Raw genomic sequence first — 72,089 nt, 5'->3', positions numbered from 1 at the left:
CTTCCTGCACCCCAGCACAGTACTGGATAGGACTCTGGATACTCAGGGGAGCGTACATCACATATACCAGCACCGCACTTCCTGCACCCCAGCACAGTACTGGATAGGACTCTGGATACTCAGGGGAGCGTACATCACATATACCAGCACCGCACTTCCTGCACCCCAGTACATTACTGGATAGGACTCTGGATACTCAGGGGAGCTCACATCACATACACCAGCATTGCACTTCCTGCACCCCAGCACAGTACTGGATAGGACTCTGGATACTCAGGGGAGCGTACATCACATATACCAGCACCGCACTTCCTGCACCCCAGCACATTACTGGATAGGACTCTGGATACTCAGGGAAGCGCACATCACATATACCAGCACCGCACTGTCTGCACCCCAGCAAAGTACTGGATAGGACTCTGGATACTCAGGGGAGCGTACATCACATATACCAGCACCGCACTTCCTGCACCCCAGCACAGTACTGGATAGGACTCTGGATACTCAGGGGAGCGTACATCACATATACCAGCACCGCACTTCCTGCACCCCAGCACAGTACTGGATAGGACTCTGGATACTCAGGGGAGCGTACATCACATATACCAGCACCGCACTTCCTGCACCCCAGCACATTACTGGATAGGACTCTGGATACTCAGGGGAGCTCACATCACATACACCAGCATTGCACTTCCTGCACCCCAGCACAGTACTGGATAGGACTCTGGATACTCAGGGGAGCGCACATCACATATACCAGCACCGCACTTCCTGCACCCCAGCACATTACTGGATAGGACTCTGGATACTCAGGGAAGCGCACATCACATATACCAGCACCGCACTGTCTGCACCCCAGCAAAGTACTGGATAGGACTCTGGATACTCAGGGGAGCGTACATCACATATACCAGCACCGCACTTCCTGCACCCCAGCACAGTACTGGATAGGACTCTGGATACTCAGGGGAGCGTACATCACATATACCAGCACCGCACTTCCTGCACCCCAGTACAGTACTGGACAGGACCCCGGATACTCAGGGGAGCTCACATCACATACACCAGCATTGCACTTCCTGCACCCCAGCACAGTACTGGATAGGACTCTGGATACTCAGGGGAGCACACATCACATATACCAGCACCGCACTTCCTGCACACCAGCACAGTACTGGACAGGACTCCGGATACTCAGGGGAGCGCACATCACATATAGCAGCACTGCACTGCCTGCACCCCAGCACAGTACTGGACAGGACTCCGGATACTCAGGGGAGCGCACATCACATATAGCAGCACCGCACTGCCTGCACCCCAGCACAGTACTGAACAGGACTCCGGATACTCAGGGGAGCACACATCACATATACCAGCACCGCACTTCCTGCACACCAGCACAGTACTGGACAGGACTCCGGATACTCAGGGGAGCGCACATCACATATAGCAGCACCGCACTGCCTGCACCTCAGCACAGTACTGGACAGGACTCCGGATACTCAGGGGAGCGCACATCACATATAGCAGCACCGCACTGCCTGCACCCCAGCACAGTACTGAACAGGACTCCGGATACTCAGGGGAGCGCACATCACCAGGGCCGGTTTTAGGCAAAGTGGGGCCCTAGGCAAAGTTTAAAATGGGGCCCCAAATGCTAACATATTGCACGTCACACAGAAGCATTTCGGTTGTATTTACCTGCGCTGATCTCAGGCCGCTAAACGAGTGTGATCGACAATACTGAAGTCGTTGGACGCTTGTTTCCCGGCCTCTTTCCACCATCTGAGAAAGAATGATGGGACAGAACCATCACTAATAGATCACTAACAGATCACCATACAGTATCATGTTATCAGCAGCACATCTACAGTTTACATAGGGTGATGTGCTGCTGAGAACAATGATTTTTATTCCGGCATAAACAATCCAATCACCCAATGAATATGCAGCATTTTACTTGTTTAGTAAAATACACCCCATAGTCCTCCATATAATATAATGTGCTCCACAGTCCTCCATATAGTATAATACACTCTTCATAGTCCTCCATATATTAAAATGCACACGCCATAGTCCTCCATATAGTATACAGCAGAGCCCACAGTAGTATACAGCAGAGCCCACAGGGATATACAGCAGAGCCCACAGGGGTATACAGCAGAGCCCCCAGGGGTATACAGCAGAGCCCCCAGGGGTATACAGCAGAGCCCCCAGGGGTATACAGCACAGCCCCCAGTGGTATACAGCACAGCCCCCAGTAATATACAGCAGAGCCCCCAGTAATATACAGCAGAGCCCCCAGGGGTATACAGCAGAGCCCCCAGGGGTATACAGCAGAGCCCCCAGGGGTATACAGCAGAGCCCCCAGTAGTATACAGCACAGCCCCCAGTAATATACAGCAGAGCCCCCAGTAATATACAGCAGAGCCCCCAGGGGTATACAGCAGAGCCCCCAGGGGTATACAGCAGAGCCCCAGGGGTATACAGCAGAGCCCCCAGGGGTATACAGCAGAGCCCCCAGTAGTATACAGCACAGCCCCCAGTAATATACAGCAGAGCCCCCAGTAATATACAGCAGAGCCCCCAGGGGTATACAGCAGAGCCCACAGGGGTATACAGCAGAGCCCCAGGGGTATACAGCAGAGCCCCCAGGGGTATACAGCAGAGCCCCCAGGAGTATACAGCACAGCCCCCAGTGGTATACAGCAGAGCCCCCAGGGGTATACAGCAGAGCCCCCAGGGGTATACAGCAGAGCCCCCAGTAGTATACAGCACAGCCCCCAGTGGTGTACAGCAGTGCCCCCAGGGGTATACAGCAGAGCCCCCAGTAGTATACAGCACAGCCCCCAGTGGTGTACACCACAGCTCACATCCCCCCCTCTCCTCTCCTCTCCCCTCCTCCCCTCTCCTCTCCCCGTCCAGTAAAAAGAAAAAAAAAAAACACAAGCTCCTCACCTCTCCACACGTGCCCGCGCTGCTCCTGTGTCGGCGGCTGCAGCTGCTCTGCCTGGGACACAGTGAGTGCGCGCGCACCCGCTGTGTCAGAGGCAGAGCGGGGAATGATGGGAGAGGGGGCGTCAGGTGACGCTCTCTCCTCCATCATTGCTTTGAACTGTACCGGCAGATGCCGGTACAGTTCAATGCGGCGGGGGAGTCAGCGCTGGCGGCAGGCGGGCCCCCTGCCTCACAGGGGCCCGGGGCCCCATAGCGGCTGCGTGATTTGCCGCTAGCTGGGGGCCCCTGGGGGAGTGGGGGCCCCAGGCAGCTGCCTGGTCTGCCTGCCCCTAACGCCGGCCCTGCACATCACATATAGCAGCACCGCACTGCCTGCACCCCAGCACAGTACTGGACAGGACACCGGATACTCAGGGGAGCGCACATCACATATAGCAGCACCGCACTGCCTGCACCCCAGCACAGTACTGGACAGGACTCCGGATACTCAGGGGAGTGCACAGGTTACACTGTGCTGGATATATGCAAGGGATTGTTATGGGAGGGGGGGGGATTTTTTATGTGGCATCCTGCAATGCAGAGACAATTGTGGGTTCAGGCCTGATCAAGAGAAATTTTCGGCTGGACTTTTCTCTGAAAATTCAAATCTGAATGAATATGCCATAATGTCTGCAAAACTCATGCATTACCACATTTGGTCATATGTTCCCAATTATTTGCGTTAGATTAACTTCAAGGGATCTTACTATTATTCTAATTACTGGCAAACAATACACAATGAGAGCAGTCTGAGCAGGTGTTAGCGATATGGAACACGTCTGCAGTGTTATATGAACCTTTATTCTGAAAACTAACAGGGTTAGAAATGAAGTCAACGGTCAATGCAAAAATAAACAAATGCGTCATATGAGTATTTGACTATGTAACTTACCTGTAGGAGGGAACGGAACTGTACAGACTTTACCCAGTGATATGGAAAGTGTCATTTACTAGAAGAGTCAGAATACCTGAAAAAAATGTCATTGTATATATAATGCTCATTGATCAAGCATATATAAGCAATCACCTGAAATGTAATGATATTATTATTATTATTATAGCGCCATTTATTCCATGGCGCTTTACATGTGAGGAGGGGTATACATAGTAAAAAAACAAGTATAATAATCTTAGTACAAGTCACGACTGGTACATTAGGAGAGAGGACCCTGCCCGTGAGGGCTCACAATCTACAAGGGATGGGTGAGAATACAGTAGGTGAGGGTAGAGCTGGTCGTGCAGTGGTTTGGTCGATCGGTGGTTATTGCAGGTTGTAGGCTTGTCGGAAGAGGTAGGTCTTCAGGTTCTCTTTGAAGGTTTCCACAGTAGGCGAGATTCGATGATCTGCATTTATTTCTTTGGCACCACTACCGGTAGTTAAAAATGGGGGGGGGGGGGGGGGTTCATGTGTAAATAGCCACATCAGCTTGTATGCTAGGCCTAATTTAGAAAACTCCATCCTTTATTGCTACTTCATAGGAAAAGATAAAACTAGAGCAGCAATTATGGTTTCCTATGTTTGGCACTAGCCAAAGAAAGAGAGACACATATATGCAATGTCCACACATTCAATTTTTACTGTGAATTAAAAAATAGCTAGGAGATTATGATCTTTTTTTTATCAGACATTTCTTCGCAATGCAGCTGGAACATAGCACAAGCAGAAGACCAGCCTAGCATCATCATCATCATCATCATCTCTTCTACTTTAAGGGTGTGTATTAACAGGGAGTGCAGTTTGAAATTTATATACAAAATCATTCATTGTGTGTGGACCATTTACAAAACACATGGGACAAATAGCGATATTCAGCCCTAATGTCCTATATTTTAAATGTCAGACACAAGAATAGTCAGGGAAACTAATATAGCTTAACTATAATGGGGGCTGTTTGGTTTCAAATAAGTTGTCCCGCATATGGCATAAACCTAATGGAAACTAAACATATCCCCATTAGAGATAAAGGGATATGTATGATGGTTTTTGCATTTGTCATGCGAAAAATACAACTTGCACAAAACTGATGATAGTTCTGGTGATGCATTCATGTACTGATGGTGGTTCTGGTGATGTATTCATGTACTTGTGTTGGTTCTGGTGATGTACTCATGTACTGATGTTAGTTCTGGTGACGTATTCCAGTTCTGGTAACAGTCATGTAGTGATGATTATTCTGGTGCAGTATTCATGCACTTTTAATGGCTCTGGTGATATATTCATGTAGTGATGATAATTCTGGTGATGTATTCATCACCAGAAACATCATAGTTTATGAATAAGAAGCTAAAATCATTATCAGTACATAATAGAACACCAGAGCCATCAATAGTACATAAATATGGCAGCAGAATTATCCATCAGTAAATAAATATGGCACCAGAAACACTGTCAGTACATGTATACTGTACCTCACCAAAAACACCATCAGTACAAGAATGTCACTAAAACCACCATGAGTACATTAATGCATCACTAAAACCACCATCAGTACATGTATACATCACCAGAACAACCATAAATACACTAAAACATCACCATAAGTATTTAAATACAAGAACCAAGCTTAGTACAGTGATCAGTTATAATGTCGTCAGCCCTATATACAAATATATCACATGAACCTACAACTCCCAGTATGCCCTTAAAGGGAACCTATGCCGTAAGAGAAAGGCGTGTGCACGAACTGCTAGGATGGTGCTAAGGTAGGCTCCCACACCTTAATGTAATAGTGAAAAAAGACCTAGCACTCAACTTGCTGCTTTAGTGAAGTATTTATTGTAGTACCCAACAAACGTTTCGGTCCGTCATATGGACCTTCATCAGTAACGTACTATGGTGAGACTTGCATATAGAGACAATATGGTCCCGGGGTACATGTGGCGCCTTAGGTAAACGCTGAACCTGTATGGAGACTGTGGAGGATGTCCTGTGAAGCGCCGTCATTAGACGCGGTGTCCACCGCTAGTCTCGCTAGTCTGAGCTAAGCCCACCGGCATCAGGGCTTATCTACAGCATTCTGGAATGCTGTAGATAAGCCCCCGATGTATCCTAAAAGATTAGAAAGACGTTAGATTATACTCACCCAGGGGCGTTCCCGCTGCTGGTCCGGGTCCGGCGCCTCCCATCTTCATCAGATGACGTCCTCTTCTGGTCTTCACGCTGCGGCTCCTGTGCAGGCGTACTTTGTCTGCCCTGTTGAGGTACTGCAGTGCGCAGGTGCTGGGCCTCTCTGACCTTTCCCGGCGCCTGCGCACTGCAGTACTTTGCTCTGCCCTCAACAGGACAGACAAAGTACGCCTGCACAGGAGCCGCAGCGTGAAGACCAGAAGAGGATGTAATCTGATGAAGATGGGAGGCGCCGGACCCGGACTGCAGTGGGACCGCCCCTGGGTGAGTATAATCTAACGTCTTTTTCTAATCTTTTAGGATACATCGGGGGCTTATCTACAGCATTCCAGAATGCTGTAGATAAGCCCCTGATGCCGGTGGGCTTACCTCACCCGCGATTTTGGGGGTGACAGATTCCCTTTAACAATAGCAAGGAGATGCTGTGAGTAGTGTTGAGCATTCCGATACCGCAAGTATCGGGTATCGGCCGATATTTGCTGTATCGGAATTCCGATACCGAGTTCTGATATTTTTGTGATATCGGAAATCGGAATCGGAAGTTCCCAGTGTATGGTTCCCAGGGTCTGGAGGAGAGGAGACTCTCCTTCAGGCCCTGGGATCCATATTCATGTAAAAAATAAAGAATAATAAAAAAAAAATATGGATATACTCACCCCTCCGGCGGACCCTGGACCTTAGCGATGTAACTGGCAGCCTCCGTTTCTAAGAATGCAGTGAGTGTAGGACCTGCGATGACGTCGCGGCTTGTGATTGGTCGCGTGACCGATCACAAGCCGCGACGTCATGGAAGGTCCTTCACTCTGCATTCTTAGGAACGGAGGCAGACGCTTGGACCGGTGAGAGCCAGGGGCCGTCTAAGGGGTGAGTATATCAATATTTTTTTTTTTTATTCTTTATTTTATACATGAATATGGATCCCAGGGCCTGAAGGAGAGTTTCCTCTCCTTCAGACCCTGGGAACCATTCCGATATTTTGTGTCCCATTGATATGCATTGGTATCGGGTATCGGTATCGGCGATATCCGATATTTTTTGGGTATCGGCCGATCCAATCCGATACCGATACCTTTGCATATCGGAAGGTATCGCTCAACACTAGCTGTGAGTTGTTATCAATTTTTATCAGACTAAAGACCACAAAAGAAGCACAGTTCTGATGAGATGTACTCAATATCACAAAAAACCATTTACATCCAGATACCTTATAGTTGACGTCTTTTTTGATTAGTAGTCTCCTCTTTCTTTTCATCTCCATCTTTTCTAGATGTCATGAGGACTTTTCATAGCCACACCTCATCTCTACAGACTGCCCTTTTCTCTGGTCTTCTGCAGCACATCCAAACACAGAGACCTTAAACATAACAGTGTCATTAAAATGCTCTCTGTATAAAAATATGTGTCAATATTTTGCACTAGGTAAGCCTCCTATGGTAGTTGGCCATCACAGTGTCCGCTTTAATGAGCTATAACCGCCACATCATCCATCCTTATGAACCACGGCCTATACTATAGCTGTCCCCTCTAGTATTCACTTATACTCTAGGGATCTCTATACTGTCCCCCCATCATGCTAACCTTTCTCCATATTGTGCCTCATTTCTCTCTTTTCATTCTCTGCCTCCTCTTCACACTATGCTCTCATATTGACCACCACACTACCTCCTCCAAGCTGTACAATCTTCTCACACTGTCTCTCTAAGACTACACGATATGATGGTGACCACAGCAACCCATAAAGTATGATACCTATTACAGCCTCCCATTATATAGTATGGTCCCCACCCCATATATAGTATGATATCCACAATCCCCCCCCCCCCCCATATATACAGGGTGGGCCATTTATATGGGTACACCTAAATAAAATCGGAATGGTTGGTGATATCAACTTCCTGATTGTGGCACATTAGTATATGGGAGGGGGAAACTTTTCAAGATGGGTGGTGACCATGGTGGCCATTTTGAAGTCTGACATTTTGGATCCAACTTTATTTTTTTCAATGGGAAGAGGGTCATGTGACACATCAAACTTATTGAGAATTTCACAAGAAAAACAATGGTGTGCTTGATTTTAATGTCATTTTATTCTTTCGTGAGTTATTTACAAGTTTCTCTTTGTTTACAGCCATTGACATGTCGCAGAGGTTAACACATGAGGAGCGGATAGAACTTGTGTTGATGTCTGGTGAACGCAGTACACGGGTCATTGCAGCAGATTTCAATGCAAGACACCCTACGCAAGAAAACTGTCATCATTCCCATGTTATCTAGGTGTATCCATATAAATGGCCCACCCAAAAAAGTTTGCCTCATCACTGAATATAATGTTTTGTGTAAACGTGTAAACTGAGGGTCCTGTTCCAATTTTTGTTTTGCCCATTCTGAAAATTCATCTCGCTGATCTGGGTCACCAACCATTCCCATTTCATTTAGGTGTATCCATATAAATGGCCCACCCTGTAGTGTGATGGCCCCACAGTCCCCCTTAAAGTATAATGGCTCCCCAGTTCCTAATACAGTATAATGGTCCCTACAGCCCCATATACAGTATAGTCACCACAGCCCCCCATATCCTATGTTGTCCTAGAGTCCGTATTGTTATGTTCCACCACAGCCCCTCATTGGTGTCCCCCATAGCTCCCCATTTGGCTTATACTAACCTTATCCAGGCTCCCTATACACCATGGCCGCTTTCTCCTCTTCTATCTTGAATAAAATGCAGCAAAGTTATTAAAAATGTGGCAAAATTTGATGTGTGAATCCAGCCTTTGTCCACTTTTGCACAGCAGTATTTCAGTCAGTATTTGGTATCAGTATTTGTAGCCCACAAAAAACTGTTACATTTGCACCTCTTTCATGTTCTGGACACTGCTGATTTTGGGTTACAGATATTTATGGAAAATGCTGAACAAGAATATACTCGGGTGAAAATAGTCTAACTAGGTTTCTGCTAATTTAAGCAACATGGGACAAATGAGTGGACCGATTACTGTATTACAAAATTAGGATCTATCTCACATAGATGGGGAAAATAAGAGGTGGGTCCCAAATACAGAACCTAAATAAAAAATGGGCCTTTACTGTACTTCACTATGATATCCAGAGGCAAAAAAGTTTTTTTTTTCTCATGGATTCCATGAGAATCAAAAATCATCCCAGACTCAGCACCAGAAACAGGTTGTAATCCAATAGAATATTGCATGATGTGTAGACTGAATTATTGGTTCACGGAAAGATCCACAGGTCCTCCTGTCATTAGGAACACTTAGATCTCATTAACACATCCGTATTTGGTCAGTATTTTGCATCAGTATGTGTATGCCAAAGCCAGGAGTGGAATTTACAGAGAAAAACTGACATTGAAAGATTGACACCTGTCCTGTGTTTTTTTTAGACACTCCTAGTTTTGGCATACAAATACTGGTGAAATGCTGATCAAATATACTGATGTGTGAATGAGGCCTTAGAAAATCCTCTCTGATTGCAACTACGATCATTTGGCTGCTATGAATTTTCCCATGGATGAACCACACCTACCAGCAAATTGCTACCTTAATAAGTGAAACACGTCTGGGAATATAATGATGAGTAGATGACTTGACATTTTATATATAATAATATCCAGCTATAATTATCAGGCACACAAGGATATCATTCATTGCACTGTGTGAGCCACAGGATAATCTTGTTGATGCAATTGTAACACTAATGACACCTTTCATGACTAAGAACACAAATTCAATAAAAATGCAGAAGGTGAAGGCAGAGGATAAGTAGGTTTATCTTTTCTTCTCACTGTATTATGTCTGTAAGCACATAGGGAATATTTTTTTATGACAAACCCAAAACACTATGGAGCTGGATCCTGCAAAAATTTAAAGGGAATGTGTCATGAAAAAATTGTGTTTTTTTTCAACAATTGAAAACATGTAAAGTATTAATTTTTATTTTTTGATATACTTAATTTTTTTATAGTGTGAAAATTTTAAAAAGTTTTGATATTTTAAACTTTTAAACACTAGGGGGAGCACCTAGGGCACTGCAGGCTCGCATTATGACTGCAGTAAATGTGGGCAGGATCTGCTCATACGTCTGTGACATCACGCCTCCCCTCCCCTTCTCGGTGTTCGCGACAGGATAAGAGAGGATGAAGTTTAGGCTCACAGTGCGGAGCCATTTTTTTGGTGACTGCAATGTGATTTCATAGTCCTGAAGTCAGTATCTACATGATCACATTAGATGCACAGCTCAGCGGACAGTATCTCATATGATAGTATTGGATACTTGGCTTAGCGGATTGAATCACGCACAATAGGATTAAATTCATGACTCAGCGGACTGTTTGTCACAGGATAAATTTTGATACATGGCTCAGCATGAATACATATGAGACTTAGATACACAAATTAACAGACTATCACACATAATAGTATTAGATATATGGTTTTACAACTGCATCACACATGACAGGATTAGATTGACAGACAGTATCATACATATTATGATTCCATACACAGCTCAGCTGACTAGCACTCACGATTAGTGATGAACGACCCCATGGCAGTTCGGATTCAGCAGGTTCGGTCGAACTTGAGTTAGAAGTTTTGCTCGGGTCCAAACATGACCCTGAACCCAAAAGAAATCAATGGGGACCCGTACTTTGGTCCTGTAACATGGTGGTAGTAAAGGCTAGGTGACTGCGATATGGGGGTAAGAATAGGACAATTGCCCTGAAAACAAATGTGGATCGAAAAATGACTTAAATCCATTAAATTAGTCAGTAAAGATTGAGTTAATTAGTTTACCCAACAGGCTGGATAGAATAAATAGAATGATGTGAGCTAGACAACACAAAGTCCATAATCAATGTAAGGGCCCCTTCACACTGTGCAATCAAAGTCTGAACGAGCGTTCGATTTGTGACGTTTATCCGTCCTCGTTCCGAGGTTGCAAAGTGTGACATGGCGTTACGATCTGCGACGCAGCCCAGCATCGTACGATGTGAAAGAAAGAGCAGAACTTTCTTTCGTCGTAAATGTCTCGCTGTGGCGGTCGAAATCGTAGTATGTGACGGCGGTCATACGAGCTCGTAATGCGACTACGTGGGTTGGGCTTCCGCATACCTGTCTCCTGATTGGGCGTGACGTTTTAGCACGCCCATGCTGGTAATACGTCACGCTCGGAGTCGTAGGACTATGGCGGTGTGAAGGGTAGCGTACGATTGCGACGCGTGACGTTCACATCGCAAGTCAGTGTAGACTATTCTTATCAATGTGATGTGTAAATATCCATCCATTCACTGAAACGCACCCTGAGTTAAATTACATTACAAAGAAAAGCAGACAGCTGGTGTCACGACTCAACTACTGTCGGGTGACCTGGGACCAGGGGCTCCTTCCCTGTCCCTAACACTAGGGGACGTACTAGCTCGCCCTATTCCCAGGGATACTTCTGAAGGTGAAGATGAGGGCCCCCACCCTTGCCATATCTCCTGAATCAGCCCTCCATCTGTTCCCTTCCCCCACCTAGGGAAGAGGGGAGCTGCCATACACCGCAGTACACCAACTGATATTGATATTTGCAGATGATACAAAACTATGTAAAGCAGTTAATACAAGAGAAGATAGTATTCTGCTACAGATGGATCTGGATAAGTTGGAAACTTGGGCTGAAAGGTGGCAGATGAGGTTTAACAATGATAAATGTAAGGTTATACACATGGGAAGAAGGAATCAATATCACCATTACACACTGAACGGGAAACCACTGGGTAAATCTCACATGGAGAAGGACTTGGGGATCCTAGTTAATGATAAACTTACCTGGAGCAGCCAGTGCCAGGCAGCAGCTGCCAAGGCAAACAGGATCATGGGGTGCATTAAAAGAGGTCTGGATACACATGATGAGAGCATTATACTGCCTCTGTACCAATCCCTAGTTAGACCGCACATGGAGTACTGTGTCCAGTTTTGGGCACCGGTGCTCAGGAAGGATATAATGGAACTAGAGAGAGTACAAAGGAGGGCAACAAAATTAATAAAGGGGATGGGAGAACTACAATACCCAGATAGATTAGCGAAATTAGGATTATTTAGTCTAGAAAAAAGACGACTGAGGGGCGATCTAATAACCATGTATAAGTATATAAGGGGACAATACAAATATCTCGCTGAGGATCTGTTTATACCAAGGAAGGTGACGGGCACAAGGGGGCATTCTTTGCGTCTGGAGGAGAGAAGGTTTTTCCACCAACATAGAAGAGGATTCTTTACTGTTAGGGCAGTGAGAATCTGGAATTGCTTGCCTGAGGAGGTGGTGATGGCGAACTCAGTCGAGGGGTTCAAGAGAGGCCTGGATGTCTTCCTGGAGCAGAACAATATTGTATCATACAATTATTAGGTTCTGTAGAAGGACGTAGATCTGGGGATTTATTATGATGGAATATAGGCTGAACTGGATGGACAAATGTCTTTTTTCGGCCTTACTAACTATGTTACTATGTTACTATGTTAACCCCACGAACAAGGCAACACAAACTAGAGCAACTGAAAATACTAGGCATACAAATATTCACTCTCATATAACAGGGAAATGCACTGGGGAGTGGAGGATGGGGAAAAACAAAATAAGAGGAGGAAAGGGAATTATCACATTTACAAACCCACGCAACAGTCACAGAAAACTCCTCCAAACTCCTTCTCATATGAGCACCAAAAACACCTCTCCTCCAAGCCATGCAGCATAAGCTAGCTCTGACGATGTTTTTCAATCAGGGCTCAGATTGTATAGAGGATAGGAGTGGCTAACCGAGCTCAGCTGAGAACTCAGACTCCCAGAGCTCATAACATGGATAACTAAACCCTGTTCTGCCAAAAGAAATAAACACCATTTAAAAAGAAGGTGAAGCACTTCTTTTCAGCACAGGAGTAGGAGCTATCAGACGCTGCGGTTTTCTGGCTCCTCTCCATTGCAGTAACCCTGTGACAGCTGGTTTTATTATTCTGGTAAGGGGTCAATATCCATAAAGGCTCCCAGCCTATTACTAAAAGCTCACAGCTGTCGACGTAGGCTTTACTGGTTATTAAAAATGGGGGACCCCCCAAAAATTGTGGGACCGCCCTATTTTTAATAACTAGTTGAGGGAAAGTAGACAGCTGGGGGATGGTGTTATTATTTTGGGAAGGGGCAAATATCCAGAAAGGTTCCCAGCCTATTAACATCAGCTCACAGCTGTCTGTTTAGCCTTTACTGGTTATTAAAAAGGAGGGACCCTCAAAAAAATGATGTGGGGCACCTCCTATTTTTAATAACCTGCAAAGGATAAACAGACAGCTGCATGCTGATCATAATAGGATGGGAAGGGGCCATGGACTACCTTGTCCAGCTCTTTGGCTGCAGGGGCACTACTAGCACTTCTACACACCATCTGCAAATTTAGTTAATCAATACCCTGCCGTTACTAGCATTTCCTTTATTCTTGTTTTATTAATCCGGTAAGGTAGGCAGTGTTTATAAAAAATATGTAAAGATGTTACAAAATGGGATTAAAACAATACGGTATATACAATCCCATAAAACAAAAGGGATAACAAAAGAAAAAGTACTAAACCTGTGCCATGGAAATGGCTCAGAGCTTAGGAAACCAGACAGAACCCACAGCAAGCTATACCTTCAAGGACTGATCAAATACAAAAACCCAGATACTGCTTTTTTATTAGATCAAGGTTACACCTATATACATCACTTTGGTGAGCTCATATGGGGGCTGGTTGAGGGATGTCCTAGGTCTTTTAGAATTTTATGTAATCCCTAACTTTCAGGATATCTTTGCCCCTGTAGGTCCCAGGTGGTAGATATCCTTATCCTATTTCCTATTTGCAATTTTACCTTTCTATAGAGATGAAACATGGCATGGATAGTGTGACGCCCCAGGGTCCTGGTTGTCACAGTGACATTGCTTTCCTCACCGGGAGAGTGATGTTACTTTTGGAAGCGATGAAGGAGATCATTTATCAGGTAAACACAATGCATACAACATGTTCACACTCCAGACCAGAAGGGGGAGCCCTAAGCCTAGTTTAGGGAGAACTCCCCTATAAATACATCCTGATCTGGAGGGAAAGGGTTCCGTTTCAGTTCAGAAAGTGAGAGACACAGAAGAGAGCAGACCGACATAGAGTGTCAGAAGGTCTGAAGGGGCCTGTAGTCTGAAGTACTGCAGTGTTGTGGATTCTGTTTTTGGGCTCCCTCTGGTGGTTACAACTGGTACTGGGTGACTTTGGTGGGTTGCGGTCTCTGGTTTCCACCTGTCCATCAGAGGCTGGGTGTTTCCTATTTAACCTGGCTTTCCTGTCATTCCCTTGCCGGCTATCAATGTATCAGTGTGCCTCTGTTACCTTTGCTACCTGCTCCTAGGCCTTCAAGACAAGCTAAGTCTGGATTTCCCTGTTTCATGTTTGCTTTCATGTTTTTAGTCCAGCTTGCAGATATGTAATTCTCTGCTGCTGGTTGCTCTAGTGGGCTGAAATTACCACTCATGTACCATGAGTTGGCACATGAGTTCAAGTAATTTCAGGATGGTATTTTGAAGGGTTTTAAGCTGACCGCGCAGTTCACCTTTTGTATCCTCTGCTATCTAGCTTAAGCGGGCCTCATTTTGCTGAATCTGTTTTCATAACTACGTTTGTGCCTTCCTCTCATTTCACCGTCATTATATGTGGGGGGCTGCTATTTCTGTGGGAATATTTCTCTGGAGGCAAGATAGGTCTGTGATTCTTCTGATAGGGGTAGCTAGATCTCCGGCTGGCGTGAGACGTCTAGAGTCCCCCCAGGAACGTTCCCTGGCTGCTGTTAGTTGAGGGTTGAGGTTCAGGATCGCGGTCAGCTCAGGTTCCATCACCCTAGAGCTCGTCCTGTTTTTGCCCGTGTTATGTGTTTAATTCCCTGCCATTGGGAACATGACAGTATAGCCAGCCCACAAAGTGTTAATTGTTTGGGCTGAAGCAGGAGAAAAAGAAGTGTTGAAGGGAAATTTTTTTTTTTTCCCTCAGAGTTTTGCTGCCTAGCCCTTAATTGCTGTCTAGTTGCTTCTTACCTCCTCTTAACCCTTGAATGGCTCTGACCTTAGCTGTTTAACATGGATGTCCAGAGTTTGGCTTCCAGCCTGAATAATCTTGCTGCAAAAGTTCAAAACATACAGGATTTTGTTGTTCACACTCCTATGTCTGAACCTAGAATTCCTATTCCAGAGTTTTTTTCTGGAGATAGATCTACCTTCCTGAATTTCAGGAACAATTGCAAATTGTTTCTTTCTTTGAAATCTCGCTCCTCTGGAGACCCTGTTCAGCAGGTCAAGATTGTAATATCTTTCCTGCGGGGCGACCCTCAGAATTGGGCATTTGCATTGGCACCAGGGGATCCTGCATTGCTCAGTGTGGATGCGTTTTTTCTGGCACTGGGATTGCTCTATGAGGAACCTAACCTGGAGATTCAGGCTGAAAAGGCTTTATTAGCCCTCTCTCAGGGGCATGATGAAGCGGAAGTATATTGTCAAAAATTTCGGAAATGGTCGGTGCTTACTCAGTGGAATGAGTGCGCCCTGGCTGCAAACTTCAGAGATGGTCTTTCTGAGGCCATTAAGGATATTATGGTGGGGTTCCCTGCGCCTACAGGTCTGAATGAGTCTATGGCTATGGCCATTCAGATTGATCGGCGTTTACGGGAGCGAAAACCTGTGCACCAGTTGGCGGTGTTTTCTGAACAGGCACCTGAGACTATGCAATGTGATAGAATTCAGTCCAGAAGTGAACGGCAAAATTATAGGCGGAAAAATGGATTGTGTTTTTATTGTGGTGATTCAGCTCATGTTATATCAGCATGCTCTAAACGCACAAAAAAGCTTGATAAATCTTTTGCCATTAGTACTCTGCAGTCTAAGTTCATTTTGTCTGTAACCCTGATTTGTTCACTGTCATCCATTTCCGTCGATGCCTATGTGGATTCGGGCGCTGCCCTGAGTCTTATGGATTGGTCATTTGCCAAACGCTGCGGTTTTAGTCTGGAGCCTCTGGAAGTTCCTATTCCTTTGAAGGGAATTGACTCTACACCATTGGCTATGAATAAACCTCAGTACTGGACACAAGTGACCATGCGCATGACTCCCGTTCATCAGGAGGTGATTCGCTTCCTTGTATTGTATAATTTACATGATGTACTAGTGCTTGGTCTGCCATGGTTACAAACTCATAATCCAGTCCTGGATTGGAAAACAATGTCTGTGTTAAGCTGGGGATGTCGGGGGGTTCATGATGATGCACCTCTGATTTCAATCGCTTCATCTACTCCTTCTGAGGTCCCTGCGTTTTTGTCTGACTATCGGGATGTTTTTGAGGAGCCTAAGCTCAATTCGCTCCCTCCTCATAGGGATTGTGACTGTGCTATAGAATTAATTCCTGGCAGTAAGTTCCCTAAGGGTCGTTTATTTAATCTGTCAGTGCCAGAGCATACTGCTATGCGGAATTATATTAAGGAGTCCTTGGAAAAGGGACATACTCGTCCATCTTCGTCCCCTCTGGGAGCAGGTTTTTTTTTCGTGGCAAAAAAAGATGGTTCCCTGAGGCCTTGTATAGATTATCGCCTTCTGAATAAGATTACAGTCAAATATCAGTATCCATTGCCATTATTGACTGATTTGTTTGCTCGCATTAAGGGGGCTAGGTGGTTCACTAAGATAGATCTTAGCGGTGCGTATAATCTTGTGCGGATAAAGCAGGGTGATGAGTGGAAAACCGTATTTAATACGCCTGAGGGCCATTTTGAGTATTTGGTAATGCCTTTTGGACTTTCTAATGCTCCTTCAGTCTTTCAGTCCTTTATGCACAATATTTTCCGTGAATATCTGGATAAGTTTATGATTGTGTATTTGGATGATATTTTGGTGTTTTCTGATGACTGGGAGTCTCATGTTCTACAGGTCAGGAAGGTGTTTCAAGTCCTGCGGGCCAATTCTCTGTTTGTGAAGGGCTCAAAATGTCTCTTCGGAGTCCAGAAGATTTCTTTTTTGGGGTACATTTTTTCTCCTTCTACTATTGAGATGGATCCCGTCAAGGTTCAGGCGATTTGTGACTGGACACAACCTACATCTGTTAAGAGTCTTCAGAAGTTCTTGGGTTTTGCTAATTTTTATCGTCGGTTCATTACTAATTTTTCCAGTGTTGTTAAACCTTTGACTGATTTGACTAAAAAGGGTGCTGATGTTGCTAATTGGTCTCCTACGGCTGTGGAGGCCTTTCAGGAACTTAAGCGCCGGTTTTCTTCTGCTCCTGTGTTATGTCAACCAGATGTTTCACTTCCTTTTCAGGTTGAGGTTGATGCTTCCGAGATTGGAGCGGGGGCGGTTTTGTCACAGAGAAGTTCCGATGGCTCGGTGATGAAGCCATGTGCGTTCTTTTCTAGAAAATTCTCGCCCGCCGAGCGCAATTATGATGTGGGTAATCGGGAGCTTTTGGCCATGAAGTGGGCATTTGAGGAGTGGCGTCATTGGCTTGAGGGTGCTAGACATCGTGTGGTGGTCTTGACTGATCACAAAAATCTGATTTACCTTGAGTCTGCCAGGCGTCTGAATCCTAGACAGGCTCGTTGGTCGTTGTTTTTTTCTCGTTTCAATTTTGTGGTTTCATACCTGCCAGGTTCAAAGAATGTGAAGGCAGATGCTCTTTCCAGGAGTTTTGTGCCTGACTCTCCTGGAGACTCTGGGCCTACTGGTATCCTTAGGGATGGGGTAATATTGTCCGCCGTCTCCCCAGACTTGCGACGTGCATTGCAGGAGTTTCAGGCGGATAAACCTGATCATTGTCCACCAGAAAGACTGTTTGTTTCGATGATTGGACCAGTAGAGTCATCTCCGAGGTCCATTCTTCTGTGTTGGCTGGTCATTCTGGAATATTTGGTACTAGAGACTTGGTGGCCAGGTCTTTTTGGTGGCCTTCCTTGTCAAGGGATGTGCGCACCTTTGTGCAGTCTTGTGAAGTGTGTGCTCGGGCTAAGCCTTGCTGTTCTCGGGCCAGTGGGTTGTTGTTATCCTTGCCTATCCCGAAGAGGCCTTGGACGCACATTTCCATGGATTTTATTTCAGATCTCCCTGTCTCACAGAAAATGTCCGTTATCTGGGTTGTGTGTGACCGCTTTTCTAAGATGGTTCATTTGGTACCCTTGCCTAAGTTGCCTTCCTCCTCTGAGTTGGTCCCTTTATTTTTTCAGAACGTGGTTCGTTTGCATGGGATTCCGGAGAATATCGTTTCTGACAGGGGATCCCAGTTTGTGTCTAGATTTTGGCGGACGTTTTGTGCTAAGATGGGCATTGATTTGTCTTTCTCGTCTGCATTCCATCCTCAGACGAATGGCCAGACGGAGCGAACTAATCAGACCTTGGAAACTTATTTAAGGTGTTTTGTTTCTGCTGATCAAGATGACTGGGTTGCCTTTTTGCCACTGGCCGAATTTGCCCTTAATAATCGGGCTAGTTCTGCTACTTTGGTTTCTCCTTTCTTTTGTAATTCGGGGTTTCATCCTCGTTTTTCCTCTGGTCAGGTGGAGCCTTCGGATTGTCCTGGAGTGGACGTGGTGGTGGACAGGCTACATCAGATTTGGAATCAGGTGGTGGACAATTTGAAGTTGTCTCAGGAGAAGACTCAGCAGTTTGCTAATCGCCGTCGCCGCGTGGGTCCCCGACTTCTTGTTGGGGACTTGGTGTGGTTGTCTTCTCGTTTTGTCCCTATGAAGGTCTCTTCTCCTAAGTTCAAGCCTCGGTTCATTGGTCCTTATAAGATCTTGGAGATTCTTAACCCTGTATCTTTTCATTTGGATCTCCCAGCATCGTTTGCTATTCATAATGTGTTCCATCGGTCGTTATTGCGGAGGTATGAGGTGCCCGTTGTTCCTTCGGTTGAGCCTCCTGCTCCGGTGCTGGTGGAGGGAGAATTGGAGTATGTTGTTGAGAAGATCTTGGATTCTCGTGTTTCCAGATGTAAACTCCAGTATTTGGTTAAGTGGAAGGGTTATGGTCAGGAGGATAATTCCTGGGTGGTCGCCTCTGATGTTCATGCGACTGATTTGGTCCGCGCCTTCCATAGAGCTCATCCTGATCGCCCTGGGGGTTCTCGTGAGGGTTCGGTGACCCCTCCTCAAGGGGGGGTACTGTTGTGGATTCTGTTTTTGGGCTCCCTCTGGTGGTTACAACTGGTACTGGGTGACTTTGGTGGGTTGCGGTCTCTGGTTTCCACCTGTATCAGTGTGCCTCTGTTACCTTTGCTACCTGCTCCTAGGCCTTCAAGACAAGCTAAGTCTGGATTTCCCTGTCTCATGTTTGCTTTCATGTTTTTAGTCAAGCTTGCAGATATGTAATTCTCTGCTGCTGGTTGCTCTAGTGGGCTGAAATTACCACTCATGTACCATGAGTTGGCACATGAGTTCAAGTAATTTCAGGATGGTATTTTGAAGGGTTTTAAGCTGACCGCGCAGTTCACCTTTTGTATCCTCTGCTATCTAGCTTAAGCGGGCCTCATTTTGCTGAATCTGTTTTCATAACTACGTTTGTGCCTTCCTCTCATTTCACCGTCATTATATGTGGGGGGCTGCTATTTCTGTGGGAATATTTCTCTGGAGGCAAGATAGGTCTGTGATTCTTCTGATAGGGGTAGCTAGATCTCCGGCTGGCGCGAGACGTCTAGAGTCCCCCCAGGAACGTTCCCCGGCTGCTGTTAGTTGAGTGTTGAGGTTCAGGATCGCGGTCAGCTCAGGTTCCATCACCCTAGAGCTCGTCCTGTTTTTGCCTGTGTTATGTGTTTAATTCCCTGCCATTGGGAACATGACACTGCAGCCCCTGGAGGAAGAGACATACAGAAAGCTGAACATTGTTCAGTGAGTGAGCAGGAGAGCGAAGCACAGGAGAGTAACATCAGGGGAGACCAGCTAAGATCAGGCTGCCTCCCTCTGAAGCGCAGATAACCGGTAGCCGGACCACCGAGGTTGTAAGGACTCTACGACTTACAGCAGAAACCGGCAGGACAGCTGAATTGCAAGTTATCTGTCCCCACACACACCTGAAGACACGGTGACACCTTTAGAGCCCAGGGGACAGAGAGAGAACATATGTGAGGACCTTATCTGAAGCCGTAGGCAGTAAGGGACTACAACACCACCGCGCTAGAGGAAGGCTTTTAACTCCACTTGGTAAAGGGGATTCTGGATTCGCTTCCAAGCCTTCCGGACCCTGCCTGCCCTGTAATCTGGTGCCCTGGTCTTTAGCTGCCTGAAGTCTTCAGTAAACAAGGTAAAGAGAATGCAAACCTGTGTCCTCGTTCTTTACTGCGCCATTCACCATCTTCCATCTACACACTGGGAGCCCTGGGGATATACTTCACCTGTGGGAAGTTATACCATCTGGCTGCCATAACATCACCCCAGAGGACCCCTTAAAACAGCGTCGGTCCCCACTGACCGAATACCACAAGTGGCGTCACGAACATAAACTTTATTCCCTTTAAAGACCTTTCCCTTTTACATGGGCGTCCAGGGCCACGGATCAGGTCACCACCTTGACATCCCCCTGTGAAACACCGGACCCGGTACCGAGTACCCCACGGTCCTGGCAGGGCAACTCATCTGTATCATCCATCCCCATGGAGGTTGAAGTGTCAGCTCTTTCTCACTTCCCGAGTGATAATGAATCCTTTATGTTCAACGTGACAGTGATATGTCCTCTCTCAGGAGATGTCTTTATTGATTTTAATTTTTCTCTATGACAGTTACACAGTTACATTTCATCCTTATGTGATCCATTTGGCCCCTTTTTACATCTATATGACATCTGTGTGGCATCTTTTTTATGTATCGAAAAATAATAATAGCCAAATACAGTTTTCTATGTTAATAATTGCATTGTGTCTGTAAAATTTGGATGGTGTCCTTACTGCATCAATTCTTTAATGTACCCATTAAGTTTAATGGGACACTCTGATCCAAAAAACAGATCATGGTAGTGCATGCTGTGATTTTCTACATGCAGAACAGCATCAGTCCATGTGTAAAAACGGTCATGTGAACAACCCCATTGACTTGTGTTGGTCCGTGTGCACGATTTGCATCTGATATTTTTGGACATGTAGGTCAATGAGTCCGTGGAAAAAATCGGACCACATGTGAGTGCAATTGGATTTCCATGGACTGACATAATGGAGAAGATGGAGAATTTTTTTTCTAGTTTCTCAACCTCATACTCTGATCAGAATGTGAGTAACATGATGGGCCCGATTCTCTCACATGAGAGGAAATAAGGTGGTGTGTCCCCCTAGCCTTAGCTAGAGCCTCACAGTGTGCGAAACACTGGCAGTACCTAGGCTTTAGGCTACGTTCCCAAGACAAGCTTTTAGTGAGTTTTTTAGCTGCAGACTTTCTACACCTATTAACTAAAACACTCTACTTGCATTTTTTTTTAAAATACGTAGAGTAGAAAACTCACCAAAAACTCATCGTGGGAACATAGCCTTAGACTATTACCATGGGCTTATTCTAGCAGCAAAGAAGTATTGTAGGAATGGGGTCAGCCGTTCATAAATTTGCCACCTTACTGATGGCCGACTTCCCAGCTTCAGCTTGATTTCATCCATCCATCTATCCATCCATCCATCACATTGTCGAAATCTAATAATTCAGCCATGTGCAGAAATGATGAATGGCGCGCTGCTACTATTGTCTTCCCACACTACCGCTTCCAGGCTTGTGGCTGAGCCCTTCTTGCAAAATCCCAAGCTCTCATGTCTCTGGATCGCTGCTGCCTGTGGGCGGGAATTGCTTCAAAAGCCAGAGGAGAGGGGAAGATTTTCCAGGGAAAGGCGAAGGCTGCAGCTGTTGCAGTCACACAGGAGAGAGTTGTGCTCCCTGTTACAAGCCGCTCTATTATTTACTGGAGGATTTATTTTCTAGATCTATATATCCGCCTGGTGGAATATAACACATTACTCAGCTGCTCGCCAAGTAAGTATCGCCGCTATTTCATAGCATAACATCCTTCCCATAAACTCCATGTACAGGGCATAGGCAGCACTTACTTCTAGGTTAGTATGAATCCAGTGCAGTCTGTAATGTTATCAATAGGGGTAAATGGGCTTTTATGGCGTCTACGATTTACCCCTATTTACTCTATCACTGCATTGTGCCAAGTAAGGGGTTCGCAGCAGTCCTATGCAAAGCCATAGATGTGGTATCATTATTCTGCACCATCATTTACTATCTTGGCATGAAATCTTAATGGCTTGGCTATGTGGCAGTGTTGGCACGAAGTGCCTGCAGCTATAAAGTAGACCAGTAAAGAAGTAGGAATCCTGAACATCAAAGTTTATGCGCAGGATTTATAGAGATAATGTCTGTAAAGCACTGCGGAATATGTTAGCGCTATGTAAAAATAAAGATTATTATTATTATTATTATTATTAGAGAGATTCACACATTGGGATCTAAGGAGCACTTGAAGGTTTACTGTGCCCGTGTAACCACCACCGGTCATTGTATCCATGCCCATGCTATGGTATGTGTTATACCAGCTGGCTGGAAATGATACCATCTAGGTGTAAGCACTGGATATACCCTTCCTATGTGCGTCTGTCTGTGTCCGTCTGTCCTACGTTCCTGCATAGTGAATGCAGTCTGATGGTCGCTGCAGTCTCAGGTTGGAGGGGAGAGAATTCAGAGTACTGCACATCTGATCACATCCGCAGAGCTCTAGGTCTCACAACAGGGTTGTCCATCTCTTTAAATGCAAATATTTAGGACTAAAAGCCAATTCTACAGCCAGAAAGAGACAGTACAGTACACACATTATAGAATGAAAAAGTTACAAAGTTTTTAATGAAGCCCAATTACAAAAATTATTTTTAGCAAAAAATACAATCTTAAAAGAAAAATATTCCCGAAGTGTCAGTATAATGAAAGCCTTTTACAAGTTGTATAGTTTAAGGCAAAAAAAAAAAAAAAAAAAAAAAAAATAGGTCCAGCTATTTATTCCTTGTGAAGAATAAGTTGCACGTTGGCCAGCAGGTGGCGCCTGCATCCAACCTCTAGAAACGCCATCTTCTGGGAAATCTCCAGCAGCAGCAGCAGCAGCATTGAGTGAGAGCAGGCTGCAGCTGCCGCCGTCACCCTGCCCAGCGCTGCTGCCTGCCTGGCACACATCATTGCCACTGCCTCACTGTTCATGATTCCTTTTCAGAGTGTGATCTCGCCTTGGATCTCCCTGCTCAAGTCCTCGTCCACCCTCCTAGGGCTTCAGCCTTGGCACTTGGCTCCATCAGTGACTAGTATGCTGGAGAGCAGCTGCAAGGTGGTGAAGGAAGGACTTCTGGAGAAGAGGAGCGATGGCTTGCTGCAGCTCTGGAAGAAGAAGAGGTGCCTCCTGACCGAGGAAGGTCTTCTGCTCATCCCACCCAAACAGCTGGATCATCACCAGCAGCAGCAGCAGCCGCCGCCGAGCTCCCCGACGGAACCTGCCAGGATCAAGGAGCTGCATTTCTCCAACATGAAGACTGTGGACTGTGTGGAGAGGAAGGGCAAATACGTCTATTTCACGGTGGTCATGGCTGAGGGCCGGGAGATCGACTTTCGGTGTCCCCAGGACGAGGGCTGGAATGCAGAGATCACACTGCAGATGGTGCAGTACAAGAACAGACAAGCCATCCTGGCCGTGAAGTCCACCCGGCAGAAGCAGCAGCACCTGGTCCAGCAACACCTGGTCCAGCAGCACCTGGTCCAGCAGCACCTGGTCCAGCAGCATGGCCACCGCATCAGGAGCGCCTCCAACTCGGCATAAGCCCAGGTAAGAAGGGTGCACAGGTCAGGCCCATCATGGGCACCATAGAGGGACACCCTGCTGTCTGGAGATGCAGGAGATATAATAGACCAAGTCATGGAAAAGTTCTGCACATAGAACATTTCTGCACCTTCAGTCTGTAAAGATCCAACAAAAGGTCATATTTTAGATATTTTGTCCTGTCTGATTCTTACTTATAGGGACTACATGGCCTTATAGGAGGGACAGCATGTTTTATGCCCCCTTCTAGGTTTATTCTGACACTAACATGTTCTGACTTGTCCCTTAGACATTTGGGGAAGGTCCTATTGTTAGGTCTGGGAGCTAGGACTACCCCCAGTGTGCAAAATGTGCTAATGCCATAGGAACGTAGCCATGCATGGGACCATGGAGGTTATAGAGGGGTAACTCTGCAATATTCGGGCATTCCTGTAGTGAAGGTAGGTTTGGGTGCCCACAGCCCACTATTCTCCTACTATGGGGTGGCTGCGGCACCTGGAGGAGAATGCTGCTGTTCTTTGTTCGGTTAATGATACTCTGTCACAGACTACACTACAATCATCTGGGAGGCGCACATCTGCACAGCACTAACAATAACACTGCCATAGCCCATGCTTCATTTCACCGCCACCATCGTATATGTGGCTGATGTGGTGCCAGACAATCCTTCACAGCCGGAAACATAGACTATTCTGCATCATTGGATATTGGTGGGGATCCTTACCGATCCTATAGAAACATGAAGGAGGGCACGTATAAAACATGTAGTTACATCAAGAATATGCAAAAATGTCCGCTCCCTCTTCTCTAATTGGGCCAATAGAGGTAGGATCTGTGCTAGAGGACTTCCAAGGATGTCTTCTTCAGAAGCGTACCATTGTCACTTCTTACACATCACCTACAGAACCTTTTTAATCAGGTTTAGAGTCCAAGGCGGACATGATAATACATTGGTGCTTGAAAGTTTGTGAATTTTTTTATATTTCTAAATTAATGTGACCTAAAATTAGATAGAGAGCATCTCTTCTTCTTCGGTCCTCAGAAATCTGCTTTGTTAGTGCCATGATACACTTCCACAAACGTGTTGTAAAGATCAGGCTGATAGATCTGTCATATAAAGAAAACAGGTCGCCCACTCACACCCGATTGTCATCCCATTGATTGAAAACAACAGACTCTAATTTTACAATCCAATTATCTGCTAATCCTCACATACTTTTGCCACACACAGATATGTGATATTGGATCATTTCTAATGAGGGATATGACTTAGGTCTAATATTTTTCACTTGGGTCTCTTTTTCTAGTTTTAAGAAAATTCGGAAGGGTTAACAAACTTTTAAGTACTACTGTACCTTTTTATTATTTAGTAATGGCATATTAGAAGAAATGATTTTTGAAGTTTGACTTTTTCTATCTCTACAATTGTTATGGACAAATCCCGAAAGCCAGAAAACCACTTTGTCTAGCATAGCGCTGGTGCCTGACTTTTCCATTTGGATGCAGTGATGTCTATGAAAGTCCTTGTTTCCAGAACTGCTGAAGTCTCTGAGATCTGTGCTCCTCTGTGGGGTATGCACACTTCTATTCTCCTGCATGAATTGTAGAAATCTTCCTTAAAGATCTTCATGCTGATAACTTGTTGGCTCTGAATTTCTCAGAAACCTTAATGGATGGCATTCTGGGGTCTTGCGACGTCACATGAGATAAATAATAATTTCCTTCTATAGTATACATATGAGGTTCTAATGTGAGTGCATGTGTTATAAATGCTGGAGTGCGTGTGTTATAAATGCTGGAGTGCGTGTGTTATAAATGCTGGTGTGTGTGTGTTATAAATGCTGGAGTGCGTGTGTTATAAATGCTGGTGTGTGTGTGTTATAAATGCTGGAGTGCATGTGTTATAAATGCTGGTGTGTGTGTTATAAATGCTGGTGTGTGTGTGTTATAAATGCTGGTGTGTGTGTGTTATAAATGCTGGAGTGCGTGTGTTATAAATGCTGGTGTGTGTGTTATAAATGCTGGTGTGTATGTGTTATAAATGCTGGTGTGTGTGTGTTATAAATGCTGGTGTGTGTGTGTTAGAAATGCTGGTATGTATGTGTTATAAATGCTGGTGTGTGTGTGTTATAAATGCTGTTGTGTGTGTGTTATAAATGCTGGTGTGTGTGTGTTATAAATGCTGGAGTGCATGTGTTATAAATGCTGGTGTGTGTGTGTGTTATAAATGCTGGTGTGTGTGTTATAAATGCTGGTGTGTATGTGTTATAAATGCTGGTGTGTGTGTGTTATAAATGCTGGTGTGTGTGTGTTATAAATGCTGGTGTGTGTGTTATAAATGCTGGTGTGTATGTGTTATAAATGCTGGTGTGTGTTATAAATGCTGGTGTGTATGTGTTATAAATGCTGGTGTGTGTGTGTTATAAATGCTGGTGTGTATGTGTTATAAATGCTGGTGTGTGTGTTATAAATGCTGGTGTGTGTGTGTTATAAATGCTGGTATGTATGTGTTATAAATGCTGGTGTATGTGTTATAAATGCTGGTGTGTGTGTGTTATAAATGCTGGTGTGTGTGTGTTATAAATGCTGGTGTGTGTGTTATAAATGCTGGTGTGTGTGTGTTATAAATGCTGGTGTGTGTGTGTTATAAATGCTGGAGTGTGTGTGTTATAAATGCTGGTGTGTGTGTTATAAATGCTGGTGTGTGTGTGTTAGAAATGCTGGTATGTATGTGTTATAAATGCTGGTGTGTTATAAATGCTGGTGTGTGTGTGTTATAAATGCTGGAGTGCGTGTGTTATAAATGCTGGTGTGTGTGTTATAAATGCTGGTGTGTGTGTGTTATAAATGCTGGTGTGTGTGTTATAAATGCTGGTGTGTGTGTGTTATAAATGCTGGTGTGTGTGTGTTATAAATGCTGGTGTGTGTGTGTGTTATAAATGCTGGTGTGTGTGTTATAAATGCTGGTGTGTGTGTTATAAATGCTGGTGTGTGTGTTATAAATGCTGGTGTGTGTGTTTTAAATGCTGGTGTGTGTGTGTTATAAATGCTGGTGTGTGTGTTTTAAATGCTGGTGTGTGTGTGTTATAAATGCTGGTGTGTGTGTTTTAAATGCTGGTGTGTGTGTGTTATAAATGCTGGTGTGTGTGTTATAAATGCTGGTGTGTGTGTGTTATAAATGCTGGTGTGTGTGTTATAAATGCTGGTGTGTGTGTGTTATAAATGCTGGTGTGTGTGTGTTATAAATGCTGGAGTGCGTGTGTTATAAATGCTGGTGTGTGTGTTATAAATGCTGGTGTGTGTGTGTTATAAATGCTGGTGTGTGTGTGTTATAAATGCTGGTGTGTGTGTTATAAATGCTGGTGTGTATGTGTTATAAATGCTGGTGTGTGTGTGTTATAAATGCTGGAGTGCGTGTGTTATAAATGCTGGTGTGTGTGTTATAAATGCTGGTGTGTGTGTGTTATAAATGCTGGTGTGTGTGTGTTATAAATGCTGGTGTGTATGTGTTATAAATGCTGGTGTGTGTGTGTTATAAATGCTGGTGTGTGTGTTATAAATGCTGGTGTGTGTGTGTTATAAATGCTGGTGTGTGTGTGTTATAAATGCTGGTGTGTATGTGTTATAAATGCTGGTGTGTGTGTGTTATAAATGCTGGTGTGTATGTGTTATAAATGCTGGTGTGTGTGTTTTATAAATGCTGGTGTGTGTGTGTTATAAATGCTGGTATGTGTGTGTTATAAATGCTGGTGTATGTGTTATAAATGCTGGTATGTATGTGTTATAAATGCTGGTGTATGTGTTATAAATGCTGGTGTGTATGTGTTATAAATGCTGGTATGTATGTGTTATAAATGCTGGTGTATGTGTTATAAATGCTGGAGTGCATGTGTTATAAATGCTGGTGTGTATGTGTTATAAATACTGGTGTGTGTGTGTTATAAATGCTGGTGTGTATGTGTGTTATAAATGCTGGTGTGTGTGTGTGTTATAAATGCTGGTGTGTGTGTGTGTTATAAATGCTGGTGTGTGTGTTATAAATGCTGGTGTGTGTGTGTTATAAATGCTGGTGTGTGTGTGTTATAAATGCTGGTGTGTGTGTGTTATAAATGCTGGTGTGTGTGTGTTATAAATGCTGGTGTGTATGTGTTATAAATGCTGGTGTCTGTGTGTTATAAATGCTGGTGTGTGTGTGTTATAAATGCTGGTGTGTGTGTGTTATAAATGCTGGTGTGTGTGTGTTATAAATGCTGGTGTGTGTGTGTTATAAATGCTGGTGTGTGTGTTATAAATCCTGGTGTGTGTGTGTTGTAAATGCTGGTGTGTGTGTGTTATAAATGCTGGTGTGTATGTGTTATAAATGCTGGTGTGTGTGTGTTATAAATGCTGGTGTGTATGTGTTATAAATGCTGGTGTCTGTGTGTTATAAATGCTGGTGTGTGTGTGTTATAAATGCTGGTGTGTATGTGTTATAAATGCTGGTGTGTGTGTGTGTTATAAATGCTGGTGTGTGTGTGTTATAAATGCTGGTGTGTGTGTTATAAATGCTGGTGTGTGTGTTATAAATGCTGGTGTGTATGTGTTATAAATGCTGGTGTCTGTGTGTTATAAATGCTGGTGTGTGTGTGTTATAAATGCTGGTGTGTGTGTGTTATAAATGCTGGTGTGTGTGTGTTATAAATGCTGGTGTGTGTGTGTTATAAATGCTGGTGTGTGTGTGTTATAAATGCTGGTGTGTGTGTGTTATAAATGCTGGTGTGTGTGTGTGTTATAAATGCTGCTGTGTATGTGTTATAAATGCTGGTGTCTGTGTGTTATAAATGCTGGTGTGTGTGTGTTATAAATGCTGGTGTGTGTGTTATAAATGCTGGTGTGTGTGTGTTATAAATGCTGGTGTGTGTGTGTTATAAATGCTGGTGTATGTGTTATAAATGCTGGTGTGTGTGTTATAAATGCTGGTGTGTATGTGTTATAAATGCTGGTGTCTGTGTGTTATAAATGCTGGTGTGTGTGTGTTATAAATGATGGTGTGTGTGTGTTATAAATGCTGGTGTGTGTGTGTTATAAATGCTGGTGTGTGTGTGTTATAAATGCTGGTGTGTGTGTTATAAATGCTGGTGTGTGTGTGTTATAAATGCTGGTGTGTATGTGTTATAAATGCTGGTGTGTGTGTGTTATAAATGCTGGTGTGTATGTGTTATAAATGCTGGTGTGTGTGTGTTATAAATGCTGGTGTGTGTGTGTTATAAATGCTGGTGTGTGTGTGTTATAAATGCTGGAGTGTATGTGTTATAAATGCTGGTGTGTGTGTGTTATAAATGCTGGTGTGTGTGTGTTATAAATGCTGGTGTGTGTCTGTTATAAATGCTGGTGTGTGTGTTATAAATGCTGGTGTGTGTGTTATAAATGCTGGTGTGTGTGTGTTATAAATGCTGGCGTGTGTGTGTTATAAATGCTGGTGTGTGTTATAAATGCTGGTGTGTGTTATAAATGCTGGTGTGTATGTGTTATAAATGCTGGTGTGTGTGTGTTATAAATGCTGGAGTGTATGTGTTATAAATGCTGGTGTGTGTGTTATAAATGCTGGTGTGTGTGTGTTATAAATGCTGGTGTGTGTGTGTTATAAATGCTGGTGTGTGTGTTATAAATGCTGGTGTGTGTGTTATAAATGCTGGTGTGTGTGTGTTATAAATGCTGGTGTGTGTGTGTGTTATAAATGCTGGTGTGTGTGTGTTATAAATGCTGGTGTCTGTGTGTTATAAATGCTGGTGTGTGTGTGTTATAAATGCTGGTGTGTGTGTGTTATAAATGCTGGTGTGTGTGTGTTATAAATGCTGGTGTGTGTGTTATAAATGCTGGTGTGTGTGTTATAAATGCTGGTGTGTGTGTGTTATAAATGCTGGTGTGTGTGTGTTATAAATGCTGGTGTGTGTGTGTTATAAATGCTGGTGTGTGTGTGTTATAAATGCTGGTGTCTGTGTGTTATAAATGCTGGTGTGTGTGTGTTATAAATGCTGGTGTGTGTGTGTTATAAATGCTGGTGTCTGTGTGTTATAAATGCTGGTGTGTGTGTGTTATAAATGCTGGTGTGTGTGTTATAAATGCTGGTGTGTATGTGTTATAAATGCTGGTGTGTGTGTTATAAATGCTGGTGTGTGTGTGTGTTATAAATGCTGGTGTGTGTGTGTTATAAATGCTGGTGTGAATGTGTTATAAATGCTGGTGTCTGTGTGTTATAAATGCTGGTGTGTGTGTGTTATAAATGCTGGTGTGTGTGTGTTATAAATGCTGGTGTCTGTGTGTTATAAATGCTGGTGTGTGTGTGTTATAAATGCTGGTGTGTGTGTTATAAATGCTGGTGTGTATGTGTCATAAATGCTGGTGTGTGTGTTATAAATGCTGGTGTGTGTGTGTGTTATAAATGCTGGTGTGTGTGTGTTATAAATGCTGGTGTGTATGTGTTATAAATGCTGGTGTGTGTGTGTTATAAATGCTGGTGTGTATGTGTTATAAATGCTGGTGTGTGTGTGTTGTAAATGCTGGTGTGTGTGTGTTATAAATGCTGGTGTGTATGTGTTATAAATGCTGGTGTGTGTGTGTTATAAATGCTGGTATGTATGTGCTATAAATGCTGGTGTATGTGTTATAAATGCTGGTATGTATGTGTTATAAATGCTGGTGTATGTGTTATAAATGCTGGTGTGTATGTGTTATAAATGCTGGTATGTATGTGTTATAAATGCTGGTGTATGTGTTATAAATGCTGGAGTGCATGTGTTATAAATGCTGGTGTGTATGTGTTATAAATGCTGGTGTGTATGTGTGTTATAAATGCTGGTGTGTGTGTGTTATAAATGCTGGTGTGTGTGTTATAAATGCTGGTGTGTGTGTGTGTTATAAATGCTGGTGTGTGTGTGTTATAAATGCTGGTGTGAATGTGTTATAAATGCTGGTGTCTGTGTGTTATAAATGCTGGTGTGTGTGTGTTATAAATGCTGGTGTGTGTGTGTTATAAATGCTGGTGTCTGTGTGTTATAAATGCTGGTGTGTGTGTGTTATAAATGCTGGTGTGTGTGTTATAAATGCTGGTGTGTATGTGTCATAAATGCTGGTGTGTGTGTTATAAATGCTGGTGTGTGTGTGTGTTATAAATGCTGGTGTGTGTGTGTTATAAATGTTGGTGTGTATGTGTTATAAATGCTGGTGTGTGTGTGTTATAAATGCTGGTGTGTATGTGTTATAAATGCTGGTGTGTGTGTGTTGTAAATGCTGGTGTGTGTGTGTTATAAATGCTGGTATGTATGTGCTATAAATGCTGGTGTATGTGTTATAAATGCTGGTATGTATGTGTTATAAATGCTGGTGTATGTGTTATAAATGCTGGTGTGTATGTGTTATAAATGCTGGTATGTATGTGTTATAAATGCTGGTGTATGTGTTATAAATGCTGGAGTGCATGTGTTATAAATGCTGGTGTGTATGTGTTATAAATGCTGGTGTGTATGTGTTATAAATGCTGGTGTGTGTGTGTTATAAATGCTGGTGTGTGTGTTATAAATGCTGGTGTGTGTGTTATAAATGCTGGTGTGTGTGTTATAAATGCTGGTGTGTGTGTGTTATAAATGCTGGTGTGTATGTGTTATAAATGCTGGTGTGTGTGTGTTATAAATGCTGGTGTGTGTGTTATAAATGCTGGTGTGTGTGTTATAAATGCTGGTGTGTGTGTTATAAATGCTGGTGTGTGTGTGTTATAAATGCTGGTGTGTGTGTGTTATAAATGCTGGTGTGTGTGTGTGTTATAAATGCTGGAGTGCATGTGTTATAAATGCTGGTGTGTGTGTGTGTTATAAATGCTGGTGTGTATGTGTTATAAATGCTGGTGTGTGTGTTATAAATGCTGGTGTGTGTGTTATAAATGCTGGTGTGTGTGCTCAGTGTCTCTACAACAATGCTTGGAATTGTAAAACCCAGGAGTGCCTGAATGATTCACTTGATACTTTCCTTCCCGGTGGTAAACAATGCCAGATTGCATGTTATTTTTATCCACATTCGGGCTGTTGTTAAATATTAGCTTTTGACTTCAAAGCTTCAGATAAACTACAGGTCGTATAACGATCTCATATAATGATGTAATGATGACATCATCGATGGTTTCGGCAGATAACGCTATCAGTTCTTTTCATCTAAGTGTTGTGCTGTCAGGGTGATGAAGTTGTGAACTATAGGCATCCATGCACATTAGATTAAAGGGATATTAGAGACCTACGTCAAAATCCAAAATGCCTGTAGGATTCATAAGCAGTTCAGGTGTGATCATTTCTATACCAGAACATCATTATTTGCAGGTAAACACAGCTCTCATCTTTGTTCACGTCCTGATAATGTATGTTTCTTGTCTTACAAACTACACTTCCGATGAGTCTTTTCTGGGTGAGCAGTAACCACCAATTATGGCTGTTTACATCAGTTCATGTAAAGAACATGCTTACAACTGTTTTCCATTTATTGTGAAGCAAACAACAAATATGACAAAATAACTGACAACTTCAGTGTGCATAACTAACCTCCCTAAAGTCAGTACTTTGTAGATCCTCTTTTTTTACTGCAATTACAGCTGCAGGTCACTTTGCCTCTGTTATTTTTGCCCAGTCCTCCAAAGGAAAACTGCTCTAGCTTCTTCAAGTTAGATGATTTCCTCTGGTTAAAAGTAATCTTCAAGTCTGACCACAGATTCTCATTTAGATTAATATCTGGGCTTTGACGAGGCCGCTCCAAAACATTTACACGTCTCCCCATAAACCACTCGAGTGTTGCTTTAGGAGTATGCTTTGGGTCATTGTCTTGTTGGAAGGTGAACCTCCATCCCAGTCTCACTGACAGAGTGAAACAGATTTTGCTCAAGAATATCCCTGTATTTCACACCATCCATCTAAGGCTACGTTCACATTTGCGTTGTGCGCCGCAGCGTCGGCAACGCAACGCACAACGCAAACAAAAACGCAGCAAAACGCATGCACAACGCTGCGTTTTGCGCCGCATGCGTCCTTTTTTTGGTTGATTTTGGACGCAGCAAAAATGCAACTTGCTGCGTCCTCTGCGCCCGGACGCGTGTGCCGCAGTGACGCATGCGTCGCAAAACGCAAGTGCAACGCATGTCCATGCGCCCCCATGTTAAATATAGGGGCGCATGACGCATGCGGCGACGCTGCGGCGCCCGACGCTGCGGCGCAGACCGCAAATGTGAACGTAGACTTACCCTCAACTCAGACCATTTTCACTGTCCCTGCTGCAAAAAACATCCCCACAGCATGATGCTGCTACCACATTGTTTCACTGTAGGGATGGTGTTTTTAGGGTGAAGAGCTGTGTTGGTTTAGCGCCAGACACAGCACTTACCTTAGTGGCCAAAAGTTAAATTTTGGTTTCATCTGACCACAGCACCTTCCTCTATAAATTTGTGGAGTCTCCCACGTCTTTTGGCAAACTCAAAGCGTACCTTAAAATTTTTGTGTGTAAGTAAATCCCTTTTTTTCTGCCCACACTTACATGAAGGCCACCTCTATGGAGTGTATGGCTTATTGTGGTTGTATGGACAAATACTCTAGTCTCTGCTTGGGAACTCTGCAGTGCCTTGTCACGAGGGTGTCATGTTCCCCTGGAAGACCTGGCGTTAGACAGTAGCGTCTGGTAATGGATCGCAGGTCTTCTTTAGAGATGGGGTGATTTGTGTCCCATATTAAATGGATTTAGTTTCTTCTGGTGCTGAAGAGGTTAACAACCCTTACTATGCTGGTCAAAAACATGCAGATCGCTTTCAGCTGCTTCTTATCTGGTCATTATGTCTTCCTGTGTGAACCGGTCAGACCTTCTTGTCCTTACTGGTGAAAGATTATTTTTCCTGTGCTGTGTTCTAAAACTTAAGTTGTTGGAATAGCGTTGTTGTAGAAGTGTTCTGTGGTTTGCTGTCGTATGTTTCTGCTTTTCTCCTGGTCCCCATTCCCATTTAGTTTATTCCTCCCTGTCCCTATTCTCCCTGTTGTTGGTTATTGCTTTTGTATGATAGAGGTTTTCTGTTATCCCTGTTTTGTCTTTGTGTCTTGTTTACCTTACATTTCTCTCCCATACCTCATGGGGTGGGGGAGGGGAAAGATCAGGGTGTAACAGGAGCATAGTAAGGTTGGAGACTCAGGCTTCTCTACTTTCAAGAGTATCTCCAGGACAGGCATAGTTAGGGTCCCAGTTCCCGTGACAGTTTAAGGGCATCTCTTCCTTACCAAAGACTTTCACAGCGTGACATTTCCTATGGTTACCTTTTGTCTCTGTGCTGCCTCTCTGATTAATGTCCTCCTTGCCCAGCCTGAGAGTTTTCGTTGGCAACCCTCTCTTGGCAGGTTTGTTGTGTTCTTTCCATTTAATGATAATGGATTTGATGGTGCTCCAGGGGATCATCAGAGATTGGGATTTTTTTTTTAACCCAACCCTGACTTGTACTTCTCAACAACTTTGTCCCTGACTTGTTTGGAGATCTCCTTGGTCTTCATGGTGTTGTTTGGTTAGTGGTGTCTCTTGCTTAATGGTGTTGCAGCCTCTGAGGCCTTTCAGAAAAGGTGTGTATCTACTGACAGTCACTGTGACACTTGCACGCAGGTGGACTTCCTTTCACTAACATGTGACTTAGGTAATTGCTTGCATCAGAAGTTCTCAGGGGCTTCATAGCAAAAGGAGTGAATATATATGCACATGCTAATTTTTAGTTACTTGATCCCATAAATGTAATTTATGTCTATTTTTCTCACTTCACCAACGTAGACTATTTAGTGCTGATTAGTGATGAGCGAGTGTACTCATTACTCGAGATTTCTCGAGCACGCTCGGGTGTCCTCCGAGTATTTTTTAGTGCTCAGAGATTTAGTTTTCATCGCAGCAGCTGAATGATTTACAGCTATTAGCCAGCTTGATTACATGTGGGGATTCCCTAGCAACCAGACAACCCCCACATGTACTTATGCTGGCTACCAGATGTAAATCATGCAGCTGCATCAACAAAAACTAAATCTCCGAGCACTTACAAATACTTGGAACCCCCCCCGAGCATGCTCTGGAAATCTCGAGCAACGAGTATACTCTCTCATCACTAGTGCTGATGCATCATACACAAATCGGATTACAACACTGGTTGTAATGTAACAAAATCTGTAAAAAGTCATGGGGGTGAATACTTTCGCAAGACACTGTATCATAATTGCTAAGCCTGTAATTGTCGTATGTAGTTGGTTATATTACAGCAATATTTGACTGTAACAAGCCACCTAGATAAGCCTTTTGATTAAGTCCAAAGCATTCACAGAAAAATGGTTCACACCTCCACAGAGAACAGGAGTACATAGGGAACCTGTCACATTGCTATATGTAGTCTGTGGTCAGCCTGGTATAGAGAGGAAGAAGCAGAGCAGAATGATATATAGGTTTGTTGGAAAATATTCCGTATTTATTTCGTGCCATAATCTAAAGTATTTTCTAATTTACTTGAATTAAAAAATTCCCTAACTACACCATCAAACTGCTTTTCTAATTTGTTTTTTTCACGACGCTTTGTTTGAGAATAGCAGTGCATGCTGCCGCAGCGTTTACCCCTCCCTGGAACGTATTGTCATCAGTGACGCTTGTTTCGGGGTCCGGGCTAGTCACTGCACAATGACAGCGCACACTCTGATGCCAGCTCAGATCATCAGCAACGAGCCAGCCACAAAGCGCGGTGTTAGAATAGCAGGCGCAGTGAGACCAGTGACATCACTTGTGGGAGCAGCATCGGGTGTCTGCACATCGGATATTCTGACAACAGTGACTAGCCCAGCCCCTGAAACAAGCATCACCGATGACTCTACTTTTCAGGGAGGGGACAGGGGCCGTGGCAGTGACTGCAACCTCTGCCCCCCAATGACAATTTGTTTGAGTATCCCAGCATGCACTGCTATTCTCAAACAAAGCATCGTCAATAATGAAGTGTGGGAAGAAAAGAAAAGAATTAGGAAAGCACTTATAGTGTAGTTACTGAATTTTTAATTCAAGTATATTAGAAAATAGTTCAGAATATGTCACTAAATAGCTAGGAGTTTAGAATGAAAATTACTTTATTTTTGAATCACCCCTTTAAAGGGCCACTGTCACCCCCTCCAGCCGTTATAAACTAAAAGAGCCACCTTGTGCAGCAGTAATGCTGCATTCTAACAGGGTGGCTCTTTTAGTTTTTGGTGGTTGTATTACCAAAATAAAGCGTTTTATATTTTCGGCAAAATACCTGTCTCTAGCCAGGGAGGCAGGTCCTCACTCCCCAGCTTGAACCGCTACTCTGCCGACACTCACATCTTCAGGGGCTTTCGGCGCCGCCCCCTCAGCGCTGTTTACCCATGAAATCCGGCGCCTGCGCTGTGTATCGCTGTTTGGTGCAGGCGCAGAGAGCTCTGGCCGTCTGACGTTACAGCCAGGCTTGCAGACTGCGCCTGTGCGGCCACCCACTTTGGTAATCCCAGCCCCGCAGTGTGTTATGCATTATGCAGAGTGCGGGGCTGGGATTCACAAGCAGGGCGGCCGCACAGGCGCAGTCTGCAAGCCTGCATCGGAGGTCAGACGGCCAGAGCTCACTGCGCCTGCACCAGACAGTATTACACAGCGCAGGCGCCGGATTTCATGCGAAAACAGCGCGGAGGGGGCGGCGCCGAAAGCCCCTGAAGATGTGAGTGACGACAGAGTAGCGGCTCAAGCTGGGGAGTGAGGACCTGCCTCCCTGGCTAGAGACAGGTATTTTGCCGAAAATATAAAACGCTTTATTTTGGTAATACAAGCACCTAAAACTAAAAGAGCCACCCTGTTAGAATGCAGCATTACTGCTGCACAAGGTGGCTCTTTTAGTTTATAACGGCTGGAGGGGGTGACAGTGGCCCTTTAATGCTTGTTTGCCCCATTTCTATTACATGATCCTAGGTCTCATTCCTCATACATTTTGTTGGCTGTTTTCAGGAAGAACGGGGGACAAGCAGGTAGGTACTGTTTTGTATTGGTGGTGTCCTGTCTATGTCATGTGAGTGTTCAGGTATGACGCCGAGGTAAAAGGCATGAGACCACTGAGCCCGGTGATTGCCGTGGTCTTGTGATGGCGATGGGACATCACCAATATAGGAGCCTGCGGGGAGCAGCACAGAGGTGACTCTGGAGTGGAAGGGGCACAGGTCACAGTCTATTTTGTTATTTGACAGCATTACTTGACTTTTCCTGAATTTCTCCTGAAAATAGACAACCTCTTTAAATAAATGGACCACCCCAACGAGTGCTTAGCCGTCTGTGTACAGGAACGATATAGCAGTGGTGGATACATCCTTTCCCTAAATTGCTGCATGTTCACCCTTCATATCTCTAATCAAACACCTCGGAGGGCATTCATGGAAGACTATTACTCGCTCTGCCTCTTGATGTAATGGCAGTTGACAGAACAGAATGTTGCTAGTGGACTTGGGTATATTTCATTAAATTCATGCCCTCACTGTCAAAGGGTTATTCTCATGATCATAGCTTCTGGAGCCCACTGCTGCCAAGCCTCATGGCTTCCCGCTTGCCAGAGGCGGTGCACTCTTGATGATTGACACTTCTCACCAGCGGCATGGCTGAATTGCTTACTAGAACTGTGTACTCTCTCATGCTGCAAATAGACAGTTTTGCCTCTGAAGCATTGGAGGAACGCAGGGTCTCTAAAAGTGGTTCTAGTGATCTACGTAGATTCAAAGCAGTGCTTACAAGCTCAAGAGTAAAGAGCTTGCAAATGCACACTCCTTTTCTAGGAAACCAATAAGTGGTATATAATAAAATTAAAATCCCTTTGTTATTTAGAATGGATAGGATTTTTTAAGAAGTAGAAACAAGCAACTTTGAGGTTTATGGCATACTTAACTGCCATTCCCGGAGCAGACAATGGCAAATCCTCCCAGCATACAGTACTGTGAGGCTTTTAGAGATTGCAGAGACCTTGACACACAGTCCTGGGTCTCGCAGATCCGTCCTATAACTGGCCAGCAGTTGACGTTGGCGTGCATGTGACCGGGGGCACAAGGCAGTGGTGTCATGCACTTTCCCGTTGCACGATGAAGTCAGCTGCTGGCTTCACTATAGGACATCACGCCGCGTGGGAGCTGAGGGAAGGTGAGTATTTTTTTTTTTTTTAACTCAATGGCCACACCACTACATGTATGAAGATAGCCTGTGCATTATACTATATGGATGACTACAGGTTGTGCATTATACTTTATGGATGACTATGGGTTGCGCATTATACTTTATGGATGACGTTATATTTTTTGGATGATGCAAGCTGTCAGCTTGCCTTTAAATTATTACAGAAAATGAAGTATTTTTCCCAGAAAATTAGCATTTACACGTTTTGTTATACACATGTTTATTTCATTTGTGTGCATCAGAGCAACACAAAATAATAGATTCAAATGAGCCAGACAAAATTGTTGGCATCCTCAACTTGATACTTGGTTTCAAACCCTTTGGAATAAATAACTTAATCAATTACTTCCTATAACCATCAGCAAGCATCTTACACCTCTCAACTAAAATTTTCAACCACTCTTCTTTCGCAAACCACTCCAGATCTCTCATATGTGAAGGGTGCCTTCTCCCAACACCAATTTTAAGATCTCTCCACATGTCTTCAATGGGAGTTAGATCCAGGCTCACTTCTGGGCACTGCAGGAGTCGGACTCTCCAACACTTTGTTTCCATTATCTTCAGATTTCATGATGCCTTGCAAACAGTCAAGGCCCCAAGTGACAGGGGCAGCAAAACAACTTCAAAACATCTTTAAAACTCCACCATATTTGACTTTAGGTACTGTGTTCTTTTCTCATTCCATTTCTGAAAAAAAATAGAATGATATTCTTTAAAAAAAAAAAGCTCTATCTTGGTCTCATCTGTGTACAAGACGCTTTCTCTGAAGGATTTTAGCTTAATCGCTTACATTTTGGCAAACTGCAGTCTAGCTTTTTTATGTCTATGTCAGCGGTGGGGTTCTCCTGGGTGTCCTGCAATCGTTTAAATATCGACGGGTAGTTTGCACTGACACTTGTGCACCCTGAGCCTGCAGGAAAGCTTGTATTTCTTTGGAACTTGATTGAGGCTGCTTCTCCAACATCCGGACTATCCTGCGTTGCAACCTTTAGTCAATTTTTCTCTGTCGTTCACGTGTGGGGAGACTAGCTACAGTGCCATGGGTTGTAAACTTCCTTTTTTATGTTGCGCACCGTGGACAAAGGAACATCAAGATCTCTGGATACGAAATTGTAACCTTGATATTGTTGATATGTTTCAACAATTTTCTTTCTCAAGTTCTCATCTTCAGACAGTTCCCTTTTCTCATTCCCTTCTCCCGTTCTCCCTTCTCCCATTTTTATCTGTTTTCAGGTTTAACTTTCATATTGCCCACACCTGTTACTTGCCACCAGTGAGTTTGAACAAGCATCACATGCTTGAAACAAAGTTAGTTTCCCACAATTTTGGAATGGCCAACAATTTCATCCTGCCCATTTTTGGAGTTTTGTGTGAAGTTATGTCCAATTTGCCTTTTTTATCCTTTTTTGTGTGTTCCAACACAGTCAACGGAAATGAACATGTGAATAACAAAACGTATGTATGTATGAATGTATATGAATATAATATATTTATTCAGGATGGGGCATTGGGGGGGGGTGCGGTCCAAATATTGCATGGGGCCCATGATACTCTAGTTACGCCACTGATTACTCAGTTATGTAAGCACATACAGTGAGTACGGAAAGTATTCAGACCCCTTTTTCACTCTTTGTTTCATTGCAGCCATTTGGTAAATTCAGAAAAGTTCATTTTTTTCTCATTAATGTACACTCTGCACCCCATCTTGACTGAAAAAAACAGAAATGTAGAAATGTTTGCATATTTATTAAAAAAGAAAAACTGAAATATCACATGGTCATAAGTATTCAGACCCTTTTGCTCAGACACTCATATTTAAGTCACATGCTGTCCCTTTCCTTGTGATCCTCCTTGAGATGGTTCTTCTTCATTGGAGGCCAGCTGTGTTTAATTAAACTGATAGGACTTGATTTGGAAAGGCACACATCTGTCTATATAAGACCTCATAGCTCACAGTGCATGTCAGATCAAATGAGAGTCATGAGGTCAAAGGAACTGGCCAAGGAGCTCAGAGACAGAATTGTGGCAAGGCACAGATCTGGCCAAGGTTACAAAAGAATTTCTGCAGTACTCAAGGTTCCTAAGAGCACAGTGGCCTCCATAATCTTTAAATGGAAGAAGTTTGGGACCACCAGAAGTCTTCATAGACCTGGCCGTCCAGCCAAACTGAGCAATCGTCAGAGAGAGCCTTGGTGAGAGAGGTAAAGAAGAACCCCAAGATCACTGTGGCTGAGCTCCAGAGATGCAGTAGGGAGTAGTGTTGAGCATTCCGATACCGCAAGTATCGGGTATCGGACGATACTTGCGGTATCGGAATTCCGATACCGAGATCCGATACTTTTGTGGTATCGGGAATCGGAATCGGAAGTTCCCAGTGTATGGTTTCCAGGGTCTGAAGGAGAGGAAACCCTCCTTCAGGCCCTGGGATCCATATCCATGTAAAAAATAAAGAATTAAAATAAAAAATATTGATATACTCACCTCTCCGGAGGCCCCTGGACATCACAGCTGGTAACCGGCAGCCTGCTTTGCTTAAAATGAGCGCGTTCAGCACCTTCCATGACGTCACAGCTTCTGATTGGTCGCATGCCGCTCATGTGACCGCCACGCGACCAATCACAAGCCGTGACGTAATTCTCAGGTCCTAAATTCCTAGAATTCGGAATTTAGGACCTGAGAATGACGTCACGGCTTGTGATTGGTCGCGTGGCGGTCACATGAGCGGCACGCAACCAATCAGAAGCCGTGACGTCATGGAAGGCCCTAAACGCGCTCATTTTAAGCAAAGAAGGCTGCCGGTTACCAGCGGTGATGTCCAGGGGCCTCCGGAGAGGTGAGTATATCAATATTTTTTATTTTAATTCTTTATTTTACACAGTAATATGGATCCCAGGGCCTGAAGGAGAGTTTCCTCTCCTTCAGACCCTGGGAACCATCAGGATACCTTCCGATACTTGGTGTCCCATTGACTTGTATTGGTATCGGGTATCGGTATCGGCGATATCCGATACTTTTCGGGTATCGGCCGATACTATCCGATACCGATACTTTCAAGTATCGGACGGTATCGCTCAACACTAGTAGGGAGATGTGAGAAAGTTCCACAAAGTCAACTATCATTGCAGCCCTCCACCAGTCGGGCTTTTATGGCAGAGTGGCCCGACGGAAGCCTCTGCTCAGTGCATAGAGTTTGCTAAAAACACATGAAGGACTCCCAGACTCTGAGAAATAAGATTCTCTGGTCTGATGTGATGAAGATAGACCTTTTTGGTGATAATTCTAAGTGGTATGTGTGGAGAAAACCAGGCACTGCTCATCACCTGCCCAGTACAATCCCAACAGTGAAACATGGTGGTGGCAGCATCATGCTATGGGGGTGTTTTTCAGCTGCTGGGACAGGATGACTGGTTGCCATTGAAGGAAACATGAATGCGGCCAAGTACAGAGATATCCTGGATGATAACCTCTTCCAGAGTGCTCTGGACCTCAGACTTGGCCGAAGGTTCACCTTCCAACAAGACAATGACCCTAAGCACACAGCTAAAATAACAAAGGAGTGGCTTCAGAACAACTCTGTGACCATTCTTGACTGACCCAGCCAGAGCCCTGACCTAAACCCAATTGAGCATTTCTGGAGAGACCTGAAAATGGCTGTCCACCAACGTTCACCATCCAACCTGATGGAACTGGAGAGGATCTGCAAGGAAGAATGGCAGAGGATCCCCAAATCCAGGTGTGAAAAACTCGTTGCATCATTCCCAAGAAGACTCATGGCTGTACTAGCTCAAAAGGGTGCTACTCAATACTGAGCAAAGGGTCTGAATACTTATGACCATGTGATATTTTAGTTTTTCTTTTTTAGTAACTTTGCAAAAATTACTACATTTCTGTTTTTTCAGTCAAGATGGGGTGCAGAGTGTACATTAATGAGAAAACAAATGAACTTTTTTGAATTTACCAAATGGCTGCAATGAATCAAAGAGTGAAAAAGTTAAAGGGGTCTGAATACTTTCCGTACTGACTGTATGTCCAATTTATATCAATATTCATATTAATACTTTATGCAAGATGATATTCAATGTAATGTCATTCTAGTGTTTATGTCGTGGGACTTGTAAATGTCGAAAATAATGCTTCCATTGTAGAGAAATTTCTGCACTTTGTCGTAAGTCCATATAATTTTTGGACTCTCAAGGCATAGATGAATTTCTGGTTCCCTTTTTTTTTACTTTTCTGAGTTGTAGATTAATCCTGTGAAATTCTGAACTATAGACATTCACATGGCGTGCACAAGCTTGTATCATCCATACAAAGGGGAATTATTCTTCTAAATATAATTAATTCGATACACTGATACTTAGTACTACGTTTCTTCTAGTCCAGACATGCAAAATTGCTAAAATAACTTATTTCTATATTCTTCTATTTCACAAGTTTTGTTTGAGACTTAGAGAACTGACAATAAATTAACCCAATTGTCAGAATTCTTTTTTTACTGACTTCAGCAATTTGTATTGTGACCTAGGGCATAGTAGGGTCAAGTGTAGATTTATGGTTATGAGTGACCAGCAGTGTCCCTGCGAAGTGCCAGCCATTAAATGATGAAGTACTGGTGAGATCCTGTGTGAGGTATTAGAGGGAAACTAGATGGAACGGAATTATGGTCTCTGTTCTACCTAAAGACCTAAATGTTGTCACACTCCTAAGTGCAAATTGTTTAGTGTTTAACTCATTTATCATCTAATTTATTTATTTATTTTAAATTCAGTGCCAATTAGTTTGATGATATCACTATCAGGGTCACTACGCTGTTTCTCAGAGTCCCAACACACGTTCTTGTCACCTAATCATGGAGTTAACTCACCACTAGGGGGAGCACAGTAGTTAAATTAATGAAGATTTAAAGGGAACTCGCCCAACTGAATACGTAGCCGAGTTGAGAATACAAGGTAATATATACCGGTACATGAATCGCCCAAAAGAGCTACTCCAGCCCTGGAAATCCTGCTCTAATTCCCCCCTTCATATATGCTAATGAGGCTGGAATACTAAGCAGTTTATCTAAGGGGTAAGATTTCTCCTTGTGGAGAGTGACATACCAGCTCTGGCTTGTCAAGGTAAGGAGGCTTATTCGCCGTGCAATGCTCCTCTGGGAAATTTAATATGCAAATTGCTTCTTCAGAGAAAAAGAGGACTTAAACTCTATAGCGCCATCTGTTGGAAGTAGTCATATTGTAAGACTCGTTAAAGGGGTGATTGTGACTTGTAGGATCAATACTTCCAACAGGTGGCGCTATAGGATTCAAGTCCTCTTTTTCTCTTAAGAGGCAATTTGCATAAGAAGTGCATCAGTATTCTCCACCCTCCTCTCCTTGATTGACAGCTCAGCCCATTACAGCATTAGATGTTTGACAACTCAACTCTCATCTAGCCAAATAGAAGAAGGTAATGTCGGGAAAGGAGCAATGAAGACTGGTATTTACTGTTCATCTGTCAATCCCTTTTTAGTATACACTTTTTTTTACTTTAACGCTTTGGGGTCATACTGGTATCAATTAACTTGTATTTTTATGCCTTATATGGCCATGTATTCTGTTTTGGGAAATTTTAAAGGTAACCTGTGGCATGTACATGCAGTCTGATCTGTAAACATCATGGCATAGAGATGAAGCTAAGCAGAATGAAATATAGGTTTGTTGAGAAAGAGTCAGTATTTTATTAATTGAAATCTTTGTTGTTTATATGCTGATGACTCCACAAGGTGGTCCTACTCAGTGATTGACACCGTGAGTCCTGAGGGTGGTCCTGCTCATTGATTGACACCGTGAGTCCAGAGGCTGGTCCTGCTCATTGATTGACACCGTGAGTCCCGAGGGTGGTCCTGCTCATTGATTGATACTGTGAGTCCAGAGGGTGGTCCTACTCATTGATTTTAACCGTAAGTCCAGAGGGTAGTCCTGCTCAGTGATTGACACAGTGAATCCAGAGGGTGGTCTGCTCAGTGATTGACACTGTGAGTCCCGAGGCTGGTCCTGCTCAGTGATTGACACCATGAGTCCAAAGGGTGGTCCTGCTCAGTGATTGAGACCATGAGTCCAGAGGGTGGTCCTGCTCAGTGATTGACACCGTGAGTCCAGAGGGTGGTCCTGCTCAATGATTGACACCGTGAGTCCCGAGGGTGGTCCTGCTCATTGATTGACACCGTTAGTCCAGAGGCTGGTCCTGCTCATTGATTGACACCGTGAGTCCCGAGGGTGGTCCTGCTCATTGATTGATACTGTGAGTCCAGAGGGTGGTCCTACTCATTGATTTTAACCGTAAGTCCAGAGGGTAGTCCTGCTCAGTGATTGACACAGTGAATCCAGAGGGTGGTTCTGCTCAGTGATTGACACTGTGAGTCCCGAGGCTGGTCCTGCTCATTGATTGACACTGTGAGTCCCGAGGCTGGTCCTGCTCAGTGATTGACACCGTGAGTCCAGAGGGTGGCCCTGCTCAGTGATTGACACCATGAGTCCAAAGGGTGGTCCTGCTCAGTGATTGAGACCATGAGTCCAGAGGGTGGTCCTGCTCAGTGATTGACACCGCGAGTCCAGAGGGTGGTCCTGCTCAATGATTGACACCGTGAGTCCAGAGGGTGGCCCTGCTCAGTGATTGACACCGTGAGTCCAGAGGGTGGCCCTGCTCAGTGATTGACACCATGAGTCCAAAGGGTGGTCCTGCTCAGTGATTGAGACCATGAGTCCAGAGGGTGGTCCTGCTCAGTAATTGACACTGTGAGTCCAGAGGGTGGTCCTGCTCAGTGATTGACACTGTGAGTCCAGAGGGTGGTCCTGCTCAATGATTGACACCGTGAGTCCAGAGGGTGGTCCTGCTCAGTGATTGACACCGTGAGTCCAGAGGGTGGCCCTGCTCAGTGCTTGACACCATGAGTCCAAAGGGTGGTACTGCTCAGTGATTGAGACCATGAGTCCAGAGGGTGGTCCTGCTCAGTGATTGACACTGTGAGTCCAGAGGGTGGTCCTGCTCAGTGATTGACATCGTGAGTCTGGAGGGTGGTCCTACTCATTGATTGACACCGTGAGTCCAGAGGGTGGTCCTGCTCAGTGATTGACACTGTGAGTCCAGAGGGTGATCCTGCTCAGTGATTGACACCATGATTCCAGAGGGTGGTCCTGGTCAGTGATTGACACTGTGAGTCCAGAGGGTGGTCCTGCTCAGTGATTGACACCATGATTCCAGAGGGTGGTCCTGGTCAGTGATTGACACCGTGAGTCTAGAGGGTGGCCCTGCTCAGTGATTGACACCGTGAGTCCAGAGGGTGGTCCTGCTCAGTGATTGACAGTGATCTCTGCATACAGTCTATCCGAGCAGCTCCTCCTGATCTCCAACATCCTGCCTACAGATCAGATTATTATGGGTTCCCTTTAAGTTGATTCCCGTACAAGGATTATTTCCATCTGAAACATTTTATACCATATCCACAGGGCGTAAATGTCTGGTAGATGTGAGTGCTAAGTCTGTGACCCGCTGTGCATTAATCGGTGGTTGTGTCTTTGCAGCTATCTCCATTTACTAGGGAGTTGGGACTATGGGAGCTCCAGAAATCGCCCAGTTGCTTTGGGAGACCCGCATGTATCAGTCATTTATGGCTTATCCTTTGGAATAACTGTCTAAGATAAGAATACCCCTTTTAATGTTGAATATTAAAAGCTTTATAAATCAACCAGAGGTGGATGCAAGCTGCCAAGCTGTCTTCTTCAGTCTATGACTGTGTGAATGAAAGCAGAGAGTTTTGAGGTCTATAAGATAAAACGCAGAAACCTAAAAATGATCCTAATCATCACAAAATGTTATGACCAAAGATATTTTTTACTTTAAGTAAACAACAGGATTGTGCACAGTAACCTACAGACAGTGTCATGTCGGCGCTGTTGTACTGATAACAATGAAACCTAGTGATGAAATCCGTCTTGCGGGCATGCGCCTGTGCTGCAACATGATATCATATGTAATATGTATTTAATTATTGTTTTTGATGATATAAATAAAAAAAAATCCATCTGAAAATGGCGCCAATCTCGCCTGCACAGTAGCAGCGCTGAGATCTGACCTAGCTGGGTGTCCTGTTACAGCTGCACACTGAAGGATAGGATACAAATGATTGACATGAAATGATTTCTCCAATATTCTTCACCAGTGCCGTCTATATTTGTTCTTTTCGGATTATGTAATGGTCTGGGCACCACATATGTGAAAGTAGAAAACGACTTTAATTTAATATTTAGTGACATTGATATCCTGAGATGTGGGGTGCAAGATGATCTTTTTAATTTTTACTCCGTCAGGTGTTTCCATTAATAAACATATGTTTATCAAAGCTGTAAAACTTGGAATATCTGAAGCCAAAAAGGAGAAGTAAGTAGGTCCACACAGCCGGTGGCTGATAGGTGCTGCTTGTGGATCGGGCAGCATGAATAGTGGTGGGAGTGATTACAGTCAAAATATGTAACGGAGCCGTAATTACTTACTGACATTACATGTACGGATATCGCAAAGTCTGCCTGTGTCTCTGATTACCTGTACTGCTGTTTTACAGGCTGAACTAACGACGCACTTTACTGGGTACCGGAAGTCTTTTGCTCAGCTCTTCCTACATTCAGTACCATGGATATGACTCTGCTGGACTAGGAGCATGAAGACGTGCGGGAATGTCTGCAATTATCCACGGACCACAGGGGACACAATGTACATTCACTTACTGTGTTCTATTTATTTCTTCCTTTCTTGCTATGTGCCAAACCTGACTGTATGAGGCGCTCAGTGCGATCATGTCTCGTCCGCGCCATCGTCTCCATTCTGAAAGGGTTAACGGATCCTCGCTTCCCCTAAGCAGCGGACAGGTTGCAGTTCTTTTGCTTTCTGTACTGTGGAGGACACAGACATTTCCTACCAAGATCTCTACCTGGGATTGAACCATATGAAATATTTATTTTTCCAGCCGAGTGACCCTGAAAGACAGCGGAAGATGAAAATCAAACAAAGGGATCTGATGGTTCTGTTAGGTCAGGCTGATAATTCCCGTCTGATCTGTTCTGCCTTTGTGCTGTCAACTGGATTTGCAGCTTTTAGCCGCTGTATATTTGTCGCCATATGCAGCTTCTGTTAGCTGTGTAATGGATGAGCGCACTCCACAGATGACTGCTCCATGTACACGTGTCATCCTTGGGTACCTCCATTTTTTCAAAGGGTTGTCCAACTTTTGGGACATATTTTTTTCCTTACTCAAAAATCCATGCATTCAACTGGGTTTCCTTAAAAAGTTTCACCAATTACCTCCCATAGCCTACTGTGTTACTCTAGTGCTGGCTGCAGAATGAGCTAACTGAGGAGCCATCATGGAACTCATCTTGACAGGCCAACTCTTTTTTAGGCCTTTTTTACCCTTCTTATGACCACATCAAAGTTCAAGGTGCAGGGAAAACACAAAGCCTGTAAAAGCAACACAGTGAAAAGGTTTTTTTAATGAAAGTAGACAACCCTTTTATAGAATAAAATCATCATAAAGTAAAATCTGAGTGTAAGGAAAAACCCATAATAAACCTCTTCATACATAGACTGTTATAAGGGTATTACAGTTTGAACACATTGAATTAGAATAACGGGCCTCCTCCTGGTTGCTGAAGAGATCTACTATAGGAAAATCCAACAAATGGTGCTAAAGGGAATCTGTCAGGACTATTTTACTACCGTCCGGAACTAGTACATGGCTGTCCACTGTTTTTCTGATTAATTGTCATATGGCTTTTACAGGGAATCTTCACCAGGTTTTTGCTACCCTATGTGAGAGCAGCGTGATGTAGAGGCAGAGAGCCTGATTCCAGTGATGTATCACTTAGAGGGCTGCTTGCTTCAGTTTACATAAAAGTGATGTCATCTTCTACAGATCTACCAGTTCTTCCAATACTGAGCTCTGTATAACTCCGCCCACATCTCTGATTGGCATTTTTCTGCCAATGTACAGTAAGCTGCCAATCAGTGGTGGGGGCGGGGTTGCACAGAGCTCATGAATATGGAGGACTATATGGCAGCAGGTTTGCTAGTCCGCTACTGATAATCTCTTGCTGATAAAAGATTGGTTTTATTAAATCTACAGCAAGCAGCCCAGTAAGTGACACATTGCTGTAATCTGTCCCTACATTGTGCTGCTCTCATATTAGGTGGCAAAATTACTCTAGTAAGATTGGCGAGACAGGTTCCCTTTAAGCTGCTGAAGTTTAGATTTCACAACACGCACAGAAAAAGCTGCTTACGATTTCCAGATTTCCTGGGAAAAAAACAATGCATGATTTTTACAACCGGAGGGAGTAGTGCTGACAATCTCCCTTTTTGTGTGGGGGAGGGGGCTAAGGGCTTCTTCTAGTTGTTTTTTTATCCAGTCCCTGTATCTATATTTTGTAAGTTCTTTAAGGACTTGTTCAGACTTGGGATTTCATAGTGTGCGCTATTTTAGCACATCAGCTGTTTGCAGATCTCACAGCGGCCAGAAGAAATGGCAAGTGGAGCCGCAGCAGCACGCCTAGACTGTTGTGCTTCAGTGGTAGCTGGGCTGCAGTACCTGAGAATGGCCACTACACTATGTATGGAGCTGTGGTGTACTGACTCCATCCATGCTGTACATCTGGCGCCTGTAGGACCTGGTAGCGGCTGATCGGTACGGGTGCTGACTATCGGACCCCCATGGGTGCTGACTATCAGACCCCCATGGGTGCTGACTATCGGACCCCCACGGGTGCTGACTATCGGACCCCCACTGATGATCTATCCTAAGGACAAGTCATTAAAGTCCTGGGCAACCTCTTTCAATTGTTAAGCTGCAAGGTTTCCCTATGGGGACATCTTTGTAGCCCGTCCTGGTCCGGTGTCGGTGATGTGGTCACCCTCAATGGATACCTTTGTACAGTCTCCGCTTGTATTGTACTTATACTGCCTTCCGATCATTTCTTGTATGTCCTTCTCCCAAGAGACGACCTTATACTGGATTGTCCCATGAGAGATCCTATTTGGAGAAACCTTTTAGGTGCAAATTTTGCAAATCCCCTAAATAATGTTTCTCTGTTAAAAATGAAGTGTAAATGTCCATTTGTTGCCTTTGTATTTGCTGCATTAAGTCTTTGGGATCTGAATAATGTCCTTGTATATAGGGTTTTTTTCTGAGTTGTCTTTTTGTAGGAATGTGATGCCTGGTCATATATTTTGTTTTCTCTGCAGTATAATCAGATTTGGGGGGTTTTTTGTCACCATTTTCCAAATATTTAGCCAAAAAGCTACATTTTTGCTACGATTTTGGGAAAAACATGTTAAAATCATAACCTGGCTGCAATGAATACGCTCTCAAGACGGCACACATTGAGAGATACAGACCTAGGAATCCAATTACGACCTGGAAATGGTGTCGTTCCTCAATATATGGATTATTTTTCACTACAGTGCGGTCTTTAGCTAATATTATCAGAGGGATTATGAACAGTGCCAGTAACCATGGAACACTGAGCCATTTACAGTGTCTCAGGCAGCAAAGGGCAGAAATCTGGACGGCACATGTTTTCCGGGGCTGCGTCCTGTGCTGGCTCGGTGCTGTGTTGTGAAGAATGGGGTCATACACTTGATCCGTGCTGATGTCACCAGATCGGCACATGAAGGGCACCAAGTATGACTCCGACTTCCTCTCGTCTGTGGATTTGGGCTCCGTCGTGTGTCTCGGATGTCCTAGCTCACTGACTGGGGAACTGAAGATAGTCGGCCAGCGGGGGGGTAGATGTCTGACTCACAGGTTCCATCCGTAGGTCTTTCCCAGACCTGTGCAATATATCATGTATCAAATATACGGAAATCATAAGGAAAATGATCACACAGTGGAGGACATAATATATGTAATCAAACACTACATGACATACTGTAAGCGCAGGAGTAACTTGGACAGAAGCACGATTACTGTGATATCTGATTAATGCATGACGGCCTGGTACATCAGGTATCCTGACTGTGAGAGACCCTGTGCCATTCGTTTTATATTATGCAAATTAGGGGGATATGCAAATGAGAGACTCTTAAAGCTGCAATCATCTGCCTAATGTTCCATCATGTCGCCGTCATCGTTGCCACTGCGTGTGTAAATATCTGAGAGATGTGATTTATTTTTTAAAAGACATTCCATTTCAATAAACTACCAATGGAAATTATCTTTTTATTTCGACTAATGGCTGATTATTTCAAAATGGAACTATAGAGAAATCTGGGTTACCGGCTCTATAAAATACTTTGCTGGCGGACACTCGGGTGAGAATGGTGGGATAAACCTTTGGCGGTCTCCTCCTTGCTGGTAGCATTTCTGTATTTGTCCAGAGCAGAAACTTTCTTTAGGCTCGCTCAACCGGGAGCAAAGGAGATGGGGCTGGTCCTCAGATCGGTTCAGGATCCCATAGACGCTGCAGACATTGTTGGAATAGTGAATAGCCACATAAAATGACTAGAACTGTAGCACAAGACTCGTATTGATTTGAAAGGAGAGCGAATTAAAGTGGGTCTTACTAGACATTAAAAAAACTGCTGCATGTCAGAACTCTGGGTACATGGAGAACAGGCTGCATATCGTAGATGTAGGATTTGTGCTGGAAGAGTTTACAACGGTCTATATGCAAATTGCCTCTTCAGAGAAAAAGAGGACTTGAACTCTATAGCGCCACATATTGGAAGTAGCGATCCTACAAGTCACAATCAACTCTTTAACGAGTCTTGCAATATGACTTAGGATAAGAGCCAAATCAGTATCTCAATTCGTATACAAACTACAGTTCTAGTGAGAAATCTTGGAACATTTGGAGCTTATAATGTACCAAGCAAAGAATGGACCCTTTCACGTTAAACTACCCTGGCAGATTTATTTTACTAATTGTGACAATTTCCAAGATTTTCCCTTTTTAGGGTTTGTTGTTTTCTCCTACCAACAGCACCGCCCTTGTTCACGGGTTGTGTCTGGTTTTGCAACAGTTCCAATCAGGTTGTCCTACATTGTCATTTACCCCTCCACCTGCCAGTTTATTCCAGATTGTGCGTCTCTGTTGCGTTTAGTTTCCAATTAAAGCACTCCTGCCATTATACTTAAAGGGACTTGGTCAGCACACATTTGACTACACCTTCCCACCTGCTTGGTTTCCAGCTATCTCCACCCTTCTCTGTCTCTATCAGGCCTGAGCTGTCAGGCAAATGCTGCAATATCATCGGCCATGGCTGGAGACCACGATCTGCCCCCGCCACCGATCCACAGCCCCTGTCCTGTCCTGTGCTCTGCTCCCCTCCGTCCTCCTGTTTGCTCCCCCGCAGTCCGATCTCACCCCCCCCCCGCTGTCCAATCCCACCCCCGCATACTTACCGTCCTCCGGTGTCCGTCCGTCTTCTGCATGGGCCGGCAAATTAATTCCAGGTACATTTTAATCGCTGTGATAGGTTCTATCACAGCGATCGAAATAATAAATAAACCCCCCCTTTATCACCCCCATAGGTAGGGACAATAATAAAATAAAGAAAATTTATTTACTTTTATTTTTCCACTAGGGTTAGGGTTAGAACTACGGTTAGGGTTAGGGTTAGGGTTAGAACTAGGCTTAGGGTTAGAACTAGGGTTAGGATTAGAACTAGGGTTAGAACTAGGGTTATGGTTAGAACTAGGGTTAGGGTTAAAACTAGAGTTAGGGTTGCAATTAGGGTTAGGGTTATAATTAGGGTTAGAATTAGGCTATGTGCACATGGTGCGGATTTGGCTGCGGATCTGCAGCGGATTGGCCGCTGCGGATTCGTAGCAGTTTTCCATCACATTTACAGTACCATGTAAACGTATGGAACACCAAATCCGCTGTGCCCATAGTTTTGGAAAATACCGTGTGGAAACGCTGCGTGGTATTTTCAGCATGTCAATTCTTTGTGCGGATTCCCCAGCGCTTTACACCTGTTCTTCAATAGGAATCTGCAGGTGAAATTTGCACAGAAAACACTGGAAATCCATGGTAAATTTTTCAAAAACTGTGCAGAAAAATCCTCACACGAATCCGCAACGTGGACACATAGCCTTAGGGTTAGGGTTGGAATTAGAGTTAGGGTTGGAATTAGGGTTAGGGTTGGAAATAGGGTTAAGATTAGGGTTAGGGGTGTGTTGGGGTTAGGGTTAGGCTTGTGGTTAGGGTTATGGTTAGGGTTGGGATTAGGGTTAGGGGTGTGTTGTGGTTAGGGTTGTGGTTAGGGGTGTGTTGGGGTTAGTGTTGGAGTTAGAATTACGGGGTTTCCACTGTTTAGGCACATCAGGAGTCTCCAAACGCTACATGGCGCCACCATTGATTCCAGCCAATCTTGCGTTCAAAAAGTCAAATGGTGCTCCCTCCATTCCGAGCCCCGACGTGCGCCCAAACAGTGGTTTACCCAAACATATGGGGCATAAGCGTACTCAGGAAAAATTGCACAACAACTTTGAGGGTCTAATTTCTCATATTACCCTTGGGAAAATAACAAAATGGGGGCTAAAAACTTATTTTTGTGTGAAAAAAATGATTTTTTATTTTCACGGCTCTGCGTTATAAATTTTTCTGAAGCACTTGGGGGTTCAAAGTGCTCCCCACACATCTAGATAAGTTCCTTGGGGGGTCTAGTTTCCAATATGGAGTAACTTGTGTTTTTTTTTTACTGTTTAGGCACATCAGGGGCTCTGCAAACGCAACGTGACGCCCGCAGACCATTCCATCAAAGTCTGCATTTCAAAATGTCACTACTTCCCTTCCGAGCCCTGACGTGTGCCCAAACAGTGGTTTATCCCCACATATGGGGTATCAGCGTACTCAGGACAAACTGGACAACAACTTTTGGGGTCCAGTTTCTCCTGTTACCCTTGTGAAAAAAAAAATTGAGGGCTAAAAAATAATTTTTGAGGAAAGAAAAATGATTTTTTATTTGCATGGCTCTTCGTTATAAACTTCTGTGAAGAACTTGTTGGTTCAAAGTGCTCACCACACATCTAGATAAGTTCCTTGGAGGGGTCTAGTTTTCAAAATGGGGTCACTTGTTGGAGGGTTTCTACTGTTTAGGCATATCAGGGGCTCTGCAAACGTAACATGACGCTCGCAGACCATTCCATCAAAGTCTGCATTCCAAAATGTCACTACTTCCCTTCCGTGCCCTGACGTGTGCCCAAACAGTGGTTTACCCCCACATATGGGGTATCAGCGTACTCAGGACAAACTGGACAACAACGTTTGGGGTCCAATTTCTCCTGTTACTCTTGTGAAAATAAAAAAGTGTGGGCTATAAAATAATTTTTGAGGAAAGAAAAATTATTTTTTATTTGCACGGCTTTGCATTATAAACTTCTGTGAAGCACTTGGGGGTTAAAAGTGCTCACCACACATCTAGATAAGTTCCTTGTGGGGTCTAGTTACCAAAATGGGGTCACTTGTGAGGGGTTTCTACTGTTTAGGCACATCAGGGGCTCTGCAAACGTAACATGACGCACGCAGACCATTCCATCAAAGTCTGCATTCCAAAACGTCACTACTTCCCTTCCGAGCCCTGACGTGTGCCCAACCAGTGGTTTACCCCCACATTTGGGGTATCAGCGTACTCAGGACAAACTGTACAACAACTTTTGGGGTCCAATTTCTCCTGTTGCCCTTGTGAAAATAAAAAATTGCGGGCTAAAAAATAATTTTTGAGGAAAGAAAAATTATTTTTTATTTTCACTGCTCTGCGTTATAAACTTCTGTGAAGCACTTGGGGGTTTAAAGTGCTCACTATGCATCTAGATAAGTTCCTTGGGAGGTCTAGTTTCCAAAATGGGGTCACTTGTGGGGGAGCTCCAATGTTTAGGCACACAGGGGCTCTCCAAACACGACATGGTGTCCGCTAGCGATTAGAGCTAATTTTTCATTCAAAAAGTCAAATGGCGCTTCTTTCCTTCCGAGCCCTGTCGTGCGCCCAAACAGTGGTTTACACCCACATGTGAGGTATCGGTGTACTCAGGAGAAATTGCCCAACAAATGTTAGGATCCATTTTATCCTGTTGCCCATGTGAAAATTAAAAAATTGAGGCTAAAAAATTTTTTGTGAAAATAAAAAGTACTTTTTCATTTTTATGGATCAATTTGTGAAGCTCCTGGGGGTTCAAAGTGCTCACTATGCATCTAGATAAGTTCTTTGGGGGTCTAGTTTCCAAAATGGGGTCACTTGTGGGGGAGCTCCAATATTTATGCAGTAAATATAACTTCACCGAACACTCTAATGATACTGTGTTGATAGATTATAAGTATTTATTAGTAAAGAATATATTTGGGAGCAAAACAGAAATATAAAGTAGAAGCGATATAGACATGTCTATAAGCTGGGCAAAGGTAGTTCCGCTCATCCAAGTGTATTCGTAAAACTTTTGAGGATACTTGCCTAGCTCATCATAGAGTCTATAAAAGTGGCCCTTTATTGCCTGTTTGGATACAAGAAACTAGATACATTCACTCCTGACCAAACAAGATATATGTGCTCCCAGTGTGGAACATGGGAAAGACACTTTTTATAGGTTTTGACCCAAGGTAGGATTTTACTTATGCTTTTTAGTGAAAACACATGAAGAAAATCACATGGCAAATGGATGGCATTCGCGTCACATGCGCTCAGAAGCAGGGAAAAAAAAAATTGCACATTGCATGCGCAGGGTAATCGATAACAAAAATGTGCAACACTTGTCCGACTCTCCTACATCAAAATCGGACAGATTTTAAAAATGCTAGTGCAAAGCGAGAAACGCGCGAGTCTCTCGCATCAATACCCGGCACTGCCGCCGGCACTCAGGACCAGAGCGTTCAGCTGCATAGAAATACATGCAGCCGCACGCTCCGTGTGACACCAACCTTATCAATATTTTGGAAATTGTTCATGTGTTCAGTGATATATTGATTAAAATTTTACTTTTTCAATGGGGGTTGTACTCATCTATGCTGAGAGCTTTATTTTTTAGTAATCAAGTGCTACAATTAATATGCAACGTGAAGTAGACTAATGAGGTAAAACAACCTGACATCAACATTATAGGTGAAGCAGGCCACGTGTGCAGAAGTGGTCATTGTTGGCATATACATGGTGGGCTCTTATGTCTTCTTCCCACATAGCTGGCTCCTCAGTAGAGGGAAAATTTATAAGGATAGTTTGATCTAAAAACATGTAGTGTTCATATATAAACAACGAACAGACCTGTTTTTTCTGCTGATCAGTGTGAGATCCTGGGGGTTGGACTCCTCTGATCATAATTTGACAGTCTATACTAAGTACCGTATATACTCGAGTATAAGCCAAGATTTTCAGCCAATTATATAGGCTAAAAGTGCCCCTCTCGGCTTATACTCGAGTCATTGTCCCAGGGGACAGCGGGGAGGGGGAGCGGCGGCTGTCACATCATACTCACCTGCTCCCTGCACGGTCCCTGCTTCTCAGATTGTCTCTGACGTCGGCTCCGTCTTTCACGTCTTCTTTCTGTGACGTTCAGGTCAGAGGGCACAATGACATGTTTAGTGCGTGCCCTTTGCCTGAACAATCACTGCAGAGAGCCGGAAGACACAGCGTCGTGCGGCGTTGGAATGGGGACAGGTGAATATGGCAAGTGGCGGGGGCCTGAGCGACAAGAGGTGAGTATGTCATTTTTTTTTATCACAGCAGCAGCATATGGGGCATAATCTATGGAGCATCTTATGGGGCCATCAACCTTTGTGCAGCATTATATGGGGCATAATATTCTATGGAGCATCTTATGGGGCCATCAGCCTTTGTGCAGCATAATATGGGGTATAATATTCAATGGAGCATCTTATGGGGCCCATCATGAACTTTATGAAGCATTATATGGGGCTCCTGATTCAATATGGATATTCAAAAACACTTAATCTACTAATGTCTCAATTAATTTTACTTTTATTGGTATTTATTTTTGAAATTTACCAGTAGCTGCTGCATTTCCCACCCTAGGCTTATACTCGAGTTAATAAGTTTTCCCAGTTTTTTGTGGCAAAATGAGGCGTCTTATAATCGGGTCGGCTTATACTCCAGTATATACGGTATTAAGTAAAAATACCAGACAGCTGCTCTTGTCCACCTACACAAATATGCACACACATACTTTATTTGATGGGATGTTTTTGGCACAAAAAACACTTCAATCAGCATTGCGTTTAGATATATTTTCTGGCTTTTCAAGTGTTTTTACAGCATGTTTTTTTAAATGAATGTATTTAAGACCTGCCTTAGCTGCATTTTGAAAAATACAGGTCATATGATTCATAAATCATGTAATTCTATGAATTCTCGAAGACTCACAAGATTTCTAATGTCAATATTTTATCTTTAACATTTTTCCATTGACTCAAGCAAACATCTTGTTGCAACTTTTTCTGTCACAAAAAATTTAGTAAAAATTCTGCTAAAAATCATCTTCTGATGAACAGTGCCCTTTGTAGATATCTATTTTTAAGTCCTAACAATTTTTGTAATCTGCTTTGTTATAAAATTCCCTACCATTCTACTTTTCCTGCTAATCACAGTATGTGCTTTTTTCTTCTTCACTTCCTGTGACATTTGAAGTCAACCTCAATGATATCCTGAGGACCTGATGTCCTCTCAAACTTTTAAAGAAGGGAGGAATAAAAGGAGTTATTAATCCTCCACACAACCAGAGTTGGAGCTTGACATTTCCTGGACTAATGATCTTAATTACTTTATATGGACCAACAAATTTACAAGCACATTTCCTTGAAGGAACTTTAAGATGGAGATTTTTTTGAGGATAGTGAAACAAAATTTCCCACCTTAACCCCTTAACAACCAGAGGTATTTTTGATTTTGCATTTTCATTTTTTGCTCCTCTTCTTCCCAGAGCCATAACTTTTTTTTTTTTTGGTGAAAATGACCATTTGAGGGCTTGTTTTTTGCGGGACAGGTTGTAGTTTTGAACAACACCATTGGTTTTAACATCTTTACTGGAAAACGGGAAAAAAATTCCAAATGCGGTGAAATTGCAAAAAAGTGCACAGTTATTTTTTGGGTTCTTTTTTTTTACCATTTTCACTAAATGCTAAAACTGACCAGCCTTTATGATTTTCCAGGTCATTACGAGTTCATAGACACAAAACATATCTAGGTTCTTATTTATTTAAAGGGGTTGTCCACTACTTTCAGTTAATCCCCCAATGTATCCCCCCGGGGCCCCTAATCAATTTTATAAATACCTTCTGTTGCCATTTTCGCCTGTGAGCAGCGCTATGGCAGCGGCTGAGTCCGGGTCACATGACCCCCAGGCTGCAGCCGCCGCTAATTTCTGCCGACGTCACGTCAATTTCCAGACTCTGGAAATTGACGTGACGTCAGCAACAGGTGTGACCCAGCCTCCACAGGCAGCAGTCATTCAAGAGTGACTGGGCTATGGGCGGGGCTGGGGGTTGCCTGCGGGGCTGTGCTGGGGGTGGGCGGGGCTGTGCTGGGGGCGGGACTGTGCTGGGATCTGCTGGCCGGCCGCGCTCATGTCCTGAGATGTGTGGGCGGTGTGGTGGCGGCCGGTGCGGTGGCGTCGGCATCGGCCGGTGCGGTGGTGGTGGCGGGGGTCTGCGCGGTGAATCTGTGGGGCTGTGCGGTGGTGGTGGCGGCGGCGTCTCTGTGTGCAGGCATCGTCCGATGGGACTACAAGTCCCATCGGGCGATGCCTGCTACAGTGACAGTGAGTGACACATTAGCCAATGATGGGACAGTAGTAGTCCCATCATCCGGCTAACGTGTTGAATGTAAAAAAAACAAACACATACAAACATATACAGAACATACATTACACACATACAGAACATACACCATGCGACATGCACCATGCGACAACATGCAACATGTGACAACATGCGACATGTGGCGACATGCAACATGTGACAACATGCAACATGTGACAACATGCAACAACATGCGACATGCAGCATGAGACATGCAACATGTGACAACATGTGACATTCAATATGAGACATGCAACATGTGACAACATGCGACATGCAACGTGACAACATGCGACGACATGCAGCATGCGACATGAGACATGCGACATGCACCATGCGACAACATGCAACATGTGACAACTTGCGACATGAAACATGATACATGCAACATGCGACATGTGACAACATGTGACAGCATGCGACATGCAACATGTGACATCATGCAACATGTGAAAACATGCGACATGCAGCATGAGACATGCAACATGCGGCAACATGCGGCATGCGACATGCAACATGTGTCAACATGCGACATGCAACATGAGACATGCAACATGTGACGACATGCAGCATGCGACATGCAACATGTGTCAACATGCGACATGCAACATGAGACATGCAACATGTGACGACATGTAGCATGCGACATGCAACATGTGTCAACATGTGACATGCAACATGAGACATGCAGCATGCAACATGCAACGACATGTGACATCATGCAACATGCGACATGCCACATACAGCACATACATACAGTACATACATACAACATACATACATACAGACATACAGTACATATAACATAGAGTACATACTCACAATCACTTGTCACTTTGTTCCCCGAAGCCAGTGTCATCTGTAAAAAATATTAAAATAATAAACAAACACTATACTCCCTGATCCGCAGATATCCAATTAAAACGAGTGTCCCACGACGATCTTCCGTGGAGAGCAGCAGCATCAGCTGATGCGACCGCTCTCCAGGGGCTCCAGGAATACAATGATGGAAGGTATCCTTCCATAGTGTATTCCTCACAATGTATTCCTACGCCTCTGTGAGAAAATAGTCCCTAGTCTCACTTTTGGCATTGCTGTGTGAGAAAGTTCCCACGCAGCAAATGCCATCAAGTGAGACCAGTGAACTCTAATAACCTCTCAGTGATGCACTGCAGGAGCCATTTGTGAAGAAACCAAATTGTATCTTAATTTCCTAGACAGCCGTGTTTTTGCAAAGCCAAAAGAACTGACTTTTCATCTGTATATTGGCTTGTGCATTTAAGTGTTTATGTCTGGTGGTTCAAGAAGACAGACTTGCAAATTGATACCATTTAACATACAATGTAAGTCTGTAATAGTGACTTGTACATAGTGTGTGTTTATCTTTAAATGAAAGAATCACACTGGCGCTAGGTTACACCCCTAAATGAAGCTGCAGGCACCCGGGCAGGTTGTGTGCGAAAACCCTGCCGTACGGTAACAGACAGGTACGGTTAATTAAATGAGGGTGCCGCGCTGGAAAGTAAAATTGTAGCTAAAAAGTTAAAGACTCCCACTCCCCTACCGTACAGACGGAAGTCGGCGTGTCTCCTAGATACGGAGGTCAGCTGCTGTAAAGACGTCCTGCTGGTTGTTCACAGGACTCTGGGAGTCTTTAACTTTTTAGCTACAATTTTACTTTCCAGCGCGGCACCCTCATTTAATTAACCGTACCTGTGTGTTTATCTTTGTTTATTGATGTGTGCTGATATGCTAATTGTGCATTGAATCCCAGAACTAGCTTGGTGACTTCTAAGGGTACCGTCACACATTGAAATTTCCATCGCTACGACGTTACGATTCGTGACGTTCTAGCGATATCGTTACGATATCGCAGTGTCTGACACGCAGCAGCGATCAGGGATCCTGCTGAGAATCGTACGTCGTAGCAGATCGTATGGAACTTTCTTTCGTCGCTTGATCACCCGCTGACATCGCTGGATCGTTGTGTGTGACAGCGATCCAGCGATGTCTTCGCTTGTAACCAGGGTAAACATCGGGTAACTAAGCGCAGGGCCGCGCTTAGTAACCCGATGTTTACCCTGGTTACAAGCGTAAACGTAAAAAAACAAACCGTACATGCTCACCCGTCGGTGTCCTTCAGGTCCCTTGCCGTCTGCTTCCTGCTCTGAGTGCCGGCCGGAAAGTGAGAGCAGATCACAGCGGTGCTGCGATCTGCTCTCACTGTACGGCTGCACTCAGAGCAGGAAGCAGACTGCAAGGGACCTGAAGGACACCGACGGGTGAGTATGTACTGTTTGTTTTTTTACGTTTACGCTGGTAACCAGGGTAAACATCGGGTTACTAAGCGCGGCCCTGCGCTTAGTTACCCGATGTTTACCCTGGTTACCCGGGGACTTCGGCATCGCTCCAGCGCCGTGATTGCAACGTGTGACCGCAGTCTACGACGCTGGAGCGATATTCATACGATCGCTGCGACGTCACGGATCGTGCCGTCGCAGCGATGAAAATTTCAATGTGTGACGGTACCCTAAAGCAGAGAAGGAAAGACTGTGCAAATAGATTGAATGGTCAAGTAGTACTAGGTAATCTCATCACCATTGTTTGCCATATCTTGATGTTGAACTAAAGGACACTGGGTAATTCTAAAAATAGCTTACATGCCTTGGGTATAAAAAAGACTCAGAGATCACATCCTGGGAGTCTGAAGTAATACGGAGCTACCAGCCAGACATTCTGAAAACCACCCAACAGACAAGAGAAAGGACTGCAGCCATATCATCATGGCACCATCACGAGGGACACTGATCTAGGATTCTATAGGATACAACCTAGAGGTTTTCGGCTCTGGTTGGAAGGACACAGATCTGATCCAGTGACCATCTCTGCACCATGGATATGTTTGGAGAAAGCCAGGTATGGGACCCGCTGGTCGCCTGGTTCCATGGAGATGGTCAGATAAGCCAGGTGGTGACTCTCGTGTCAACTGGCTTTGGACCTTGTATAGACTCTATGGACAGTTCTTGGTCATCTCACTATGCTTGTCGTTACCCCTTCTCTGTGCGTTCATCCACAGATGGAATAGCGACCCTGGGAGCTCTGACATCATGTCAACTGGCTTTGGACCTTGTATGGACTCTATGGACAGTTCTTGGTCATCTCCCTATGCTTGTCGTTACCCCTTCTCTGTGCGTTCATCCACAGATGGAGTAGCGACCCTGGGAGCTCTGACATCATGTCATACTGGAAATACATGGAGACGCAGTGATATTTTATATGCGCTCATGTAACCCTGGGAGCTCTGACATCGTGTCATACTGGAACTACGTGGAGACGCAGTGATATTTTATATGCGCCCATGTAACCAAACAATTCCAGCCATGGTGAGATTGTTCTGTTTGCTATTGTGTGTTGTGGTTCAATAAAGTATTGCCACACTGTTTTACCTTAACCCTGTGTTGTCTGTGTAGTGTATTGCCCACGGGGAGATAGAGCGGGCGTTCAGTGGTATGAGCCGTGGTCCATGCAGTCTTGCTAAAGACAGCCGGGCCAGCGGATGAGAGCACCCACTGACTCCGTTTCTCCACACCATTGTCTCCTGTCAGTGTGTCACTGAGGGTCCTATAGAGCAGTGACATCACCCGATGTCACTGTTCTATAGGGGAGATCGTCGTGGGACACTTGTTATTAATTGGACTGCGTCGGACAGGTAGTATACGGTTTATTATTTTACGTTTTTTGCAGGCGCTGAAGTATGGTAAGTATGATTAAATGAAGAATATTAAAATACTTTTTTCTGGCTGTGTCTTTTTTTTTTAACTCTTTCACTACTATAGGATTAATTATGGATAGGCGTCATATTGACGCCTCTCCATTATTAACCCGGCTTAATGTCACCTTACAATAGCAAGGTAACATTAACCCCTTATTACCCCATATCCCACCGCTACACGGGAGTGGGAAGAGAGGGGCTAAGTACCGGAATTGGCGCATCTTACAGATGCGCCATTTCTGGGGCGGCTGCGGACTGGTATTTGTAGCCGGGGGGGGCCCCTCTCTAGGCTATGAATATCAGCCCGCAGCTGTCGGCGTAGCCTTTCTGGCTACAAAATATAGGGGGACCCCACGTCATTTTTTTTGGGGGCCCCCCTATTTTAATGGCCAGTAAAGGCTACGCAGACAGCTGCGGGCTGATATTCATAGCCTAGAGAGGGGCCATGGGTATTACCCCCTTCCCAGGCTACAAATATTGAACCCCGGCCGTCGGCTTTCCCCCTGTGGCACAGAAAATTGCGCGGGAGCCCACGCCATTTTTTTTCGTGTTTCTTTAACTGAAACATATTGTTCATTAACCCCTTTCTGCCAGCTAACGGAATAGTATGTCAGCTGGCAGTATCCCCTGCTTTGAGGTGGGCCTCGGCGGTGAGCCCACTTCAAAGCCGCAACATGTCAGCTGTTTTTAATACAACAAAAAAATTTACATGATCGCTAAATGGCGTAGCGAGAAAAAAAAATCAAAAGCCAAAATTATGTTTTTTTGGTCGCCGCGTCATTGCTTTAAAATGCAATAACGGGCGATCAAAAGAACGTATCTGCACAAAAGTGGTATCATTAAAAACGTCAGCTCGGCACGCAAAAAATTAGCCCTCACCCAACCCGATATCTAAAAAAATATAGAAGCTACGGGTATCAGAAAATGGCGCAATTATTTTATTTCTTTTTAGCAAAGTTTGGAATTATTTTTCACCACTTAGATAAAAAAATAACCTAGACATGTTTGGTGTCTATGAACTCGTAATGACCTGGAGAATCATAATGGCAGGTCAGTTTTATGCTGTGTGCACACGCTGCAGATTTGGGTGCAGAATTTTCTGCACAAAATCTGTATCTCCTTGCAGAAAAGGCAGCTGCGTTTTTGATGCATTTTTTTTACGGTTTTTGCGTGGTTTTGATGCCTTTTTTTGTGCGGTTTTGATGCAGTTCTTGGTGCAGTTTTGATGTGTTTTTGGTGCGGTTTTCATGCAGTGTTTGGTGCGGTTTTGATGCAATTTTTGATGTAGTTCTTGGTGTGGTTTTGATGCAGTTTTGGTGCAGTTTTGAGGCGTTTTTGATTCAGTTTTTGCTGCGTTTTTGGTGCAGTTTTGATGCGTTTTTTATGCAGTTTTGATGCAGTTTTTAGTGCGGTTTTCATGCAGTTTGCAGTTTTTGGTGCAGTTTTGATGCAGTTTTTGGTGCGGTGTTGATGCAGTTTTGATGCTTTTTTGATGCAGTTTTTGGTGCAGTTTTGATGCATTTTTGTTGCAGTTTTTAGTACGGTTTTGATGCAGTTTTGGTGCAGTTTTGATGCGTTTTTGATGCAGTTTTGATGCGTTTTTTGATGCATTTTTTATGCGTTTTTGGTGCAGTATTGATGCAGTTTTTAGTGCGGTTTTCATGCAGTTTTGATGCAGGTTTTGGTGCAGTTTTTGGTGCGGTTTTGATGCAGTTTTTGGTGCAGTTTTGATGCAATTTTTGGTGCGGTTTTGATGCAGCTTTTGGTGCAGTTTTCTTGTGTTTTTGATGCAGTATTTGGTGTGGTTTTGATGCAGTTTTTGCTGTGGTTGTGATGCAGTTTTTGATGCGGTTTTGATGCAGTTTTGATGCATTTTTGGTGCATTTTTTGCACGGTTTTGATGCATTTTTTTATTTTTTTTGGTGCGGTTTTTGTGCGTTTTTGTATGCGTTTTTGAAAGCTAAATAAAGATATATTATTGAACAAAAAAAAATTGTGATGTCATTATTGTCCAGCCTCCTCTTTTACATTTGTCCAACCCACACTCAATTACACACAGACAGGTAGATGATAGATGAAATGGATAGACAGATCTACATATAGAGAGATCCATAGATGCATACATCTATCTATTCATATATCTATTTATAGATATATCTGGATAGATATATCTATTGATAGATGTATGGATAGTGTAGGGTGCGTGTCCACTGTCCGGATTAGGCTACTTTCACACTTCCGTCTTCTGGGCTCCGTCGCAATCCATCATTATGGGTAAAAAACGGATCCTGCAAATTTGCTTGCAGGATGCGTTTTTTGCCCATAGACTTGTATTAGTGACGGATCGTGACAGATGGTCACACGTCGCATCCTTTGTGCGACGGATCTGCCGTGTTTTGGCAGACTCGACGCACAAAAAAAGTTCAATGTAACTTTTTTTGTGCAACGTGTCCGCCATTTCTGACTGCGCATGCGCTGCCGGAACTCCGCCTCCTCCTCCCCGCTCATCACAATGGGCAGCGGATGCGTTGCAAAACTGCATCCGCTGCCCACGTTGTGCTAAATTTAGCACAACGTACGTCGAGCCGACGGTTTGCGACGGCCCCGTACCGACGGAAGTGTGAAAGTAGCCTTACATCCGAATTAGCTGCAGATTGGATGCTGCGTACTTGTAGTCCCATCGGATGATGCCTGCACACACCCCAAAAGACCCCCCGCACACACCCGAACAGTCCCGCACACACCCGAACAGTCCCGTACACACCCGAACAGCCCGCAGACCCCGTCCGCACACACATACATGCAAACAGTCACCGCCCACACACTTCTCTCCTCCCGAACTGCAGCGTTTCTCGGAGCCACATCCGCAGCAAAACTGCAGATCTTTTTTACATCTGCGGTTTTGCTGAGGATGTGCCCAACTCAATGAAAGTCTAAGGGTGCAGAAACGCTGCAGTTCGGCACAAAAGAAGTGTCATGCTGCGGAAAAAAAAAGCTGCGTTTCGGTGCGGCTTTTTCCGCAGCATGTGCACAACAAGTCTGCGGCTCAAATAGACTTACATTGGTTGTGCACTACACTGCGGATTTGATGCAATTCTGTGCAGCAAAAAACCCTGCGGATCTGCAATCAAATCTGTAATGTGTGCACACAGCCTTAGCATATAGTGAACCTAGCAAAAAACAAGTATGTGATTGCACTTTTTTTGCAATTTCATCGCACTTTGAATTTTTTTCACATTTTCTGTTACACGACATGGTAAAACCAATGGTGTCGTTCAAAAGTGGAACTTGTCCTGCAAAAGATAAGCCCTCACATGGCCAAATTGACGGAAAAATTATGGCTCTGGAAAGAAGGGGAGCGCTAAACGAAAACAAAAAAGCTCCAGTTGTGAAGGGGTTTAGAAACATGGATATGGACATATCTATGGAAATAGACATAGATACATAGATATATCTGTGTGTATCTATCTATCCATCTATCTGTGTAGGTTGGACAGAAATTACATCACAAATCTTTTTGAAGCTAGAGGAGGGAGGGGTTTGGGAGTGTTTTGGAGTGGGTGTGGTAGGTTCGGGCTTAGTGGCAGTGCAAAGCATCATGGAACTTGTAGTATTAGAGCACAATAACTCAGGAGAAAGGAAGTTGTCGATTAACCCCATGAGAGCTGGATCCAGCACTGAAGATGTGCTGCTACAGCATGATAAAAGGTAATATTCCTAAAATAAACACAGTGGATGTTATCAGTGGCACATAATAGCAAGATTTATGAAAAAAAAAATTATTGTAGTGGACAACTTCCTTAAGTGGTGAAAAAAAATTCCAAAGTTTGTTAAAAAAAAAATAAAAAATGCACCATTTTCTGATACCCATAGCGTTTCCATTTTTCGTGATCTCGGGTTGGGTGACAGCTTATTTTTTGCGCACCGATGACGTTTTAAATCCATTTTGGTGCAGATATGATCTTTTGATCATCTGTTATTGCATTTTAATGCAATGTTGCGGCAACCAAAAAAAGTAATTCTAGCGTTTTGACTTTTTTCTCATTACGCCGTTTAATGATTGGGTTAATTTTTTTATATTGATATATGGGGCGATTCTGAATGCAGCGATACCAGATATGTGTATATTTGATATTTTTATTGTTTTATTTTGAATGGGGTGAAAGTGGGATAATTTGAACTTTTATATATATTTTTTATTTTTTAATATTTTTAAAAACTTTTTTTACTTTTTGCATGCTTCAATAGTCTCAATGGGAGACTAGAAGCTGCAGTTGTCCGATCTGCTCTGCTACATACAGGTGATGATCAGATCGCCTGTATGTACTAGAAATGCTCACTTGCTATGAGTGCCCACCACCGGACGGCGCTCATAGCAATCTGGCTATGACAACCTTAAAGGTCTGCTGGAGACCTCTGGTTGTTATGCCAACCCATCAGTGACCCGCGATCATGTGACGGGGTCACCGATGGGCAGGATTTTCGGCGCCCTTGCCGGAAGCCCAAGATAAATGCCGCTGTCAGAGATTGACAGCAGCATTTAACGCGTTAACAGCCGTGGGTGGATCGCGATTCCACCCATGGCTGTTGCGGGCACATGTCAGCTGTATATATCATGTGTCCAGAAAAGTGCGAGCTTTGCGCCGGAGCCCGTACCAAACAGGTGGAGCCCAAAATCGGCATACTATTATGCCCAATGTCGGACAGGGTTTAAAGACAAAGACAGGGGCCCTGCTACAGCTGCGGTTCACAGTTCTATTGATCTGATTGCATCAAAAGACCTTATTCAACTTCTCGCCAGACCTTAACCCCTTTCTGACCTCGGATGTACTATCCCGTTCGAGGTCAGAAGCCCCGCTTTGATGCGGGCTCCGGCGGTGAGCCCGCATCAAAGCCGGGACATGTCAGCTGTTTTGAACAGCTGACATGTGCCCGTAATAGGCGCGGGCAGAATCGCGATCTGCCCGTGCCTATTAACTAGTTAAATGCTGCTGTCAAATGCAGACAGCGGCATTTAACTACCGCAAGGGCTGTAGAAACTAAACAGTCTAAAATATTTAATGAAACACAACTGCAAAAATTATGTTTAGCTCCCAAAAAACAATCATGCATTTAGGAAAACAAAATGCTTCTGGAGGTGTTCACATCCTATTAAACATATTAAAACATTACAATTAACCCATTTACTAGATACTTTGCATATATAGGTGTTTGGATTGATTTTTGTGGCATATCCCCATATCAAAATTTTATTGGCCAAACTCTGAGAACGCTAGATGATGTGTGTTAACTTCTATTCAGCATTTAAGAGATTATTTTTACCAACTTAAAATTTGCTAATTTCCTTAAAGGAAAAAAAAACCACTAGTGCATGCCCTTATCATCTCCCGCCTCGACTACTGCAACCTCCTACTCTCTGGACTCCCCGCTAGCACTCTGGCACCACTCCAATCCATCCTACACTCTGCTGCTCGACTAATCTACCTGTCTCCCCGCTATTCCCCAGCCTCTCCCCTATGCCAAGCCCTTCACTGGCTTCCTATCGCCCAGAGACTCCAGTTCAAAACCCTCACAATGACCTACAAGCCATCCACAACCTATCTCCTCCATACATCTGTGACATGATCTCCCGGTACCTACCAACACGCAACCTCCGATCCTCTCAAGATCTCCTTCTCTACTCCCCTCTCATCTCTTCTTCTCACAACCGCATCCAAGACTTCTCCCGTGCGTCCCCCACACTCTGGAACTCTCTACCCCAGCACATCAGACTCTCGCCTACCATAGAAACTTTCAAAAAGAACCTGAAGACTCACCTCTTCCGACAAGCCTACAGCCTGCAGTGATCCTGAACCTACTGAACCGCCGCACGACCAGCTCTACCCTCTCCTAGTGTATCATCACCCATCCCCTGAAGACTGTGAGCCCTTGCGGGCAGGGTCCTCCCTCCTTATGTACCCGTGTGCCTTGTTTTTGCTCATGTTTAATGTATTTGTCTATATTTGCCCCGTATTTCACATGTAAAGCGCCATGGAATAAATGGCGCTATAAAAATGAATAATAATAATAATAATAATAAAGGGACTCTACCAGCACGGAATGACTGCGCAAACCAAGTACAGGGCCTCGATGCTTCACGGAACCATAGGGGGTCCACCAATCAAAATAGGCGATGTCACAGCTCACCCTGCTCCCCTCCCTTCTTAATGTCCTTTTCACCCCCTCATTAGACACTTCAATACAAAACATAGGGTGGGGATCTGACTGTAGTGGCTAAGGCTAATGTGTATGTATTACTTCCTGAAACAACAGGAGGATAAAATCCGAAAAAGCCTCAGTAGCCAAATAGGCAGATTTCCAATGTTCTTTTTTCATATTTAATATATATCGTGATATGCAAAAAAAAAAAAAGAAAAAAAACATTGACAATTGTTTTTAAGAAATACATATAACACAGAAACTTGATTTGAAAATTAGGTCATTTTCTGACGATTTCTTCCATTTAAGGTGTTGCAGCGTCACATAAGTCAGTTTCTCTTATATTTTATGGACCAAGAGAATTGGTGAGATTCATTATATGGTTTTGTAATCAAAGCAGAAGACAGAGAAGCCGCAAGTACCAGCTACACGGAGCGAGAACAATGGAGTGGATTGTTTGCCTGTCACAGCACTCATCTAGCCAGAGATTAATAGGAGGTTTTCCTGCCTGTACGCATCTTTGATGATAATACCTTTTGTGTCAAGCCCCAGGTGACTTGTCAATGAACTTATAATTCATGAAGACATTCATTTCTTCTGTTTACTCAGACTAAACAGATTTCAGTATTCTACTTGTCCACGTAAACATGAACTAAATGACTATTACAGTAAAACAAACTGTGTGTCTAGTAATGTTGGAATGAGCAATGATTACATAACTACTGATGGCGTGATCCGCCACTGAAGATCATTTTTGGCTTCTTCTCACATTACGTTTTGTAATAACTCATGCTGGATGTTTAATATAACATCATTGTATCTGTGGTATTTCAATTACCCATGCTACATATACTAGTTTTAGCTCACTCTGGAGAAATATGTATGTAAAAGGCTCTGCAATACTAAAACCAAATTATTAAATAACTAGAGTAGTTATAAGGAACACAGCATTCCTCTATGACGTCTTGTGTAATGCATGTGTCTTTGTGAAAAATATCTCTGTTAATACAGAAATTTACAAAAAATTGGTTGAAGCAGCTCCATAGTAGTGATGGGTTCAGGTCCAAGTAAAAAAATGAAGATGCATTTGTTATTCAGTTACTTTATTATTCCATGATGTAAAGGGAATCTGTCAGCAGATTTTTACTATGTAATCTGAATAAAGCAGAGGATAGAGGCTGAAACACAGATTTCTATCATGTGCAATTTATTAGGCTGCGTGCCTTTTACTGACAATGAAAGTTTTATCACCAGGAGATTATCACCTCCCGCACTACAGCTCACCTGCCTGCTAAACTGACCATACCCCCTCCTCTGTTAAGCAGCTCACTGTCAATAGACAATGTACACAGGAAGCTGTGGTGTGGATAGAGGTAGCTTTCTGACCTCTGCTACATGCCACATGTAAGAACTCTGATTGGGTCACCACCAGTGCACCCAGTAAATAAAGTGACACATTGTTGGAATCAGGGTTGATTTTCCTATATTATGCTGCTGTCAGATGAGGTAGCAAAAACCTGCTGACTGATTCCTTTTAATAAATAGCTCTGTAAGTTCCTATTAGGACATGATCATAGAAATTCAACAAATTTCAGACATCACATATCAACAAATAGGAATTAAATCTGACAGGAGTTTTCTTGGAGGAGTTTTTGACTAATGAACAACCTCAGGTTAATCATTTTAAGGCCCCCAAAAAATAAAAACAGTGTATATTCAGCTCTTGGAGCGGTGCACTTCCAACAATGTCATTGCTGTCATGCTGTCATGGCTGGGAGTGTGGACTTGTGCTATGGGTGCGCAAAGCCCTTGCAGGCCACATGTTACCAATGTCTTTGGTTGGCCAGGACCAGATGTTGAACAGTTCAATGAGACCACCAGTCAAAGAAATTTTTTTTACTAAACGATAACTTAGTGGGAATTATGTACAGTAGATAGCTGGTGCACAACGTTATGAACGTTTCCTTTACAATACAGAGCACTTTCCACAAACAATTCCAGTTCCTTTCTGTGCCTCGTTTGTTCTGTATCTCCATTGTTTCACTATCCTTCACCACAGCCCAGCTCAGTGCTACAGTCCAGTTAGCAGGAGTCCTATTCTCAACCAGCGATTCCACGTCTTCTTTCAACTTAAGGAATCTATGTTTCCAATATGGCTGGTACTTAACTTCTCTGTCACTGACACTTTGGAACTCCCGCCTGGGCCACTCACTTTGTCTCACGTCCGCTGTCCAGTCTTGGCCCATTGCCTGAGTTATAAACTCTGGGCCGTACTACTAGGCATCCTCTCCCAGGACCCATCTCTGACTGAATACTCCGTCCTCATATTGGCTTTCAGTTTCTCTTTACTTTGGGTCATCTCGATGCCGTCATCTTAGTCCCTCTCTCTGGGCTTTGTCCCAATTATTAACTCTAACTCTCCCTACTGTCCAAGCAGAACACAATAACAATATTAACGCATGTCACTGTTCTCATTACAACAATACTTTCGTTCTTCAAGGGGGAACATGGGTAGTATGTCCATCTCCTTACATTGTGACCAGTCTTTGACTGCAGCTCATCAATATTCCATCAGAGTTAAAGTCCTTTGTGATAACATAGTAAAAGGCTGCAACTGACAAGTGGCCTTCATGGAATGCAGCCTGTACTTGACACAATTCACGTCACTCTCTGGGAACAGCGGAGCCTGCCAGGTTCTAAAGGTGTGTAATATACACAACATTAGGATTTGGCTCTGCTTGCCGGTTCCAGCAGTTGTCATGTGATCGCAAGTATATGCGATTTGTCGATAAGAGTCTCAGCTATTTCGCTCAATGCTCTATTCTAATGTTCGATTCTAGTCACCACATGACTGCAAGTAGGCAAATCATGATCATACCTGTGATCCTGTGAAACTGCTGCAAACATCAAGTGGAGCCAAATCCTAATGGTGTGTACAAGCTGCAATGCTAAAAATGTACTCAAGGGTGTGCAACCCTTTTATCAAGCCTGACTCTAACAAGACCCATACGTATCAGCATTACAAGTGCGATATAATAGACAAATAATACCACCAGCTCATCTGTGCAAAATTATTATGTAACACAAATACATCTTTGACTTACTGATTTTAAATGACTCTCCTCATTCCCACACATCTACATAAACCATATAATGCTATAACCAGTACTAATGAACCCTCTATGCCCAGTAATAGTACCCTCCTTTGGTACCCCATCTGTGCCGCCTACACAGTAATAATATTCTCTATAGTTCCTCATAGTAATTTTGCTCCCTGTGTCTCCTTACAATTATACAGCACCATATAATAATAATAATAATAATAGGAACAATAATATCCCCATATGCCATCTTATAATTATAATCTCCCCTATGCCTCTTTTAATAATAATAATCTCCTCTGTGATGAATATAATAATTATAATAATACCACTAAGCTTCCCTAAAATGATCATGATCCTTCATTGTGCCTTCTTATAATAATGTCCCTAATTGTGCCTCCTTGTGATGATGTTTCACAGTCTACTTACAGACTTTCCTACACAGAATTATGGCCTCACTGTCCCCCACACCCAATATGATGTCCCCCTACAACCTAATATGCACAATATGATGGTCGCCATCACCCTATGTATACAGTATGATGCCCCCAGAGCTCCCCACACAGAGTATGACAGTCACTATAGCCCCATATACACAGTATGTCTCCCACAACTTCACAAAATGAAGGGCCGCACATTATTACCCCATACGATGCCACCACATCCATTCTGAGCCCCATGCTCTATAATAACAATAATAATAATAAAAGAAAAAAGTGACTCACCCAACTCTGGTTCCTCATCCTCTCCAGCCTCCTCCATCTCCTCTTCTAGCTTTTATAACAAATGGCCAGCCCCTGAATGGCGCCACATTTCAAAAGACCATAAGCCGGAGGTAGCCTATGGCCTTCCTAGTAAGTGGCAGAGAAGAAAGCTGGCGGCTTTGTGTCCTGCTCTAGTTGTTAACAGTATTGGCGTCCTGACAACATCATACTGTTGTAACCGATGTGACCCCATCTAGTATTTGCCAGAACTG

General features: G+C 43.8%; 1 protein-coding gene across 2 annotated transcripts; it reads left to right on the top strand.

Annotated features, from left to right (window-relative positions):
- The first annotated feature begins 22,010 nt into the window (after window positions 1–22,010).
- On the top strand, window positions 22,011–50,460 carry PHLDA1 (pleckstrin homology like domain family A member 1). 2 transcript variants are annotated; one of them, XM_077265297.1, is made up of 3 exons: window positions 22,011–22,162; window positions 23,394–23,996; window positions 46,810–50,460. In XM_077265297.1, the coding sequence occupies exon 2, from the start codon at window positions 23,484–23,486 to the stop codon at window positions 23,988–23,990; it is 507 nt and encodes a 168-aa protein (XP_077121412.1). In that variant the 5' UTR covers window positions 22,011–22,162; window positions 23,394–23,483; the 3' UTR covers window positions 23,991–23,996; window positions 46,810–50,460. The 2 variants fall into 2 exon arrangements, with proteins under 2 accessions (XP_077121412.1, XP_077121411.1); XM_077265296.1 differs by lacking the exon at window positions 22,011–22,162 and having other exon boundaries at window positions 23,178–23,996.
- Window positions 50,461–72,089: the final 21,629 nt, after the last annotated feature.

This window comes from Ranitomeya variabilis, chromosome 5 (genome assembly GCF_051348905.1).
Source record: "Ranitomeya variabilis isolate aRanVar5 chromosome 5, aRanVar5.hap1, whole genome shotgun sequence".
Classification (NCBI taxonomy): domain Eukaryota; kingdom Metazoa; phylum Chordata; class Amphibia; order Anura; family Dendrobatidae; genus Ranitomeya; species Ranitomeya variabilis.
Note: the sequence above shows the minus strand (reverse complement) of the source record. Positions and strands in the feature narration are given on the sequence as shown.

Bases quoted from the DNA above. Each gene is read 5' to 3' on its own strand.
- PHLDA1 (XM_077265296.1), top strand. From the start codon at position 23,379: ATGATTCCTTTTCAGAGTGTGATCTCGCCTTGGATCTCCCTGCTCAAG.